The sequence below is a fragment of the Staurois parvus genome, unplaced genomic scaffold, assembly GCF_062004578.1.
Source record: "Staurois parvus isolate SC_StPar_1 unplaced genomic scaffold, SC_StPar_1.0 ptg000169l, whole genome shotgun sequence".
Taxonomy (NCBI): domain Eukaryota; kingdom Metazoa; phylum Chordata; class Amphibia; order Anura; family Ranidae; genus Staurois; species Staurois parvus.
Window position 1 is genome coordinate 8090759 of NW_028317965.1, and position 72089 is coordinate 8162847.

The window sequence follows — 72089 nt, forward strand, 5'->3', positions numbered from 1 at the left end:
TTCTTCTTATGGATCTGCTCCAAGTCCAATATTTCTTTTAAGAGCCCACTGACCCTCTCTCTTCTTTCCTTTTTCTTCCTTGCTCCTACCGCAATCAAGATTCCTCTTATGAATACCTTATGGCTTTCCCAGACTGTAGCTATCGATACTTCCTCTGTTTCGTTCTCCTTAAAGTATACCTTAATCTCTTTCTCGATTTTCTGAACTACATCCTCATCCAGAAGAAGACCCTCATTTAACCTCCACCCCATTCCTCCCGTCCACCTTCTTCCCCATCCCATTTTCATTACAACCGGGGCATGGTCCGAGAACGTCCTTGTTTCTATGTCAATTTTAACCAGATGATCTATAAGTTGATGGTCTATTAAGATGTAATCTAATCTCGAGTATATCTCATGTGCATTAGAGAAGAAGGTATAGTCTCTGTCTTTCATATGCTTTATTCTCCAAGTGTCCACTAGTTGTTCTTCATGCATCACTTTTTTCAGAGCTCTCAGAGACCTACTCCCCTCTCTTTGTACAGAAGAGGTATTATCCTTTTGTGGGTCCATACAGAAATTTAGGTCTCCAGCTACTATCAGGCGACCTGTTTTAAATTCCTTTAATTATTTCAGCAGACCCTTCATGTACATCTCCGGGTTTTTATTAGGGCAGTATATATTGGCTAAAGTACACTCAATCCCCTGGAGTCTACCTTTTAGGAATAAAAACCTCCCCTCAGGGTCAGTTCTTCTATCCTCCAGCTCAAATCTCATATTCTTTGCAAAACCTATTGCAACCCCTTTTGCTCTTTTAATTGGAGAATCTGCATAGTACCATGTTGGGTAGTGTTTGGATTTCAATTTCAGGTTTACCTCTATCTCAAAATGCGTCTCCTGTAAAAATACCACTGAGGTGGCCCTATGATGTAACTCATTAAACAACCTAAATCTCTTTCCTGGACAACTCAACCCATTCACATTATAGGTTATAAACTGTATTTCTTCCATCATTCCTAATTAACTCCATCTCTCTTCCAGATTGCCTCTTCCTCTTTATCTCTTCTGTCATGCAGAGTATTAACCCAATACCTCCTCCCCTCCCTCCCTCCCACCCAACTCTCCCCCCTTCCCTCCCCCCCTCCCCCCTCTCCCCCCACCCCCCCGCCATCTCCTCCCCCCCCTCCCACCTCCCCACCCCCCCCAGGCCTCCTATGCCTTGGAGATCATATCCCCCCTTATGTATTATACATGGTGATCATATCCCCCCTTAATCTCCTCTTCTCAAGAGAGAATAAATTCAGTTCCTCTAATCTTTCCTCATAGCTGATCTCCTCCATGCCTCTTATCAGTTTGGTTGCCCTTCTCTGTACTTTCTCCAGTTCCCCAATGTTCTTTTTGTGAATTGGTGCCCAAAACTGAATTGCAGTTTTTTTGGTAAGGGTTTACAACCATTTTAAGCCTCTTAAGTGTCATGAACCATTGCACTGGGCGCTCCTCAACATTCACCCCAAAGGTGGATATATGTTTTATATAAATGGCACATTTGGCCCACCCAGTTAGGAAGACTGAAGAGGCTCACAGCTTACACAGGGCTGTCTTTCTTCGCTACCATTGGCTGAATGGGGCACCAGGGTAGTGTAAAGGTAAGTACAGTATGTGCAGCTGGGGAGGGGGGCAGTAAAATGAACGTGTTCCTTTGCCCTGCATGGACACCATATTGCTGCTGAGTGATTACCAGGCTGGATGTTGTACATCATCATCAAGACCCTTTCTCTGTGGCCTGGCTGGAGCACACCCCCTTATAGTCCTCTGGAAGACATTTTACATACTGACACACAGGGGGTCACTGGAACAGGAAACAAGAGAAAAGTATCCTAAAGAAAACTGTTTCTGACCTTTGCCCACCTGCTAGTATAGAGAATTTTTTAGTTGAGTTACGCTTTCAAGCTCATAAAAAGCTAGACTAATGTAGGCCATCCATTGTTCAAATTCCGAACGATTTTCGTACCTAAGAATAATCGGCCTATTTTCGCTCTGTTAGTGGGGCAATGGCATCGGCTGATTTTTGTGGCTCCTCCCCATTTCGTTTATTGGACTTGCTGGAAAATTTGTGAAAAACAATCGATTTTCAAAATCATTGGTGGCACCATCGGATTACAGAACAAACGACGTTTCGATTTTCGGATGAAAATTCATTCAAAATTCGAACCATGTATGGCCTGCATACAGCCTGTTTTACACCTATGCAGTTTGCTTTTGATCCGTTTCTGCAGTGCTTTTTGTGGTGTGTTTTGCATTCTTGCACATGCATTTTCCAAATTTTTTTATGCATTCTGCTTTTGTAATGCTTTTTTGGCCAATTTGATGGTAGATAAAAAAAATGCGATACGCATCAAAACGCGTAGAAAAAATTGCACTACACGCTTTTCTGCAGCATCTCCATTGAAGTCTATTGAACCAAAAACACACCATTCTGAGTTTAAAAAAAAAGTCCATGACCCTTTCCAAAAATACAGTGGCTGAAAAAAAGCAGAGGTGCGAACGTCTTCCATAGGAAACCATGTTAAATGGACTGCAGTGCGTTTCTGCAAAAAGCTCTAGAAAACGCATTGCGGTGAACCTGGCCTAAATGGACACGCGTAGGTTAGAAGCTGATTGCTTTCTATGTACAGCTGCACCAGATTTTGCACTCTGCAGGTTTAGTAAATCAGCCCCATTACAATGAATTTGTGTGCCTAAAAAAAATTTGTATTTTATTACTGAAAATATAGATTAGATGAAGAGTAGCGTAAATACTGTGCAACATAAAAAACACAGCTACGACTTTATTCCATGAGTGTCCTCTGCTTTCAGAAAATATATAAAGTTCTAGGTGTGTTGACGTTGAATTTCACTCTCTCAATCAACACGGACTATTTTTAATCCTTCTGCTGCTAGCATTAGTACATAGATAGGAAAGTAGATCGTATTGTTTAACATATTTTTTTTTTTTACATTTCTTCAGTTACTTCCTGGTTTCCATGCCTAGGCAAAAGATGTCATACATCCCAGGAGTCTTCAGGAGGGGAGGGAAAATTCTCAGCTCAGCCAATGCCTGAGCTAGGGGGAGATGAACTCCACTAAATAACTGCTACATGAATCATCTGCCCTCACACAAGATGGCCACTGCCAGAAATGCCAGGGGGTGCTTTTCAAAACGATTTCCCAGCAAAATAACGCATGGCGACCTGGATAGATGGGGGAGTGTACTTTAAATATTAAAGTGTTACTTAACCCACAACAGTAAAATCCATCTGTATATGCAGTAAAGCGTGCTTGTTATACTCACTGTGGAACCTAAAGGGTTAATCCTCCGCATTGTGTAAAAAGGCTGTTTGATCCTGATTGCTCTGTTCCTCCCCTTGTTTAAGCGACCACCTCTTATTTCCTGATAAGACGGTAGGCGTTTTGCACATGCTCAGTTTGGTGTGTATTGCTAGAGACTTTATTTTTTTTCTTGGGAGAGTGCATGTGATCAGCACAGGCCAGACAGACGTCAGGGATTCTGCATCCTCCTATAGCAGAAAAAAACTCCTCCTACAAGCTTTAACCAGTGCTCTGCTGGACACTGATAGAAGTCACAAGACTGCGATCACTGCTGATGAGAAAAGGTATTTAGCAGTTTATTTTACTAAAATAATTTCATTTTCATGTTCTGTGTACTGTGAATGCAGGATCTGGGATTTAGGAACACTTTAACAATGAATTAAATAGCATTTTTGGTTTGTGGGGCTCAGATACAGTGCACTTCCACTTTTAGCCCTGGTTCACATCTGTGCAGTCGTGCAGGCCGCAATTTGCACAGGCACTTGAGCCAATTCATTTGAATGGACTCCCGTGCCCTGGGACACGCAGAGAAGGAGTCCCTGCACTACTTTGGAAATCGCAGCCCGCATGGGAACCTCGGTTCCCAGTACAGTTGCAATTTCCAGTATGGGTGGTGTGCCATTAGAATTAATGGCACCCACCCGTGAGTCCCGTATTCCTCTGTGTGGGTGGTGCGGCTGCGGGTCCCATAGCGGCACCACAGATGTGAACCGAGCGTTAATGTGTTTACACACTGAAAAAAAGTTACATTTTAGCAAAATTATTTGAGTGAAAAAAAAAAATCAGAATGTATTTTTTTACTGAAAATATATCTTGGATAAAGAGTATTGTGCAACATAAAAAAAATTGTAGCTACAATTGTATTCTACAGGTCCTCTGCTTTCAGGGTATGGATCACGTCCATGGAGTTTTAAGTGTGTTTGGATTTCAAAAATTAGCATGCTTCATGTATGCACAAAACTAAAACAAAACATTATGTTGAGTTTGTGTGCCAAAAAAATGACTTTGAGCCCGGGTTCACACTGATGCGGTGTGGAATTTGCAGCATTTTCTGTGCAAATTTCGCACCGCATCACAGTAGCACCCCGTTCATGCGAACCACTACGGGTGTGTATGTTACGTTAACCACCTGCCCTCCAGAGGATTCCCCCCCCCCCCCCTTCCTGACAAGGACATTTTATGCATTACGGCGCTGCGTTCCAGTATTTTCTGGTGTATAAGACTACTTTTTATACTTAAAAATATACCCCAAAAATTGGGGGTCGTCTTATACGCGGGGTATAAAATGTGAACCTTGAGTTTGTTTGGGTCAAGCTGGCTGGATGTGCAGTAATGTACATACAGTATACCGTGCTGAGCCAAGCTGGCTCAAAACAAATGTCCCTATGAGAGATTAATCTGTCAGCCCGCTGGATGTGCGGTATATACAGTACACTGCGGTGAGCCAAGCGGTTTCAAAATGTACCGGTACGTCCCTACGGTAATCAGCCCGCTGGATGTGTGTATGTACGGTAGCTGCGGCTACATACAGTATACGCTGGGCCAATCACGGCGAGTGATGTATTCTACTAATGAATACAAAGCCTGCTCGGATTGGCTGAGTCAGAGAGGTGGGCTGATGATGTCACAACCAGCACATCGCACCGCACATCCAGCGGGCTGTATATATACTGTATACTGTATGTAGTTGAAGCTGCCGTATTACCGCACATCCAGCGGTAACCATCTGACTTGGAATTTGATCCATATGATGACTGTCTTACAAATGTATCACAAGATGTCATTCATGAACATATGATGTCAGAGGATGAACATGAGGATTTTGAAGGATTTTAAGTACCGGTAAGTCATAACCATTTCAATTAAAAAATCTGATGTTTTTAAATGGTGTTACCTCGGAAAGGGGGGTAGTCTTATACGGCGAGTATAGGCCAAAATCTATGTTTTAACTGGAAAATTAGGGGGTCGTCTTATACACCCAGTTGCCTTATACGCCGGAAAATACGGTACTTTAATTGACAATTGCGCGGTCATACAACGCTGCACCCAGATAAAATTTTCTCACGAATGGAGCTTTCTTTCTGTGGTATTTGATCACCTGTGCGTTTTTTATTTTTTGTGCTATAAACAAAAAACGACTGACAATTCTGAGAAAAAAACTATATTTTTGACTTTTTGCTATTAAACATGTCCACTAAAAAAAAATCAAATTTCATCTTAAATTTAGGCCAAAATGTATTCTGCGACATGTCTTTGCTAAAATAAATTCATTAGTAGAATACATCATTCACCGTGATTGGCCCAGTGTATACTGTATGTAGCCGCAGCTACCGTACATACACGCATCCAGCGGGCTGATTACCATAGGGACGTACCGGTACGTTTTGAAACCGCTTGGCTCAGCGCTGTATACTGTATGTACATTACTGCACATCCAACGGGCTGTATATATACTGTATACTGTATGTAGCCGAAGCTGCCGTATTACCGCACATCCAATGGGCTGTATATATACTGTATACTGTATGTAGTTGAAGCTGCCGTATTACCGCACATCCAGCGGTAACCATCTGACTTGGAATTTGATCCATATGATGACTGTCTTACAAATGTATCACAAGATGTCATTCATGAACTTATGATGTCAGAGGATGAACATGAGGATTTTGAAGGATTTTAAGTACCGGTAAGTCATAACCATTTCAATTAAAAAATCTGATGTTTTTAAATGGTGTTACCTCGGAAAGGGGGTAGTCTTATACAATGAGTATAGCCCAAAACCTATGTTTTAACTGGAAAATTAGGGGGTCGTCTTATACACCCAGTTGCCTTATACGCCGGAAAATACGGTACTTTAACTGACAATTGCGCGGTCATACAACGCTGCACCCAGATAAAATTTTCTCACGAATGGAGCTTTCTTTCTGTGGTATTTGATCACCTGTGCGTTTTTATTTTTTGCGCTATAAACAAAAAATGACTGACAATTCTGAGAAAAAAACTATATTAAACTATTAAACTGCTATTAAACATGTCCACTAAAAAAAATCAAATTTCATCATATATTTAGGCCAAAATGTATTCTGCGACATGTCTTTGCTAAAAAAATTCCCAATACGCGTACATTAATTGGTTTACGTGAAAGTAAAACTTTCACGTAAACCAATTAATGTACGCGTATTGGGATTTTTTTCCTTTATAAATGGCGGTATAGATACTGGAATTTTTTTCTTTTCTATTTTTACTAGTAATTGGATCGCATAGATGTGAAAACCCAAATGATCCGATTCCAGTTGCGGACCAAAAAAAGGGTCCTGCCCCTTTTTGGTGCGGATGCGGTACAATTTGAGCTATACGGCTCCAATCGCACTGTACAGAATTCGCACGTGACCTGCACAGGAATGTATTGCGGCTCCTGCGCGAATGACATGTGATGTGCCTCACCGCATATGCGCAAATGTGTGAACCCGGGCTGAATGTATTCCTACAGAAAACAGAGATTTGGTAAGGAGTAGCTCAAATATCTCGTAACGTAACAATTGCAGCTTCTGTTTTATTCTTTTTTTCTTTTTTTTTTTAAATGTGCATTTTAGCAAGTGTGCAAAACAACGTAAAAAAAATAGTTCTGGCAGCCAAAGGGTTAATCGGACGTTTCTGAGAAAGCTGGCGTCCCTGGAAATCAGACATAGGTTGTCACCGTCTAAACATTGGATTCTTTTCATGAAGCAGTCAGCTCTGAATAATGACTGATAACACAAAGCACACAAACGCGCGTTCACGTACGGCAGAAATATTTGTGGGTCTCGGTTTAAAGCTGCAGGGGATTTGTATGTCTCTGACAGACTTTCCAATGGCAGTCCCAGAACAAGTCCTCCAGAGTCACAGGGAGGGGCTGTGCGCATGTGCAGACAATGGTTGCCGGGCAACAGCTGTGTATCATGGTGTCAGTGCAGCTCCAGGGATCTGGTGGCTGTGATTTCCCGGGAGTGCAGCACCATGTTCCAAACCATGGAGATCTATATGGCCAGGAAGAAGAAGGTGCCAGATCGCCTCTTGTAAGTGCTGCTAGACAAGGGCGCGCCATGCTTCCCTATCTGGGTGGTGGTGGTGGTGGGGGGGTGCTTTTTAATACACGTGGCAACAGTCAGCCCGGGTTCGCATATATGCGGCGCGGTATATCGCATGTGATTCGCACAGGAACCGCACCACATTCCTGCGCAAATCACATGCGATTTGTGTGCGGTGCGATTGAATTTTGTATGGTTCTAATCGCACCGCACCCGCACCAAAAACGTGCAGGACCCTTTTATGGGTCTGCACTAGAACCAGATCGCATAGGTATTCACACCTATGCAATCCGATTCTGCACATCGCGACGCGTTTTGCGGACCGCTTTCGGGGTGCTTTCGCCACCATTACTAGTAAAAATGAAAAAAAAAAATCCCAGTATCTATACCGCCATTTATAAATGCTAAAACTTTCACGTAAACCAATTAATTTACACATATTGGGATTTTTTTTTAGCAAAGATATGTGACAGAATACATTTTGGCCAAAATTAATGATGACATTTGATTTTTTACATTTTTTTTTACTGGACATGTTTAATAGCAAAAGGTCAAAAATATTGTTTTTTTTCTCAAAATTGTTGGACTTTTTTTAGCACAAAAAATAAAAACGCACAGGCGATCAAATACCACCGAAAGAAAGCTCCATTTGTGGGTAAAAAACGCACAGGTGTTTGGGTGCAGCGTTGTATGACCGTGCAATTGTCACGCAGAGCCGTAATGCAAAAAATGGCCTGGTCAGGAAGGGGGGCAAGTGGTTAACCATTAGCCGCCCGGCCAATAGCCGTTTGGCGGCTTGAAAAGCGCTGCAGCTTTCCGGGTCCACGCCATTTGGCGTGCTCCCGCACATGCGCCGTTTGCGCTATTGCAGAGCGGCGCAGCAGCGGGATCTGTCACCGCCCGTGCACCTCGGACACGGCCGATGACAGATCCGAGTACCGGCTCCCGTTGCCGGTACCATGTGACCTGCCGCGACCAATCACAGCAGGTCACATGATAGTTGTATACAATGGATGGCTTCATTCATGATGCCATCCATTGTATACTAGTGCCTAGCTGTGAATGGTCATAGCTAATCACATGCACATGTCATGTGATTAGCTGTGACCAAATCACAGCTAAGCACAAAAAAAAAAAAAAAAAAAAAAAAGCTGAATGAATCGATTTCATTCAGCTAAATGCTTGCTTATAGCAAAGTAATTCTTTGCTATAAGCAAATTGTGTAAAAAAAAAAAAAAAAAAAAATACTGATCACTTCCCCAAAGTAGTACAATGTTACTATGGTAACATTGTACTATTTTGGTCATAGTAAAATATGAAAAAAAATCTTAAAAAAAATAAAAAAAAATGTAATAAAAAATTAAATATAATAAAAAAATAAAAAAAAATAAAAAAAAAATATAATTTTTTTTTTTTTTCATACTGTCACCAGTCAGTGTCCCTGTTCACCGCCATGCCAGTTATTTGATGACGCTGTACTGCACTGGTGACAGTATGTAAAAAAAAAAATAGTGAAAATAATATTTTTCATTTTTTCATTTTCGGAAAAATTATGACAAAAAAATACAACTTCAAAAAACTCGCCATGCCTCTTATGAAGTACGTCCGACTGTCTACTCAGCAAAAAGGGGTCATTTGGGGATATCTGTACTATTCTGACATTCTTGGACCTCAAGAAATTAGATTGGCTGTCAGTACTTCAGGATTGATCAATATTCAGATCTATACCATAGTTTGTGAACTCTATAACTTTCCTACAAACTAAATAATACATCCTAATTTGGGTTATTTTCACCAAAGACATGTAGCAGAATACATCTCGTCCTAAATTTATGAAGAACAATTATTTATTTGTAAACTTTTATAACAGAAACAAAGAAAAATGTGTTTTTTTTTCAAAATTTTTGGTCTTTTTTTGTTAATTTAGCAAAAAATAAAAACCCCAGCGGTGATTAAATACCACCAAAAGAAAGCTCTAGTTGTGTGAAGAAAATGATAAAATTTTAGTTTGGGTACAATGTTGTATGACTGCGCAATTGTCATTCAAAGTGTGAGAGCGCTGAAACCTGAAAAATGGCCTGGGCAGGAAGGTGTAAAATTGCACGGTATTGAAACGGTTAACATACACACCTGCAGTGGTTCACATGAACGGGGTGCGATTCTGATGTGGTGCGGAATTCGCACTGAAAACACTATGAATTTCACGCCGCATCAGTGTGAACCAAGGCTTAGGGCTTATTTACATGTGCAGGGTGTTGATGCATTTCCTTTAACTTGCATTCATGTGCGTTGCCCTTTTTTTTCTTCTAAATATATAGTGAATGCAGGGTCCAGGGAGAGCGGATATAGTGAATGCAGGGTCCGGGAAGACCAGATATAGTGAATGCGGGGTCTGGGGAGACCAGATATAGTGAATGCAGGGTCCGGGGAGACCGGATATAGTGAATGCAGGGTCCGGGGAGACCGGAAATAGTGAATGCAGGGTCTGGGGAGACCAGATATAGTGAATGCGGGGTCCGGGGAGACCAGATATAGTGAATGCGGGGTCCGGGGAGAGCAGATATAGTGAATGCGGGGTCCGGGGAGACCAGATATAGTGAATGCGGGGTCTGGGGAGACCAGATATAGTGAATGTGGGGTCCGGGGAGACCAGATATAGTGAATGCGGGGTCTGGGGAGACCAGATATAGTGAATGCAGGGTCCGGGGAGACCAGATATAGTGAATGCAGGGTCCTTGGAGACCAGATATAGTGAATGCAGGGTCCGGGGAGAGCAGATATAGTGAATGCAGGGTCCTTGGAGACCAGATATAGTGAATGCAGGGTCCTGGGAGAGCAGATATAGTGAATGCAGGGTCCTTGGAGACCAGATATAGTGAATGCAGGGTCCGGGGAGACCAGATATAGTGAATGTAGGGACCGGGGTTTAGTAACACTTTAAAAAGCAGAACAAAAATGCATGAAAAATGTATCCCTTTAAATCCTATGGAACTCTTCACACCAATGTGCTGCGGGTGTTTTTAAAAGTCCTGCATGTTGCCTTTTTGGTGCATATTTAAAAAGTTCACTAAAAACGCACCTCCCCACGAATAGAAAATACAGAAAAAAATGCACAGTGGTTGCGGTTTTAGTGCGCTTTTGGAATTACATGTCCATATGTCACAGGCGTATGATTGGAGTCAGGAAACCAGAAAACACACCAGAAAATGCATCAAAAATTTTACAAAATTTTCATAGTTCTACTAGTATAGGCCCAGCTTTAGTATTCAAAATGAATGGCACCTCAGTGCATCAATGCATGGAATAAATATACCAATATCAGCAATGTCATTCATTTCAGCCAAGCAGTGCTGCGTGATAGAAATGAATGTCATTGCCTACTGATATTGGTATATTGATTTTGGGGTATTTTATTGCAGCTGCAAGATCAATTTAAAATATCAAATATCTTTTTTCCCAACACATGGGTATTAACGCAGTAGGAGCCCGGGGTGGGGAATAACTAACAAGTCCTGTATTCATGTCCTGGTGTTTTGTGTGTCCTATGGATCAATAAATACACACTATATTCATCTATCCTGCGGTGTGCGGCTCACCCTTCTTCCTGGGGAATAACTTGAAGGCTCCATGCACAATAGTGATTTACAAATAAAAAAAACGCTGGTAATAGCGTTTTTTTAGTAGCATTTTAGCAGTGTTTAGGAGCGTTAGCGTTTTATTAGCATTTTTACAGTACATGCAGGAAAAACGGAAAAAAGTTGTTAGAAGCGTTTAGTAGCATTCAGTGTTTTTGTCTGCTGGCAAATCGCCTCCTGAAAATGCATTTTTTTTTCTGCTTCTTGAAAAAAATCTCTTCTAGCCTACAATAGTGTGCATGGACAGATTGGATAACATGATTTGCTTCTAGGGGCAGAAAAAAATGTTAATAATTAGCTTCTAGAAGCCTAAACATAAGCTAGTGTGTATGGAGCCCTATATGTGTTGCAATCGTGTGCATTAAAAGTGCATTCCTGCAAGGCATGAATATCAAGTGGCCATTAGGAAACTTGAACCAATTTAATTCACTGGGAATCCAATGCACACTCAAAAGTGGTTGCCTGAGGGCTTGTTTACACCAGCAGCATGCACTACCTCATGGCCACTGCTGTGTGATATAAAGGAACAGGTCACAGAAGTGTCACAGAAGACATCTGCACTGATCATCAGGGTACTGATGATCAGTGCTGTGATTATCAGTGCAGCCCCAAAAGTGCCCATCAGTGTCTCCCAGCAGTGCCCATCAGTGCTGCCCATCACTGCTGCCCAACAGTGCCACCAGTCAATGCCCTTCAGAGCTGCTTATTGGTACCCATCAGTGCTGCCTATTAGTCAGGAGGGCACAGTACAGGGGGAGTCAGGAGGGCACAGTACAGGGGGAGTCAGGAGGGCACAGTACTGGGATCAGGAGAGCACAGTACAGGGGGAGTCAGGAGGGCACAATACTGGGATCAGGAGGGCACAGTACAGGGGGAGTCAGGAGGGCACAATACTGGGATCAGGAGGGCACAGTACAGGGGGAGTCAGGAGGGCACAATACTGGGATCAGGAGAGCACAGTACAGGGGGAGTCAGGAGAGCACAGTACAGGGATCAGGAGAGCACAGTACAGGGAGAGTCAGGAGGGCACAGTACAGGGGGAGTCAGGAGGGCACAGTGCAGGGGGAGTCAGGAGGGCACAGTACAGGGGGAGTCAGGAGGGCACAGTACTGGGATCAGGAGGGCACAGTACAGGGGGAGTCAGGAGGGCACAGTACTGGGGGAGTCAGGAGGGCACAGTGCAGGGGGAGTCAGGAGGGCACAGTACTGGGATCAGGAGGGCACAGTACAGGGGGAGTCAGGAGGGAACAATACTGGGATCAGAAGAACACAGTACAGGGGGAGTCAGGAGAGCACAATACTGGGATCAGGAGAGCACAGTGCAGGGGGAGTCAGGAGGGCACAATACTGGGACCAGGAGAGCACAGTACAGTGTCATCCCTAGGTGAAGTTCTCTTCTCTTCATTATCCCCAGGTCACCTTGCAGACTACTCCTTGGTTCTCGGAGTCCTGCAAAACTACTAGTGCTGCTCCTTTGTCTTGAGCACACAGTTGTGTCCCAGTTCTTTGTTCCCTCTCCCTGCTTCCTGTAAAAATCACTTCCTGAAGCATGAGCCCATGAACCAGTCCAACAAGTTCAATAGCAACGAATAGGGGAAGCCTAGTTTCTAAAAACCATACACGGTCATTATTCCATATATTTATGCTATACAATATCACTAAAATAGCTATAGCAACACATTCTTATGTTCTGCCACGCACCTACAGCTTGAACTCTGCCACTCATGTCTGATTTGTTCTTTTTGTGACCAGGCAAAACACATACAGGATATTTGATGAAAATCTATTTGATGTCAGCTTGGATGAAAATAGGATCAAGCATCCACCTTTATTTCAGAAGTCTAATAATCTCCCACCACATCCAAGATCTCCAAACCGCAACAACATGCCCCACCCATACTACGCCAAGTTTATCCAAGACAATGTCAGGTTTGGGAATGAGCCTATAACCTTCATAGGAACAGCTAGCACCAAAAACAAACAGGTAAGACCACAGGCTTTTTACAGCATTGAAGTGTTACTAAACCCACAACAATCCGTCTGTATATACAGTAAAGCATGCTTGTTATACTCACTGAGGAACCTAGGGGGTTAATCCTCTGCATTGTGTAAAAAGGCTGCTTGATCCTGTCTTCTCTGCCCCTCCTCTTGTTCAAATGTCCACGTGTTATCTCCGATAAGACAGACTGAACTCGTAGCCATTCTGCACATTCTCAGTTTAGTGTGTATTGCTAGAGGTTTTTTTTTGTCTCTGGAGAGTGCATGTGATCAGCATAGGGCCAATCAGCAATGTTCAGACAGAGGTCAGGGGTCCTGCATCCTCCTAGAGCAGAAGGAAAACTCCTCCTACAAGCTTTAACCAGTGCTCAGCTATACACTGATAGAAGTCACAAGACTGCTCTAACTGCTGATGAGAAAAGATTGAGTGAGTACTGTTAAGGTGAACTATGTACAAGCTCTTAATATCACTTAAATACTAAGAGAGCAGAATAGTTCAATACTAAGACAGCAAGAGTTGTCCATCTCTTGGGGAAGATGAAGTGAAGAGATATTCCCATCACAATTCCCAATTCTGTCCAACTGCTGTAGATGTTACAGAACCAGGTAATGATGGTAGGCCCTCTGATGGATTCTCACTTAAATTATTTAAAGTATTAGTTGATGGAGCACTGACCCCAAAGGTGCAATTACTAGCCTTGAGACGCAGTTTTCTAACAAACAGGGTAGCCTATGGGACCCTATGGGAGAGCAATACAACTAACATATAAAAAAGTGCAGGGCTGATCAATAAATTATATGGAGTATAGGTAATGTCCCCAATATTAAAAGTATAAATCAGTGACAGTCTGTATAGTGAAGATATCGTGGTATACAAATTCAATCCAGTGGCTGTGCTCCCAGTGGTAAGGTAAGAATTACGCACTCACCAGAAGCGTAATTCAATTACGCAATATGTAAACCAACACGGGTCTCCTTCACAGGTATAGGTCCAGACTGGAATTCGGGGTGATTCTCCCTCAGGGTGGTAAGGATATGAGCCCTCAGAGGTGTAGACTGATCCAGCTGGCCAGAGGTCCCTTTAAGGGATAGGTGGGTACAGATGCTTGCTTACAGCAGCTTCCCTCTCTGGATATGATGGACTGGTAACTGGATCGCCGCAGGGCTCATCAAGGAACTAAGATGGCCGCCGGGCCTCCACGTGGCTCCGGCGGCGTGACGTCACAACGTCCTAGGCTCCTCCTAACGCGTTTCGTGTGCACGCACTTCTTCAGAGGTGGAGACTAATACAACGAACGTGTGAAGGATGAGACACCACAAGTTTAGAAACGGTTCAGTTAAATTAATATTGATAAACAATCAGTAGGTGCCTCTGATGCGTTTTGGGGGGTTATGCATTTTAGGGATTTGATAACCCCAGAAACACATTGGAGGTTATCAAATCCCTAAAATGCATGACCCCCCTAAACGCATCAGAGGCACCTACTGACTGTTTATCAATATCAATATATTTTAACTGCACCGTTTCTAAACTTCAGTCAAGGCCTGGACTGATTAAAGCTAAAAGGGAGTGCCAGCATGACTGGGGCGTGCAGATGAGGCGGAGCGTGTATTTTGGATGGGAGTATATGCAGGAGGTAAGGGGGGTGGTTACTTACCTGATTGGAGTATGCAACATTGAGGGATGGTCTTGCAAGGATCAGGAGGGGGGGTTGGGTCTTGTCAGAGGTCAGTGGTCAGAGGTCCCTCCCTGGAGCTGTTTCGTATTTTGTTTTGCTGTTTTGGTTCTGGTTTGTTCTTTGTGTTTGTCCTGTTGTTTGTTTTGTGTGGGTTCCTTGAGTTTGTTTCTTGTTCAGAAGGGCTTTCTGTGTCTCCAGGTGTTTGTCTGTTTGTTTTGTCATGGCAGCCCGCAGGGGTCGCTGGGTCTTTGAAGGCGGTGCTGGAGTGACAGTTTGGTGGATTATGGGTTGGGCCCATCGTAGGTATGGGTGTTCCTTCCCAATTATAAGGTCACGTTGGTAATGTGGGAGTTCATTGGCTGTATCTGGGACTACGTAACTGTAGTATTGTCCCCAAGGCGGTGTAGTAGCGGCTGGGGGCCTTTTCATTGGGTGTCAGATACAGCCGAGTTTGTAATGTGAGGAACGGTGCCTTCGAAGACCTTGGACCCGGTTGGGATCATTACTGTCAGTTATTATTTGAGTGTACTGTAAGAAGTGTTATGTTTGAGATATGTTAAATAAATGGCTGCTATGGCTGGTTTTACACCAAAAAGAGAGTCGCGTGGTCATTTAGGTGGGGTAGGTAGAAGGGTGGTGGTGGTTTTTATGGATTAGGGGTAAGTATTAGCCGCGATATTCTGCAAGTCCAACAGTCATGACTTCCTTTCTGGCTGATTTATAGCCTCCTCATTCTTCACACTTTTGTCAGTTAACCACTTCCCGACCGGCCGTTGCATATAAACGGCCGGACGGTGGCACTGCAGGGTCGGGTGGCCGTTTATAAACGGCTACCCCGCACCCTGCTTGTGCGCGCTCCCTGGGAGTGCGCAGCACCGCGATCCAGTGCCCGCTGTGTCCTCCGGACACAGTGAAACACCGATCGTCGGACGGGACCTCTGTACGAGGTCCCGATCATGTGATCACTGATTGGCCAATCAGTGATCACATGCAAAGTAGTAAGCAAGATGTCACTTGTGACATCATTGCTTACTACGTGTGAAATCTGTGAATGATCACAGAGGTCACATGGTACAAGGCTATTCACAAAAGCCTTGTACCATGTGACAATCTGTGACCAATCACAGCTCACACAGTACTTCTCAATGAGTGCAAGAATGCACACAGAGAGAAAGAGAAATGATTGCTTTTACATCCTATATGGGTGTAAAAGCAATCAGTGTAAAAAAAAAAAAAAATCTTCATCACCCCCCACAAGTAGTACAGTGTCACCATGGTGACACTGTACTACTAGGGTGACAGTATGTAAAAAAAAAAAATAAAATAAAAAATAATAATATAAAAAAAATAAAATAAAAATGTAAAAAAAAATGTTTAAAAATTATAATTTTTGGTTACAAACTAATTTGGATTTTTTTTTTACTAAAAAGATAACGGAATAAATTTTGGCTAAGATTTATGATGAAATATTATTTATTTGCAAAATTTTATAAAAAAAACACTTTTTTTCAAAATTTTTGGACATTTCATTTACATAGCAAAAAAAATACAAATCCCAGCGGTGAATAAATACCACCAAAATAAAGCTTTATCTGTCTCAAAAAAATGGTAAAAAATTCATTGGGGTACGGTGTTGCATGACCACGCAATTGTCATTCAAAGTGCAATAGCGCTAAAAGCTGAAAATTGCCCTGGTCAGGAAGGGGGTAAAAGTGTCCGGACTGGAAGTGGTTAAAGAATTAGGAAAACCAGCTGAAAAAAGATTGGTTACATCATTGTGGTTTCTTGCAAGTTTCAGGATGTATGTCTATTCCAACTGTGATTCTGCATTTTCTTTTTTGCCCAAAATGTAGAAATCCACCTGGAGGCATCATACACACAGGTGCCGAGAGCTCTTCAGGAGAAATGATTGCAAAGTTAAGCTCTAATAATTATTGTGGTCTATATTACACTGGGATTTGGCTTGGCACGTGTGCCTATTATTGGGCCGTAATGCAGATTGTAGGATGGTTTTGGCATCTCTGTGTGTTCCTGGATCTCTGGGGTTATAATCAAAAATACATTCACAATAGTTGCACTTATTCTAAATGAACTGTTTGCCCTGAAGGCCACACCTACACTAAAAGTTTTAAAATTGAGCCCTGGGCAAAAAAAGCTCCCATTTTATTTTTTTCCTTATTAGCCACTGAGGATATAAATTTGTTTTGTGTGCACAAAATGTCTTTATAAACCCAGATATTACCTTGTAAAAGTAGCAGTGACATCACCACTGTGCTGTATATAGCATGTGCTGAGAGCAGACCTGTGGGAGGGGCCCAGCAGCTCCATCCATTACAGGCCATCTGTAGAAAGCTACAGGAGGGGGCGGAGACAAGACCAGTCATTCTGCACAAGGAGTGAGGGCAGCAGTGAGTGGTCTTTATTACAGGAAGCCAAAGTCTAACACTGGATTACCGTACAAATCTGGGAGAAATACATAAAGCATGCCAAGATTCAAGAAAGAATACAAATGATTCTTGTATTTAGACAATATCTGCTCACCCTGCAGTTCAGCTCCTGGAGTTTTTCTAAGAAGGAATCATTTTAATTGTACTAAAAAAACTGTGCATGCGCTGTGTGCATTCTAAGGCTAGCCGCACACATTTACATTTCTCCTGTTTATCCTGAACAAGACAAAATCACTTGATTCTCCCATCCACACTGAGCCCTGGTTCACGCTAATGCGGTGCGGCACATCGCAGGTGATTCTCACAGGAACTGCACCAAATTCCTGTACAACTCACATGCGATGTCTGTGCTGTGCAATTTGAGCCGTACATTTTGTATGGATCGACTCGCATCACATCTGCACCAAAAAGGTGCAGGACCCTTTTTTTCCTGCACCTGATTTGCACTGCAGGGGTGTTCCCATCCATGTGATGTTGATTCTGGTAAGAGCACTGCATTATGCGATCTGTTTTGGGGTGTTGTTAAGGTGTTACTAAACCCAGGACCCTGCATTCACTATATCCGCTCTCCCAGGACCCTGCATTTACTATATCCAGTCTCCCCGGACCCTGCATTCACTATATCTGGTCTCCCAGGACCCTGCATTTACTATATCCAGTCTCCCCGGACCCTGCATTCACTATATCTGGTCTCCCCGGACCCTGCATTCACTATATACGCTCTCCCAGGACCCTGCATTCACTATATCCAGTCTCCCCGGACCCTGCATTCACTATATCTGGTCTCCCCAGACCCTGCATTCACTATATCTGGTCTCCCAGGACCCTGCATTCACTATATCCAGTCTCCCCGGACCCTGCATTCACTATATCTGGTCTCCCCGGACCCTGCATTCACTATATCCGGCCTCCCCGGACCCTGCATTCACTATATCTGGTCTCCCAGGACCCTGCATTCACTATATCTGGTCTCCCCGGACCCTGCATTCACTATATCCGCTCTCCCAGGACCCTGCATTCACTATATCCAGTCTCCCTGGACCCTGCGTTCACTATATCTGGTCTCCCTGGACCCTGCGTTCACTATATCTGGTCTCCCCAGACCCTGCATTCACTATATCCGGTCTCCCCGGACCCTGCATTCACTATATTTGGTATCCCCAGACCCTGCATTCACTATATCTGGTCTCCCCGGACCCTGCAGTCACTATATCTGGTCTCCCCTGACCATGCATTCACTATATCCGGTCTCCCCGGACCCTGCATTCACTATATCTGGTCTCCCCCGACCCTGCATTCACTATAACCGGTCTCCCCGGACCCTGCATTCACTATATCTGGTCTCCCCGGACCCTGCATTCACTATAACCGGTCTCCCCCGACCCTGCATTCACTATATCTGGTCTCCCCGGACCCTGCATTCACTATATCTGGTCTGCCACAGTACACACAACATGGAAATGCAATTATTTTAGTAAATATAAACTGCTAAATACTTTTTCTCATCAGCAGTTAGAGCAATCTTGTGACTTCTATCAGTGTCCAGTTGAGCAGTGGTTAAAGCTTGTAGGAGGAATTTTCTTTCTGCTCTAGGAGGATGCAGGACCCCTGACCTCTGTCTGGACAGCGCTGATTGGCCCTGTGCTGATCAAATGCACTCTCCCATGAAAAAAAAAAAACCTTTCTAGCAATACACACTAAACAGAGCATGTGCAGAATGGCTACAGCTCAGTCTGTCTTATCAGGAGATAAGGTGGACATTTAAACAAGAGGAGGGGCAGAGAAGTCAGGATCAAGAGGCCTTTTTACACAATGCAGAGGATTAACCCCTTAGGTTCCACAGTGAGTATAACAAGCATGCTTTACTGCATATACAGACTGATTTACTGTTGTGGGTTTAGGAACACTTTAATCTAACATTTACACCCGTACTAGATTGCATGGATGCCGTACCATTGCAAATCGGTGCGGGAAACGTATAGGATTTGCGGGGTTTCCCGCACCGCATTAGTGTGAACCAGGGCTGAACCTCCATTGCTGGCTATTATATTCATGTAGCCACAACACCAGCTAGTGCCTGAATACCCGAACAGTAACTGCATCTGCAAGAAAGCGTTCAGTTTTAACTAGAATTTTCCACCTAGCTCAGTTGATTTTTAAGTTGACTTTTGCCCAGCCTGGTCAGGTTGATAGTTCCTCCCACAAATCGAATTTCAGCCAATTTAGCTAGAATCTGACAAAATTCCAGTTATATCTGGCTGTGTATGTGCACGCTGCATGATCTGTGTGTTGTTAGACCCTTTGTGCCCTGTGTGTGGTCCATCTGTATTCTCTGCCTGCTATTGGCCTGACTGTGAATGTTCTGTCTGTGTCTGTGTATGTGTGTCTTCTGAATGTATGTGCTCTGTCTGTGTGTTCACACTGTGTATGCTCTGGCTGCGTGTCATTCTGTATACATGCTTTCTGCGTGTGCTTTGGCTGTGCATACAATTGTATGTGCTCTGTCTGTTTTCATGGCTGTGTGTTGCCTGTGTGCGCAGCTTGTGTGCTTTGGTTGTGTGTGTTCCATGTGTGCTCTAGATGTGCAATCACTGTGTATTCCAGTTAAAACATATGTAGCACCCCTTTGACACCCCAAAGGCAGGATAGCACCCCCAGAGGTCAGGGGTGGGCTAGCATTTCACCTCTAGGCTAAAATAGGGGGACTGGGAAAGGATATTGGGCGTTAGTCACTTTTGTCTTTTTAAAGATTAATTACAGAACAGTTAAGGAGGTGAGGGTTACAGGGTCCCAGATCCCAAAGCAGATCACTTACAGACTCTCCAGTTCCAGATCAATGTCAGATCAATCAGCTTCACAGTGGCTGAACCTTAGAGCCTAAAAACATATAAAGTAAGTGAGCGCCTTCCAATCTATCAATTCCCAGATTACAGCAGCTGTACACAAAAGGCACCATATAAGACCTCTAAAACAGATAAAGAACATAAACGTGCAGCGCTGTTAAAACCAATAGATAAATACATATATAAACATGTAAGAAAGTGCACACAAATATATAAAGTGACACTGTGCATCTATGTATGTGCCACTAGAATATGTGGCCAATATAAACGTGAAAGAAACACTGTGTCTAAAACATAAGTCCAGAGTGCAGGCGTGAACGAGATCTCAAATGATCTTCCGGTATCCAAAAGACACAGATTGTGGATAAGGTGAGACAATTAAAGTGTAGATTGCGCACTCACCAGATACGCAACCTTTTTGCGCATTTGTATGATATAATAAGGACATCAGACATCTCATCAAAAAGGTCTGGTCAGATCTGGTCAATGCCTCCTTCGCTATCCCACGGTTTGCACTTAGCCTTCCCAAATGGTAACCACTCTGCGGATGTACCTGGCTCCCACAGGAGCTCAGAAAGAAACAACAGAGGAGGCCAGTAGTGCAATATTGCCTTAGGTTGTTTATTCCACACAATGGGTATGTATACAGCAAGAAAGCAAATAAAATAGATTACTGACCGATTGCAAGCTGCCGCCGGGACCCCTTAGAGCCGACTCAGCAACACTGTAAGCACATTCCCACATTTCTGTCCTCCAAGTGAGTCACCAGGCTCTTCTGAGAGACTAACCTTCTTCCTGGGGCCTCCCTTGGGTCTCCTCCTTGGTACAGCTTCCTCCAGACCAGGCAGAACAGCTTCAGGACCACTTAGAACATGTTAGGTCCCCAAACTAGACTATTGGTCCTAACAGCAGAGCTCCATCCAGCAGCATCTCCCTAGGCCTCAGCCCAGGGGTTAGAAAGACAGCACATGGACTGTCCCAAATATTTATATCCTCCCCCAGCATGCCCCAGTGACATTAACCTCCTATTGGATTGGATGAAGAAAATAAAAATATTCACAACTTTATTTTATTTGTGAAATCTCATACTATGACCAATGATAACAATGAAATCTACTGGCGACAGTGAGAAATCACTAGCCAACTTAAAGCAGAACTCCAGTTAAATGTTTTATTTTCCCATGCAGTGGGGCTGTGCCCGCACTGCATGGGTTAACTACTCGTTTTGTCCAAGGGCTCAAAAAGCTATACTTACCCTGTCCTCCTCCTCCGGAAAAAAAGCACTCCCCCACGTCCAGTGGGGGACTGTTCCTGATGCCCTCATGTCCAGAGCCAGTCTATGGGCGTGATGACGTCAGGAACAGTCCAATCACAAAACCACTAGCATGAGGGGGAGCAGGAACAGCGAGGACTAGTCTTGCGCTTGGAGGATCTGCGGATTAGGTAAAAAACAAGCATTTAACCCATACAGTGCAGGCACAGCCCCACTGGATGGGAAAATAACAATTTTGGCCTGAATTTCTTCTTTAAATTTAGGGAAAAACTAGGTGAAAAAAAATATACAATTAGTCTGAGAACTACAGCCAAGCCAAAAACTGCATTGACATAGTAGCCCCTGATTAGGACAAGGGGGCTACACAAAGCATGCCAATGAAGAGGGAAAGAAGTAGCCACATAGGTAAATGTCGCATTGTGGAGTAGAACGGGGCACAGAGAGGTAGGTGGTGCATTGGCCCTTATTGAGTGTGAAGCTGAATATCTACCAAACTAATCAGTACTGCTGGCCGAAAACAGGAGATGTTCTTCTGTGAAGGAGATCATGCAGGAAGGAGGGGTGCAGAGAAGAATATGGAGGATGGAAACCCAAAGGGTTCAAGAAGCCTCCAGTTCCTCCAGAGCTGGTCTATGGGCGTGATGACATCAGGAACAGTCCAATCACAAGACCACTAGTGTGAGGGGGAGCAGGACCGGTCTTGCGCTTGGAGGATCTGCGGATTAGGTAAGTATATCTCGGCTTTACGATCCCCTGGACAAAAACAAGCATTTAACCCATGTAGTGCAGGCACAGCCCCACTGCATGGGGAAATAACATTTTTGCTTAGATTTCTTCTTTAAATATAGGAAAAAATTAGGTAAAAAAAATATACAATCAGTCTGAGCTAACTACAGACAAGCCAAAAACTGCATTGTGTCTTGGAAATTCGCTTTAACGAATTTCTCCTTACCGTGAGTACTCGCAGTTGGATGCGCAGAAATCCCCCATAAAGCTGTGCGAATCTCGCTTACCGCGACTGCAGCTAAACTCCACGATTCCTGCGCCTCCAACTGGTTTAGCTCTGTTGAGATGTGGGGAAAATGGAGCTCCCATTACCCAGGAATGATCACACGACACTCTCAGGTTGCAGTTGGAATTCACTGTTTGACTGTCTCCAACCCCAGCCTCCTGTTTTATTACAAGTACACACACGCCCCCCCCCACACGGGGGAGGGGGGGTCAGGTCAATCCCCTCCCACAGAACAATGTATGGGGAGTGTCTATACAAAGAATGTACATCCTGATTGGAGAGTAGCCTTTCCTCTTATCTATACTGGAAACCAGTTCTCCCCTCCCCCTTTCCCATCATTTACATGCTATCAGCTCCTAGTAGTATGTACATTGTCTGCACAAGCATCCCTTAGATTAAACAGTGTCAGTCTGTATCTGAATGGGCCCGATACGATCTTTATGAAAACACATCCATCCAGATACAGTTCAGGTCGGTAGTGGTTTGTAAGATATACATGAGCCTACACACGGAGTTCGCACTGCCCGGCGCCTGGCTATACGAAGTCCATGTGGTACTATGCTGCTAATATGTGGATACAGGCCCGCGGCCTACCGCCGTCGGCATTCGCATTGAATGCCGTGGTGGCATACACGCCGGTCTATAAGCGCAGATCTGCCATCTCATCCATTACTGAGCTGAGTACTGTAATATGTACATTCTAAATGCACATGGCCTAATTGCAGCCTTCAGAGCTTTAATTAAGCCACACGAGAGACATATGAATAACACTAATATATGACACATTTAAAGTTCAACCTGTAATACAAAATTTCCATGACAATTGACATAGTAGCCCTTGGAGTAGAAGGGGGCACACAAAGTAGAGCAGAGAGGTAGGTGGTGCATTGGCCCTTGTAGCAATCGTACCCACAGAGATGGACGCGGTTCAACCATTTTGCTCCAACCTTCCATCTTGTAGATCACTAACCCCCCCTTTTTGCTCACCCCCCCTCCCTCTTTGTTGAGGGACATGTGGTCCGTGTGTGTTTGCAGAGATCACAGGCACCAAACTCAGTGGGAGGGCGTCCTGGCTATAAAACCTCACTAGCTGGGTGCCTCTCTGTCTAAGAAACTGTGCAATCTGGCATATCGTAAAAGTGTAAACCAAGTCCCTCACTGAACTTCCAAAGACCTTCCAAGGGGTTGTAAAAACAGACTTACTTTTAAAAACTCACTTTTCATATAAGTTGATATTTTCACATAATTACCTAAACATGGAGCCTATATTCGGAAGGCTCAATTTGAGACCATTCTCCTGGTATTTTGCACCCCTTGGCTGGCATACATAGAAGAGCAGAAAAGTATATCTCCTGAACCATTCAAGTGTACAGTCATGGCCGAAATTGTTGGCACCCTTGATATTTCTCCAGGAAATCATGTATTTCTCACGAAACGTATTGCATTAACACATGTTTTGCTATACACATGTTTATTCCCTTTGTGTGTATTGGGACAAAACAAAAAAAGGGAGGAAAGAAAGCAAATTCGACATAATGTCACACAAACCTCCAAAAATGGGCTGGACAAAAGTATTGGCACCCTTTCACAACTGCGGATAAATAAGAATGTTACAAGCATGTGATGCTCCTGTAAACTCACCTGGGGCAAGTAACAGGTGTGGGCAATATAGAAATCACACCTGAAAGCAGATAAAAAGGAGAGACGTTCACTTAACCTTTGCATTGTGTGTCTGTCTGTGCCACACTAAGCATGGACAACAGAAAGAGGAGACGAGAACTGTCTGAGGACCTGAGAACCAAAATTGTGGCAAAATATCAACAATCTCAAGGTTACAAGTCCATCTCCAGAGAACTAGATTTGCCTTTGTCCACAGTGCGCAACATTATCAAGAAGTTTGCAACCCATGGCACTGTAGCTAATCTCCCTGGTCGTGGACGGATGAGGAAAATTGATGAAAGATTGCAACGCAGAATAGTCCGGATGGTGGATAAGCAGCCCCAAACATGTTCCAAAGACATTCAAGCTGTCCTGCAGGCTCAGGGAGCATCAGTGTCAGCGCGAACTATCCGTCGACATTTAAATGAAATGAAACGCTATGGCAGGAGACCCAGGAGGACCCCACTGCTGACACAGAGACATAAAAAAGCAAGACTACAGTTTGCCAAAATGTACTTGAGTAAGCCAAAAGCCTTCTGGGAAAACGTCTTGTGGACAGATGAGACCAAGATAGAGCTTTTCGGTAAAGCACATCATTCTACTGTTTACCGAAAACGGAATGAGGCCTACAAAGAACAAAACACAGTACCTACGGTAAAATATGGTGGAGGTTCAATGATGTTTTGGGGTTGTTTTGCTGCCTCTGGCACTGGGTGCCTTGACTGTGTGCAAGGCATCATGAAATCTGAGGATTACCAAAGGATTTTGGGTCGCACTGTAGGGCCCAGTGTCAGAAAGCTGGGTTTGCGTCCAAGATCCTGGGTCTTCCAGCAGGACAATGACCCCAAACATACGTCAAAAAGCACTCAGAAATGGATGGCAAAGAAGCGCTGGAGAGTTCTGAAGTGGCCAGCAATGAGCCCAGATCTAAATCCCATTGAACACCTGTGGAGAGATCTTAAAATTGCTGTTGGGAAAAGGTGTCCTTCCAATAAGAGAGACCTGGAGCTGTTTGCAAAGGAAGAGTGGTCCAAAATTCCGGGTGAGAGGTGTCAGAAGCTTATTGATGGTTATAGGAAGCGACTGATTTCAGTTATGTTTTCCAAAGGGTGTGCAACCAAATATTAAGTTAAGGGTGCCAATACTTTTGTCCAGCCCATTTTTGGGGTTTTGTGTGACATTATGTCATATTTGCTTTTCTGCCTCTGTTTTATATTTGTTCCAATACATACAAAGGGAATAAACATGTGTATAGCAAAACATGTGTTAATGCAATACCTTTTTTGTGTGAAATACTTGATTTTCAGGAAAAATATCAAGGGTGCCAACAATTTCGGCCATGACTGTATATGACATGTGTCATCTCTAACCATTCTGCAGATGCGGCTGAGTATTAATATAGTAGTGACCAGGCCGGCAAATGCCCCTAGACCAAGTTATGAATCTTAATAGCAGCTATGAGAGTTCTGGTTATAACTTAAGTCTCCACCTACACTACCCTCCCCAGAAGGAAACAATTGGTTTACTCCCCAAAAGGAGACACCCTGCTGAGATCCTAGAAAAGGGCTGTTGTGCTTAGTGTGCGGGGTGTGAGAGAAAGAAGAGTCTCCTGTTTAACATCGAAACTGAGTGAGAGGCAAGAAATCCTTTTTGAGCTCATAAGAATTGAAACTGCTTAAACCAAGGCTGATTGGCAAGTACTTTAACCCTTTAAACTCCATTCTGTTATCTCTTTGTGCTATTGTTCTCTGTATATTTATATATATATTGGTTACATCTTTTTTCTGTAAATATTTTTATTGCACCCTTTTGACCTTTTAGTAATAAATCTTACTTTCTGAAAGTGTTGAACTGTTTCTATTATTATTTTTATTATTATACAGTATTTATATAGCACCAAAAGGTTTGCTCAGCTCTGTACATTATAGTGGGGGACAGAACATGAGACAATACAGTAACAAAACAGTACACGAGGGGTTCGAGGGCCCTGCTCTTTCGAGCTTACAATCTAGGAGTGAGGGGATAGTGGTACAGGAGGAAGTGGCTGTGGGGGATGGAGTGGTAGGAGGAGTGGAGGAGATCGGCTGTTAAGTGAGGGTGGGGTAGGCTTCCCTGAGAGATGGGTTTTCAGGGTGTGCCTAAAGGTGAGGAGGGTAGGTGACAGTCTGATGGATTGGGGTAGTGAGTTCCAAAGGATGGGGGAAGTCCTGGAGAAGTCCTGCAGTCGGGCGTGGGAGGAGGAGACCAGAGAGCTAGAAAGTAGGAGGTCTTGTGAGGAGCGAAGAGTACGGGTTGGGCGGTATTTGGGTATCAGGTCGGTGAGGTAGTTTGGGGCAGCGTTATGAATGGCTTTGTATGTCAGTGCTAGTATTTTGAATTTAATGCGTTGGGCAATTGGAAGCCAGTGGAGGGATTGGCAGAGGGGTGTGGTGGATACGGAGCGGTTGGTAAGGTGGATGAGTCTGGCCGCAGAGTTCAGGATAGATTGAAGTGGGGATAGCCTGTGTTGGGGTAGGCCGGTGAGAAGGGAGTTGCAGTAGTCCTGGCGTGAGATAATAAGGGAGTGAACGAGTTGTTTAGTAGTGTCTGGGGTTAGGAATGTACGTATTTTGGAGATGTTGCGGAGGTGGAGCCTGCATGAGTTTGTCAACGATTGGACATGGGGTTGGAAGGACAGGTTTGAGTCTAGGGTGACACCTAGGACTTTGGCTTGCGGGATGGGACTGATGGTGGCGTTGTTGATCGTGATAGAGAGGATGGGGGGGGGGGGGGCACGGGCTGGGGCGAAAATTAGAAGCTCGGTTTTGGAAAGGTTCAATTTAAGGAAATGGAGCGACATCCAGTCTGATATGTCGTTCAGTAGGTGGGCGATACGGGCGGAGACTGAAAGGGTGAGGTGAGGGGTGGAGAGGTAAATTTGCGTGTCATCGACGTAGAGGTGATAGTTGAAGCCGTGGGAGTGTATCAGTTTGCCAAGGGAGGAGGTGTAGATGGAGAAGAGAAGGGGCCTGAGGACAGAGCCTTGGGGGACCCCAACAGAGAGGGATAGATAGGAGCGTTATAGGTAACGCTGAAGGAGCGTTGGGATAGATAGGAGGAGAGACAGGAGAGAGCGGAGTCTCTGATGCCAAGGGAGTGTAGTTTATTAGGGAGGAGGGGGTGGTCACCTGTGTCGAAGGCCGCGGAAAGGTCAGGAATAGGAGGACTGAGTAGTGGCCATTAGCTTTGGCGGTTAGCAGGTCATTAGTGATTTTGAGTAGGGCGGTTTCGGTGGAGTGTAGGGGACGGAAGCCAGACTGTAGTGGATCGAGGAGGTTGTTGTCAGTGAGGTGGGAGCTTAGGCGATTGTAGACTAAGCGCTCAAGGAGTTTGGATGTAAATGGCAGCAGGGAGATGGGTCTAAGGTTGTTCAGGTCGGTGGGGTCCAGGGAGGGTTTTTTGAGTATGGGGGTGATGTGCACGTGCTTTAGGGGGGAGGGGAATGCGCCAGTAGAGAGTGAGAGATTGAAGGTGTGGGTGAGGGAGCGTAGGATGGAGGAGTTGTGGCGGGACAGGGTCAAGGGGGCAAGTGGTGAGGCAGGCTTCTGAGAAGACCTTAGTGACCTCCTCAGTGGTAGCAAGGCTGAAGGAGCGGAGTGTTGGGGAGGTTATAGTGTGCGGGGTGTTAGGTGTGGTGGGGGGCAGGGCAGTTGCGAGGTCAGAGGAGGGGGGAGTTGATGGGGTTATGGTGGGAGGGAGGCTAGGTGGGGGGGTAGATTGAGCATTGGCGATGTCCTTACGGATTGTGTCGATCTTATTTTGGAAGTGATTGGCAATCTCATGGGCCGTGAGTGAGGTACTGGGTGGAGGTGGGGGGGGGGATGGAGAGAGTAGGGAGTTGAAAGTGGATAAGAGCCGGCGAGGACAGATGGAGAGGGTGTTGATGAGGGTAACGAAGTAGGCTTGTTTGGCGGCATGGAGGGAGGAGGTGTAGGTGAGGAAGGCAGATTTGTAGAGGGAGAATGCTCGAGGGAATCTGGTTTTGCGCCATAATCGCTCCAGCGCACGACTGCGACTTTTAAGATTTTTAGTGTGGTCGTTCTGCCAGGGTTGAAGCGGTCGGGGTCTAATGCTACGTGTGCTTAGGGGTGCTAAGGAGTCTAAGGCAGCTGACAGTGAGTCGTTATACGTAGTAGTGGCCAGGTCAGTGCATGACAATGGAAGGATACTGTCGTACAGACGGTCAGCTGCAGAGTGGAGAGGGGCCGGGTTCAAGTTGCGGAGGTTACGGCTGGTGATAGTTTGATGTTTGGGGGGGCAGGTGTTAGAGGACAGGGAGACGGAGAACGTAATGAGGTTGTAGTCAGAGAGAGGGAAAGGGGTGTTAGTGAGGTTGTGGAGGGTGCAGAGATGGAAGAAAATGACGTCCAGGGTGTTCCCGTCAGTGTGGGTGGAGGACTGTGTGCACTGTGTGCTCTTTAATGCAAATTATGAATTCCTGCCGCTGAAGAGTCCTACTATGTGTGTTTAACCCTCTGTTTAACCTACCTGCGGTGACAGTGGTATACAGACGATTATTTCAACCATCATAGTGTTATTGCTGATATTGCATATTGATAAACATAGTTTGATGTTTGGGGGAGCAGGTGTTAGAGGACAGGGAGACGGAGAACGTAATGAGGTTGTAGTCAGAGAGAGGGAAAGGGGTGTTAGTGAGGTTGTGGAGGGTGCAGAGATGGAAGAAAACGAGGTCCAGGGTGTTCCCGTCAGTGTGGGTGGAGGACTGTGTGCACTGTGTGCTCTTTAATGCAAATTACGAATTCCTGCCGCTGAAGAGTCCTACTATGTGTGTTTAACCTACCTGCGGTGACAGTGGTATACAGACGATTATTTCAACCATCATAGTGTTATTGCTGATATTGCCGAGTTTCCTCTTTCTCTGTACAAAAAGGAGGTGATGGCAGTGTGAAGGGTTAATTGCATAGATAACCTGACCCAGTAACAATCTCTTCCAGGCTGCCGGAACACAGACTGTGGTCCATTAGCTGGAAAATCTGTGTGCATGGCGCAGCTGGGCGTGGCATTGTTACGCATGTGACATCGTGGTTTTAGATTAGCTAGACCTTTGGTCACAAGTTTGGTGAGAAGGGCAGGGGTCTGATGCCGCGATCGCCACAGCCCTTATTGGGTGTGAAGCTGAATATCTACCAGAACTCTTCAGTAGTGCTGGCCAGAAACAGGAGATGTTTTTCTGTGAAGGAGGTCATGGAGGAAGGAGGGGTGCAAAGAAAAACATGGAGCATGCTGATGGAGGATGGAAACCCAAACGGTGCAAGAAGACTCCAGTGCTTGTGACATGGAACAGAATGTGCTCTTCTCTGTTTATTTTTTATATACAGGATGCTTTCTATACCTTCTGTCTGTGCAGTGTACAGTGAAGCTAATCAATTATTAACAAATATTGATTTTGAACATACAGAAATTGTATATAATTGTAATTAATGTGGATGTAAAAAAAAAACCCATAACAGAAAAGTTTGCTAAAATGCTCCAATGCTGGGTTGGAATAGATCTGTTTGTAATCAGCCATTATCAAGTGATTACGTATTATGATTGATACCAGATGTATCTCTTTTGGTCTCTTTGTTATAGATTTAAAGTGGACTGACAGTCTTAAATGAACTTTAACCTGTTTTAGGTACTGTGCTGCCCAATATCAGCTGGAAATAACAGATGTGAACCTTTCCTGGAGCACTGCTCCCTTCGGTGCTGCTCACATGACTACATGCCAGAGCATTTGTTGTGTTATCTCAGCTGCTCGGTGTTTAGGCAAAGCTGTTGGCTGGCCAACTCTGACTGTATGTAACATCCCTAAACCTGAGTTTACATGACTAGTGATCCAGTTTTAAGGGCTGATTCACACCATTTATGTTGGGATGTACTGGGCAAGGTCACCCAGCACGGTCCCAATGCATAGTCAAGGCGATTTTCCTTCTTTCCTATGGTGCCAATTCACACCAGTGCATTGTGGTGGTATGTGCTAAAAACGTTTCAAAATGCAGTACTTTTTCCAGAGCAGCAGAAGCTACCGCATCCCAACACCGCTGTGTGAGTAGCACCTAATGAAATGTCACTTTTGACCAGGGGCGGACTGACAACTCATGGGGCTCCTGGGCAATAGGGGATCATGGGGCCCCTGTGTCCTTGCCCAAACTCTAAAAAGCCTATGAAAAAGGTACCAGGGGCATCTCATGGGGCCCCCTATTGACCCCGGGCCCTCGGGCAGTGCACAAGTTTCCAAATGGTCAGTCTGCCCCTGCTTTTGACATTTCAGTAAAGTTCCAACAAAAAAACCCTCTAAACCATAAGTGTCAAACACAACGAATCTGGCCCTCCAGGCCATTTCATGTGGCCCTTGCACCTCTCCTGCAGGTACCCCCTTGTCTCTGCCCACCATCTTGTCTCAGCAGTCAGCAGCAGAGAGGAGAATAGAACTCCTCTGCCAAATCCTGCAATTCTCAGCACAGCAGCAGCACCCCCACATCTCCGCCTCCCCTGGTCTCAGCATTCAGCAGACTCTGGTAACTGACTCTACTCCTCTGGTCCTCCTCTGGTCCTCACCCAGACCCTGCCCTTTCTGCTTTCCAAAAGGGGGTGCACGGTGATGTTAGGGAGGGTGTGGTATTCTTGACATCTGATGTAATGGGGATGGGAGTGCTCTGGCCATCTAGTCTTACAGATACAACTGGCCCTTTGAGGGCAACCATAATGCTGATACGGCCACGATGAAATGGAGTTTGACACCCCTGCTCTAAACTCTAGGCTCACAGGAAGTCATGACCGGCACTGGATTGCAGAGCAGTGACTCTGCAGGGGACGGCACCAAAAAGGAGGTGAGTATTGCTTTTGATTTTACTCCATACTGACCAAAATAATGTGTCGTTATTTCTGGGGCTGGTTATTTCTGGAGCTGGGCTTTATATCTCCTAACAATGTCATTTGTTTGGCTTGTGTGCTTTACTTGTGGTACAGTCTCCAACCAGTTGCCGAGAAACTAAACTCTCAACATAATGAGACGTGTAGTCCCTTGTCACCTTAGGAGCTGCACATTACCCACAGGTGACCTATTAGAGTTCATCCAAAGGTTTGTATTGGATTATATTAATGCTGACATAATTATTACCACCATTACTTCCTCATCATATACAGTATCTCTAACATAATGAACATAAATAATGGGGTTGGCATCCATCCAGTAAATACACGGGAAACAAAGGAAGAATCTCATTTCATGTTGTCTTCGGGATTTTTAGCAGGGTTAGTTTACTTAGGCGACATTCCAGCTTCCTGGATCAAACAAAATATGGAGGAACAAAGATTCCACAGGCCTTATTCTACTAAAGTTCCAGCAGCTGAGATTAGACACATCCGACTGTATGATCAGCCCTACAGACTCATTTGCAGTGTTCACTGAAAGTCACTAAACTAAAAGTCACAGGGCCTGGGGCAAAATCTAAAGTAAACCAAGAAGCTTGCTTTCCATTAAAGTGGCCACATATCCTGGATTAATTTCCATAGCACCTGATTATCCCCAAAACATTCCAAGCAAAAATCGTCAGGAACTTCTGAGTTGATATTTGGCTTACCTCTTTCCACCTCTATAACTTCTTATTGGCTGATAAAGCCCCACATTATATTTTCTGGCCAATATATGGATATGGGTCATACATATTGACCAACCTTCTAAGTTTAAGAGATATTTACAAGAGAGCATGTTGTCATGGCCTACCGCACCCAGCACGTGGGGGTTCATTTTTCCTGTGTGCATGCTCATCAATGCCCGGGACCAGGCAAGGCTGTGTTCATATGAAGTCAACATTATGGCAGTACCCCTTAGACACAAGCCATACACTATGTGTGGTAGTTAAATGTATAGAGTCCCTCTGTGAAACGTGTCACTACACACCTTGTCTGTGAGTTATTGCATTTAGGAGGGACACCGCTGAGCCTATGCCCTCCATCCGTCCAGTGTACCTCTGCCACCTTCCTCCAGAATAGTGATAGAATAAGGTTCCAATGTGCATTAGCGTGGACCTAACTAGTGCACCTAGTTAACTTCTTCTGCTCTCCTGTACCATGTGGCTAAGGGTCTCCGTGCCACAGGTTTGGTCCCAGATACATTTGGGGAACCAATTGCTAGGGAGGGAGTCAGAGTACTGATCCCCTCGCTGCCACAGAACCCGTCACCATGCCAGGTGCCACACTTATTGACAGGCTGCTGTTCACTTTGCACCAGTCCTTGGTTATCCATGGCAACTGCTCTCTTCCTTCAAACCTTCTTCTGAGTTAACCCTTTGTAGTGGCATTACTGCTGTACACCATGTGTGCTTTATAGGCTCTCTTCTTTCATACACCAGATACCACCATGCACCCCTTTAGAGTAACTTCAGACCAGGCTTTAGAACAGTCCAAAAACATCTGCAAAGGTACAGAATAAAGTGCAACACTGTCCATTCCCTTGCTAACTATGCTGTGGCAGCCCAGGCATACCTGTAAAGGTGGAAGTCTATATTTGGTATTGTCCATTACTGGTGGTTCCTTTGGAGTAAGATCACAAGTTGCTCTTGGTTTCATCTTACACAGAAGGCCCCCTGTTCTTCTGCCATGCGGCCACATCACAGAGCAGAGCCACCCCCCTGTATATATCAGGCTTACAGCAGGGAGCAGGACCCAAGAAAACCCAGGAAAGGTTTTAGGCACAGTTAACTCTTTCCTATCCTGGGCAGCTTGAATTACCTACATACTACAGCTACTGTACGCTGCAATTAATTCAACAGCAGAAATACATGCAATGGTACCCCGTAAGCACACCTGCTCACAAACATCTAGGTAAAGTGAATACAAAGGGGTTGATTTACTAAAGGCAAATAGACTGTGCACTTTGCAAAGTGCAGTAGTTCCAGAGCTTAGTAAATGAGCAATAGCTCTGTTGACTACCATCATCCAATCATGTGCAAGCAAAAATGCAGTTTTTTTTATTTTCCTTGCAGGTGATTGGGTATTCTTTGCAAAGTGAAGCTTCCTCTCATTTACTAAGCCCAGGGGCAATTGCACTTTGCAATGTGCACAGTCTATTTCCCTTTAGTAAATCGACTCCTAAGTTTGTAAATAAAGAAACATAGAAATCATGGTTTGTCCCTTCAACCTTCTGGGATTGGTCACGGTTTCCCCTTCTGTAGTTTACAATAGCTATATTATGAGACACAGAGCAACCAAACACAAGGCTTTTCTCCATAACAAGTTGAGCATTTTCTAGTCATAAATTAGACCGAGCATGACAGTATGATTATTCCCTCAGGGTTTTAGTATGACGATTAGTGTCAAGAGTAGCACTTTTAAGTCCATTGTCTACATTATTTTATGGGCTTTCCTTGCCCTTATTGAAAAGTAAAGTTCCTTACCCTCAGATTTCTTACACAGAAGTTTCAGCATCAAACAGTATCCAAATCAAAGACTACAGCCTCCTGTCTATAAATCCGCCTAACTCGGGCTATACCAGCCCTCACCTCACCAGAACATCCGAACACGAAAACTGAATCTCCAGGTCTTGGTCTGGTCAGTGCAGCCAGACATATACCCCTATTGTGTCCGTACCCCTACGAATCCCTAGCAGTACAATGGTCTTCTCAGGACGGTAGAGTCTTGATTTGTACCTCTTTTGTAAAGTCTGTGCACACCTGCACAATCAGCAGGTAATGGTCACCATCAAATTGGTAAACCCAACGTTGGAGGCTTCACTTCTCACACCAATATTCTACATGTATAAAGCCTCCAGGCTCCAGGAAACATACCAGGATTTATCAATCCTGAAGAAAGCTGAAATGCCAGTTTTCTCCTAATGAGGCGTAATACATCCTGGAGTCCCTCAACCTGTGTGGGAGACACCAAATCCTCTCTACACCATGTAGCAGTGGTCTCCAAACTGTAGCCTAGGTGCCAGATGTGGCCCTTTTCCTGCCTTTATCCGGCCCTTGCAACACTACTCCTCCTACTGACACCAACAATGTGGTCATAATTCTTCCACTGACACCAACTATGGGGCACTATTCCTCACACTGACATCAAAGATGGTGCACTATTCCTCCTACTGACACCACCAATAGGGACATTATTCCCCCAACTAAAAATGTGGCATTGTTTACTTCTGCAGATAACAGGGCATTTTCTATTCCCACTGGTCACAAACCAGCCCTCCTAAAGTCTGAAGGACATTAAAGTGGCCCCTTGTTGAGGAAGTTTGGAGACCCCTGCTCTATAGCAACTAAGGCTATTGCTAATTGTCTTTTGCACAGTAGCAATGATTTAGAATACATTTTCATTCTCCAGCAACTGCCCCCCCCTCATCCTGTTTAGATGTGATATGCCTTAATAAGAAAAAAATTGTTCTTTTTTTATTTGGGTAGTGTCAGCTCTGTTAATGGGGAATCCCACTAGATAATTCCACCAAATAAATCCTTCCTATAATCTGGAGGTCTGTAAGTGAGCAGCATGGAGACTGCTCTTCAGGCTGCAGCATGTGTTGCCCTTGCAAAATTGCAAGATGGTCCAATGGATACTGTGACAGACCACCTGGCACCCCTCTTGAGTGCTTCCGTCAGAGAACTGCTTCCTTGCCGCTGGGACACAGGACCAAGGTATTATAGCTGGACATTGCACCCAAGGACTAGACGACACTAACTTAGGTGCAAACTGGAACTCTTTATTAAACAGAAACACAGGTTTTTAAACACTTCAGAAATAGGGGCAGTCCCCACATAAACCATAAAAACAATCATTACATATTGGGATAAACATCCCACAATGATTAGGTAAGGAGGTCAAGTTGACACAAGACTAATCCCAACATGTAGGAACCTCCTGGAGGCCTAGCCAACAGAAAGAAACAATAGGTGACTCAATTAACTCAATTAACAATGGAACAAAGACACAATGGTAAACACATCACACCTTGATAAACAGATTACAGCAAAAGACTTCATCAGTAGGTTGTTTTGAGCTGATTATATCAACATCTGCTTAAAGTCTCTGAGTCTAGTAGGGGGTTGAAGGAGTCAACGCTGGTTTGGGAAAAAGAGACCCCAAATCTGTATCCTGGTCCTCCAGTTCCGTTTTGAGGAGACATGTCCTTGAATCCAAAGTAAAACTACTCCAAAAGGTCCCCCCAGGCACACACCTCCCAAAGAATAGAACCCCCTTAGATGTCAGGCCCATGGTCAGTAGACAAGCCTGCAGTCTCCTCCAAAAGCCCCTGTCCTGGTTGGGTCTGTCACAGATACCGTTACTAGATCACTAAAGGATAATGGGATTGTGAATAAAAAGAAGGAATGTTTAGCGAGCGCTACACTGGAGTAGCTAAAAAGAGAATCAAAATAGCTGCTAGAACATCAAATAAAAGGTAACCAAAAAACCTCTAAAGTATATAAGTCAAAAAAGACAGGCGCAGCGCTAAATAGTGATGAGCGATTAGATAAATATGTTATAACGATATAAACACACTTCTATAATAATATTACAAGTGCAGGTAAGTGATATCACCTATTGGTGATTTCCAGTGATTAGATTGTCCAATATGGTGAAAGCCGTGTGGATCCAGAGGGATCACAATTCCAAGTGTGTGGATATCCTGATCCGGGAGTGACAGATGCTGTGTTTCAAATGAATGAAATGCGCACTCACCAGAAGTGCGTTTAAAATACGCAATATGAAATCCTGCATCACCACGCAATTAGTGGGTCATCTGTTCCCTGGTCAGGTCACACATTGTATCACCAACTGGTCTCCTCGGTATAAAGATTCTAGAATCCCTTGATATATATCACCATCTGGGGTCATCTTTTCAGAAAGGGCACTGCGAATGATGGCACTCACACGGAGAACCCAATAAGGGACACCACATAGTGTGATACTGTATAGGGTACCTTTATTCCAGACAATGAATATGTATGCAAGACAATAAAAAGTTACTGACCATGTATTCAGGATGGCCACCAGCGGTGGTCAGATGTCCAGTTGCTGTAGCCCCCCTCCAGTTCTGTTTTGAGGAGACATGTACTTGAATCCAAAGTAAAACTACTCCAAAAGGTCCCCCCAGGCACACACCTCCCAAAGAATAGAGCCCCCTTAGATGCCAGGGCCCATGGTCAGTAGACAAGAGGCTAGCCTGCAGTCTCCTCCAAAAGCCCCTGTCCTGGTTGGGTCTGTCACAGATACCTGTCACGGTATCTGTGACAGACCCAACCAGGACAGGGGCTTTTGGAGGAGACTGCAGGCTAGCCTCTTGTCTACTGATCACTAAAGGATAATGGGATTGTGAATAAGGCCAAGTGAATCTTGCCATCAGTTGCACAGTGTATATAAGCTGGAGATCTGCTCATTGATACTCACAAGATGGCATGGGAACACGTTTGCATGGAAATATGATCTGTATTAACAAATATTGATTAATGTTTTTTTTTTCAAATGCCAAATTTGAATATAAAAAGTAAGAAAATGAATTCATTTACTAATGTTTCTTTACCTATTCCTCAAACAACAATCCCCGTACCTCACAGACAGAGTGGTGGCCAATGACAGAGAAAAATGCACTGCTTCACAAACCATCTTACGACCGGACAACCACCCAAAGGAGTAACTTCTGTAACCCGACCTATTCCAGCCACCAGACACGCCATGGCTGCAACCCACACAAAACTCCTCTCCGAGGAATAGGTACGTTATCCAGAAACTGCTTTTTTGGCAACATAAGACACATTACAGCCACCCAGGACACAAATTGCTGTTCAGTGTTACTGCAAGAAAGTTAATTGCATTGCATCTCATTCTCAGTTTAATTAGCACTACAAGTTACGCTTCATACGCACCTTTTTATGTAAATAAGCTAAAAGCCAATACACTCCATCCAGTGTGACACTATGTGGAAGGGTTACTAAATATGGTGCTCTCAGAATATGGTGTAGTTGTGCATGGTAGCCAATCAGCTTCTAAATTCAGCTTGCTCAATTAACCTCCCTAGCGGTCTGATTACGTCAGTATTTCTGTGCTCAAAGCGGTACATTTTTTTGCATGGAAAGATGTAGTTTTTTTTTATTGTAGGCCTGTAGATCTTAGGAATAACTCACTGAAATCTGTCCGAACAAGAGTCTAGTAAACATCCCGGGTATGATAAAATTTGAAACATGAAATCATAAATTATAATATAATAAATAATCATAAAAAATAATAATATAATAATAAATTTAATTTCAATAATGTCATCAAACCAAAAATACTGACATTTGAAATAGAGCGCCAAGTTCGCACATCACTGAGCTCAGTTGCAGAATCGTTTTCAGTGTCTGGTGACGAATTTCCCCCACGAATCATTATCACTCAATTCTGCAAGTGGTTCTAATTTACTATCGCTGTTCTCTAGCCGGTCTAAAACCGCTTTTGACCTAAAGGGACGCTTTTTGGACGCCATGGACATATCTCAGTTTCCAGGCAGAAAGGACAGTAAAAATGCAGGCAGGGCGCCGGACAAAGCACTCGGAACAATATGTATGTGAAATGGTTTGATACAGGAATGTTATACTATCAGATTTTAGTGTATTGAGTGAATGTCACATTTTAAAATTTTTGAATTTCCCGCCGGTTCCGTCCCCCGTACGTACCGACGCTCGCAGGGAACGGAACCCGGAAGATAGATTCCGGCATCGGCCGGAGGAGATGGCCGGGGATGCTGCAGGGGGGACATTGCGGGAGCGAAGGACAAGGTAAGTGCTGGAGGGAATCCCTGAGCAACGCTGCAGTGTGATCCCGAGTGTAGCTCGGGGTTACCGCTTCTGGTACTGAAACTTTACCCCGAGCTACACTCAGGAATAGGGGTGGACTGACCATTCAAGTATTCAGGCACTGCCCGAGGGCCCGGGGTCAGTAGGGGGCCCCATGAAATGCCCCTGTTACCTTTTTTATAGGCTTTTTTGGGTGTGCTTTGAGTGTGGGCAAGGACACAGGGGCCCCATGATCCCTATTGCCCGGGGGCCCCATGACTTGTCAGTCCGCCCCTGCTCGGGAATACTGCCAGGGAGGGTTAAACTTTGACAATAAAACCTGGAAGCTGATTGGTTTCTATGCAGAACCAGACCAGATTTTCCACTCCCCAGTTTTAGTAAATCTCTATGCGTATCAAAACCACTTTTGGCTGTTGCTGGAACATCCCCCTGGTTGTTGAAGTCTATCAGATACGTCTATTGTTATGGCAGTATGGGAAAAGTGGTCTGCATTGCTGCCTAATGCTGCAAATTCATATATAATTGTTTGTGTTAAGGACCATTTTCCTGTGAGGTGGACCTTATGGGAAAAGCAAAGCCTATTTATTACGTACACCTTCCTTGTGCCAAGAAAATCTCCCCCCACACCATTACACCACCAGCCTGAACCGTTGTTGCAAGGTAGGATGGATCCATGCTTTCATGTTGTTTACGCCAAATTCTGACTGTACCATCTGAATGTCGCAGCTGAAATCTAGATTCATCAGTCCAGGCAATGTTTGTCCAATCTTCTATTGTCCAATTTTGGTGACCCTGTGTGAATTGCAGACTCTGTTCCCTGTTCTTAGCTGACAGGAGTGGCACCCGGTGTGGTCTTCTGCTGCCGTAGCCCATCTGCTTCAACGTTGGACATGTTGTGCATTCAGAAATGGTATTCTGCATACCTTGGTTGTTACGAGTGGTTATTTGAGTTACTGTCGCCTTTCTATCATCTCAAAGCAGTCTGCGCATTCTCCTCTGACCTCTGACATCAACAAGGCATTTATGTGCACACAACTGCCGCTCACTGAATATTTCTCTTTTTCGGACCATTTTCTGTAAACCCTAGAGATGGTTGTGCATAATATCCCAGTAGATCAGCAGTTTTTGAAATACTCAGAGCAGACCGTCTGGCACCAACAATCATGCCACGTTCAAAGTCACTTAAATCCCCTTTTTTCCCCATTCTGATGCTCAGTTTGAACTTCAGCAATTTGTCTTCTCCACGTCTAGATGTCTAAATGTATTGAGTTGCTGCCATATGATTGGCTGATTAGCAATTTGTATTACCAAGCAATTGAACAGGTGAACCTATTAAAGTGGCTGGTGAGTGTATAAATGTAGCTCTGGCCAATCAGTGAGTCATTTTGTTACCAAAACCTAGAGGTACTTGTATGTACTTCTGAAGTCTTTGATTGCACCAGTCTCCCCCAAATCTCTGGTGGTCTAATCTGCAAAGCTTCCTAGTGGTATTGAAGCTCATTAAATTTGAGTTATTTAAAGTATTACTAAACCCCAGACCCTGCATTCACTATATCCGGTCTCCCCGGACCCTGCATTCCCTATATCTGGTCTCCCCGGACCCTGCATTCACTATATCTGGTCTCCCCGGACCCTGCATTCACTATATCTGGTCTCCCTGGACCCTGCATTCACTATATCCGCTCTCCCCGGACCCTGCATCCACTATATCCGGTCTCCCCAGACCCTGCATTCACTATATCCGGTGTCCCCGGACCCTGCATTCACTATATCCGCTCTCCCCGGACCCTGCATCCACTATATCCGGTCTCCCCAGACCCTGCATTCACTATATCCGGTGTCCCCGGACCCTGCATTCTCTATATCCGCTCTCCCCGGACCCTGCATTCACTATATCTGGTCTCCCCGGACCCTGCATTCACTATATCCGCTCTCCCCGGACCCTGCATTCACTATATCTGGTCTCCCCAGACCCTGCATTCACTATATCCGCTCTCCCCGGACAGTGCATTCACTATATCCGGTCTCTCCGGACCCTGCATTCACTATATCTGGTCTCCCCGGACCCTGCATTCACTATATCCGGTCTCTCCGGACCCTGCATTCACTATATCTGGTCTTCCCGGACCCTGCATTCACTATATCTGGTCTTCCCGGACCCTGCATTCACTATATCCGGTCTCCCCGGACCCTGCATTTACTATATCCGGTCACCCAGGACCCTGCATTCCCTATATCCGGTCTCCCCGGACCCTGCATTCACTATATCTGGTCACCCAGGACCCTGCATTCACTATATCCGGTCTCCCCGGACCCCGCATTCACTATATCTGGTCTCCCACAGTACACACAACATGGAAATGCAATTATTTTAGTAAACATAAACTGCTAAATACCTTTTCTCATCAGCATTTAGAGCAGTCTTGTGACTTCAGCAGAGCACTGGTTAAAGCTTGTAGGATGAGTTTACTTTCTGCTCTAGAAGGATGCAGAACCCCTGCCCTCTGTCTGGAGAGTGCTGATTGGCCCTGTGCTGATCACATGCACTCTCCCAAAAAAAAAAAAAACCTCTCTAGCAAAACACACCAAACTGTGCATGTGCATGCAACTACAGGTTCAGTCTGTCTTATCAGAAGATAAGACGTGGACATTTGAACAAGAGGAGGATCAGAGAAGACAGGATCAAACAGCCTTTTTACACAATGCAGAGGATTAACCCCTTAGGTTCCACAGTGAGTATAACAAGCATGCTTTACTGCATCTGCAGACTGATTATACTGTTGGGGGTTCAGTAACACTTTAAATGGTCTTCCATAAAAACAAATCTTTCCAACTCCTAGAATGAGCATTCCGCTTTAGGCTCTGTTCACAGCCACGCTTTTTTTGTGCTTTTTTGTTTTCTTGCAGAAAACGCACTACAGTCTATTTAACATGGATTCCTATGGAACATGTTCACATCCATACGTTTTTGAGGTGCTGAGTTTTTGGAAGGGGTCAGAGACTTTTTTAAAAGCAAAAAGCAGCATTTTTGCTATAATAGAGTTCAATGGAGAAGCTGCTGAAATCCATGGTAGTGCGTTTTTTCCACGTTTTGCATTTTTAATCTGCCCAGCAACAAAAAACCCTTCATTTTAACAAAAAAAAAAGCTGAAAAGAAAGCTGAAAAAAACACGGTCGCAGGGAGTGATGTAGAGATCCAGGACCGCTCAGACGCTTCCAGGTTGTTGCAAAATAGTAAGCAAAGTGATCACTAAAACGCTACTTAAAAGGCTATTATCAGCGTTTTTTAATCCAGCATATTTTTATCCAGCGTTTATCCAGCGTTTTTTCCCAGTGTTTCTTTAGCTTAAAAAAAAAATGCTAGTGTGCATGGAGCCTTAAGCTGGACAGGGGAAAACAAATCTTCAAATGGCTTGAAATAAACACTTTGTTATTTTTAACCTAGGCTGAAAACATTTTACAGCACAGAGTAATCAATGCGATTATTAAAATAAATTCTCTGTATATATTTTCACTCCGGAGTGTGTTCTGTCTCCTTTATATGAACAGCTGTCAAGTAAAACCCTCCATGTGTTTTTTTCTTTAACACCTGAAATGCCTTGAAGAACCTATAACACAGAGCAGAAGGGAAGCTGACTCCTCTCTGTAGCATTGAGGGGGTTAAATTGAGGAACTCAGCAGAAGGAATATAAAAAATCTGCCTTCCAAACTTAATCTCATCTGACATCTGATACGTGGGTGTCTCTCCATTGGACATAATAATCGACTTCATTCCTAAATTCTGACAATTTCTTTAGTGCTTTTACATTTTGCATATTTTATAAGCCGTGAGTATAATTTTTATTTGTAATGTATTGTAACGGATAGATTGTTAATCTTACGCTGGTTATGCACATAGCAATAAACAAAAGATCGAATATATATATTCGCCCACTTCAAACCAGCTTTTGCTTGAAAACAATCTTTTAAAAAGTCAAAGAAAAGACTGATTTGACATGTTTTGTTTCAAAAATAATTGTTTATTGATTCAATTACTTGTATATTGCATTGTTTTTGAAGGTCCTCATTTATTTGTGTTAGTGGTTCTCCACCTTTTTTCAGTTGTGGCGTCCTTTAAAAGTATGCAAAATCTCAAGGCACCCCAGTGCAAAATGTAAAAAAAATGTAAATGTTACTTATCGATGGAAAACCTGAGCCAGGGATAATGCACATCAGTAGTCACCCATCATATCACAGGTCACCCATCACATCAGAGGTCACCAATCACATCAGAGGTCACCAATCATGTCAGGTTCCCCCAATCACACCCGAGCCCCCCTACGAAATCAGAGAGCCCCTTCACGTCAAAGTCCACCTACCAAATCAGAGAGCCCCAGTACATCTAAGGCCCCCCTATATATCAGAAACCCCCTATGCATGAGACCTCCCATCACATTGGGCCCCTATACATGAGTACCCCCATTAATGTCGGAGTCCCCCCACCAAATCAGAGATCCCCTATACATCTAAGGCCCCCCTATACATCAGAGCCTTCACATCACATCAGTCTCTCAATCACATCAAAATACTCCCATCACCACAGAGCTCCCCCAATGACAGAGCTCTCTCTATCACACAACCCCCCCAATCACACAGTTTCCTTTTAAACTCAGAGCCCTACACAATGTGGACCCAGCAGTGCAGCAGAGGGTGGGAAGTGGAGGCAGTCTGAAGGAGGTGGACTTCCGTCATCAGAAACCCCTTATACATGAGATCTCCCATCACATTGGGCCCCTATACATGAGTACCCCCATTAATGTTGGAGTCCCCCCACCAAATCAGAGATCCCCTATACATCAAGGGCCCCCCTATACATCAGAGCCTCCGCATCACATCAGAGTCTCTCCATCACATCAAAATACTTCCATCACCACAGAGCTCCCCCAACGACAGAGCTCTCTCTATCACACAGCCCCCCCCCCCCCCAATCACGTAGTTACCTTTTCAACTCAGACCCCTACACAATTTGGCCCCAGCAGAGGGTGGGAAGTGGAGGAGGTGGACTTCTGTCATCACATCACAGGTCACCCATCACATCAGAGGTCACCCATCATGTCAGGTTTCCTCAATCACATCAGAGCCCCCCTTCACATCAAAGTCCCCCTAACAAATCAGAGAGTCCCAGTACATCTAAGGTCCCCCTATCTATCAGAAACCCCTTATACATGAGACCTCCCATCATATTGGGCCCCTATACATGAATACCCCCATTAATGTTGGATTCCCTTTACCAAATCAGAGATCTCCTATACATCTAAGGCCCATCTATACATCAGAGCCTCCGCATCACATCAGAGTCTCCCCATCACATCAAAATACTCCCTTCACCACAAAGCTCCCCCAATGACAGAGTTCTCCCTATCACACAGCCCCCCAGTCACACAGTCCCATTTTCAACTCAGAGCCCTACACAATTTGGCCCCAGCAGTGCAGCAGAGGGTGGAAAGTGGAGGCAGTCTGAAGGAGGTGGACTTCTGTCATCACATCACAGGTCACCCATCACATCAGAGGTCACCCATTATGTCAGGTTCCCCCAATCACATCAGAGCCCCCCTTCACGTAAAAGTCCCCCTACCAAATCAGAGAGCCCCAGTACATCTAAGGTCCCCTATCAGAAACCCCTTATACATGAGATCTCCCATCACATTGGGCCCCTATACATGAGTACCCCCATTAATGTTGGAGTCCCCTCACCAAATCAGAGATGCCCTATACATCAAAGGGCCCCCTATACATCAGAGCCTCCGCATCACATCAGAGTCTCCCCATCACATCAAAATACCCCCTTCACCACAGAGATCCCCCAATGACAGAGCTCTCTCTATCACACAGCCCCCTCAATCACACAGTCCCCTTTTCCACTCAGAGCCCTACACAATTTGGCCCCAGCAGTGCAGCAGAGGGTGGGAAGTGGAGGAGGTCTGAAGGAGGTGGACTTCTGTCTTCTCCTGAATGCTAGGGGTGGCCCTGCATGCCGCCTGCCCCAGCCATCATCACCATAGCAAAAGATAGAGCAAGGACGCTGGAGTTAGTAAAACAGTATGCAAAACAAGTTTATTAAAATAGTCGAAGTATCTGTTAAAAACTTGATCTTCGGCAAGTAGGAACCAACACTGGCACCACTAACATGATGGAGTGCATGATCAAGCTATTTGATAACGGGGGTAGAGCCCCAGGAAACATTTATCGGCCCTTCCGATTGCCAACATCACCGGTCCTAGTTGAAAGGTGCTTCCTGACATTCCCAACATCACTTTTGGACCTTAATAGCTGCTATTTCTCCCATGTAGTGTAGGACGCCACTGCTTTGCCTGCCAACTCCTAGAGTATGGTGTTCCCTATGTTCTTGCCTGTTGCATGTCCTGCTTGGCTTCCTGTGGCTGTTACACTCCATCATGTTTGCAGTGCCAGTGCGGGTTCCTACTTGCTGAACATGTTTTTAACATGTAAGTGTGCTATTTTAATAAACTTGTTGTACATATGGTTTTACTAACTCCAGTGTACTTGCTCTGCCTTTTGCATACTGCCTTTGGAGACCCTTCTCAGATCTTAACTGACCCTAGGTTCACATCTGTGCGGGTGGTGCCGCTGTGGATCCGCACAAAAAGCCGTGCAACTGCACCGCCTGCACAGAGAATTGCGGACCTGTGGGCGGGTGCCATTAGTTCTAATGGCACGCTGCTCGCACTGGGAAACGCAACCATACTGGGAATAACATACAATTTTGAGGACAAGCTTTCGGGGAATGTCCCCTTCTTCAAGGTCTAAGCAGTACTACTCACAAAGTTAGCAGAATGTTAGAAGAGATGAAAAAAAAAAAAAAGGAGGCTAGAGATAAGATGCAGTCAAAGCGAGGGGGGAGGGGGGGATAGTACACTCACACAGAGGGAATCAAGCTACAGCTAATAGTCATAAAAATGTCGGATAATGATTGAGGAATCCCATGTCCAAATTAAGGCCCTTATCTCTTGTGTCAAATAGAATTATCATTCTTAGTTCAAAAGTTTTTCTTTCCTGAATGGATTTGAAATTTCCTTTAAGTACTAAAACATTGAGGTCTCCCATTGTGTGGCCTGGTTGTGCGAAATGGTGTCCCACAGGTGTGCAGAGGTCATCTTCTTTATGTTCCTTGATGGTATGTCTGTGCAAATTCATCCTTGTTTGCAACTTCTGTCCTGTTTCGCCAACATAAGATCCATAAGATCTTATCCAGTGCAGAAAATGCAGCAAAGGATCTTATGTTGGTGAAACAGGACAGAAGTTGCAAACAAGGATGAATTTGCACAGACATACCATCAAGGAACATAAAGAAGATGACCTCTGCACACCTGTAGGACACCATTTCGCACAACCAGGCCACACAATGGGAGACCTCAATGTTTTAGTACTTAAAGGAAATTTCAAATCCATTCAGGAAAGAAAAACTTTTGAACTAAGAATGATAATTCTATTTGACACAAGAGATAACGGCCTGAATTTGGACATGGGATTTCTCAATCATTATCCGACATTTTTATGACTATTAGCTGTAGCTTGACTCCCTCTGTGTGAGTGTAGTATCCCCCCCCCTCCCCCCTCGCTTTGACTGCACTTTATCTCTAGCCTCCTTTTTTCTTTTTTTTTTCATCTCTTCTAACATTCTGCTAACTTTGTGAGTAGTACTGCTTAGACCTTGAAGAAGGGGACATTCCCTGAAAGCTTGTCCTCAGAATTGTATGTTAGTGCAAATAAAAAAAGTATCACGGACAGTACTGAATTATTTCTGTCGCAAATGCACTAATACGGCTACAATCAACTCGTACTATACAGTAAAATATATAGAGTGGTGGCTGCTAGATAAGATATAAATAAGTGGGAGACAAGTTCCGGAACTTGTTGGCTGCTGTAGATATTATATGCTCCTTAATAGTAAACCCACAATCTATATTTAGAAAGATCATTGCAGGGACTCACATCTAGGAACCATCAGCCATGGGCTCAATGTGTTGGCCAAAGTTTCTATGCCAGTAATAGGCTTGGTTAACACCAATGCATTGTGCTTTTTTGTCCTGTTTGCAGTTCTTTTTACATTGCATTTTTGAATGCACGTTTTTGCCACGTTTTTATCATGTTTTGCGTTTTTTCAGCTTTTTCTTTATTGAAGTGGAAAGTTTTAGGTTGCTGGGCAGAATAAAAACGCCAAACGCGGTAAAAAAAAGTGGCAAAAACACACTACATGCATTTTAGCAGCTTCTCCATTGAACTCTATTGTAGTAAAAATGCTGCTTTTTGTGTTTTAAAAAGTCCCTGACCATTTAAAAAACACAGCCCAAAAAAAGCATACATGTGAACATTTCCTATAGAAAACCATGTTAGATTGGTTAGAAAACCATGTAGTGCGTTTCTGCAAAAAAGCACAAAAAAAAAATGCATCGGTGTGAACAAGGCCGTAATAAACTTTGAAATTCTGGATTTTAAATTGTAAACCATGTGACCCCTCCCCTTTACTCTCTATTATGTAACGTGGCTGAAATCTATACAGTCATTGTGCACATGCATAGAAACCGTTAATGACACCCATCAGAAATGTTGGCTGCCTTTGGTAAACTTCATCTTGAACTGCTGGTTGCCTATTGCAACCACTCCACTATAAGCCTTCCCTTTCCACCAACCGAAGGATGCAAGCTCCAGAATGGTCCACGATCTACCAACCAGGGGCGGACTGACCATTTGGAAACTCGGGCACTGCCCGAGGGCCCGGGGTCAGTAGGGGGCCCCATGAGATGCCCCTGGTACCTTTTTCACAGGCTTTTTTGAGTTTGGGCAAGGACACAGGGGCCCCATGATCCCCTATTGCCCGGGGGCCCCATGAGTTGTCAGTCCGCCCCTGCTACCAGCATCAATAGAAAATATACAAAGAAGGAGCTGCCCAACTTTCAAAAGTCCAAAATATGTTCATTGAGGTCAACCAATGCATTGAAAGTCCACCTGCTCTTCTTATGCTCTTCATTCTATCACGAGCTTAGTCATTAGGAGTCGTAGACTCTGTTACACAGTTGGCTCAAATGTCAAGCCAACATTTTTAGTCTTTAAAGCAACCAATCAGAATAAACCTTTCACTAATCTGACAAGTAAACTGAAATTGGTTGCTTTACGTTACTGAGCTTCCTTCTATGTTTTTTCATGTTTTTTTCGGATCTGGCTCTTTTATTAGTAAGTACTCTTTATCTGAAAACGTCTCTATTTTGTGTCCATTTTATAGTTCCACTCTCATCTCCAAGAGGTAGAAATCGGTTGCCGAAACTCTTCCAGGAAGATATTTCTTTCCTACATCAATATGATTCAAGATTAACACCCAATGAACCCATTCGAGGCAAGGTGAGTCTGTACAGAGGTCTTCTAGTACAATGATCCTTAGCCCTTTGGTCTTCCATTGTAGCAATTAGACATATGCGGTTAGTTTCGTTCCAAATTAAAATTCGGACAAGATTTCCGTTATTTGGAGACCAGTCCAAATTACAATAGTAATGAATTTAAATTAATCCGAAATAACGAAATGAAATTTCATGCAAAATAACGAATTATGTGAATTCGAATCAAATTAAAAATAAATTTGAAAACAAATTCAAAATGTAAACATTTTGCTGACTAATGCTGATTTCCTTCAAAAACCGTGTGTATTAAGCAGGCCACAGACATGTCGAAAAACTAACGAAATTCATGTTGACTGTCAAATCATTCGTTTGTCACCTCAATAATTTGCCAGCTGGGACACCTGATTTTCATGCCACAAATGAAAGTGCCTGATCTAACATGCTGGGTTCTTTTTAGAAAATGTAAAAATCGATGGCACAGTCGTATGATCTATGTTTGTTTTTCGATCGACAGAACTTTTCTTTTTTGACTCATCTATGGCCTGTATTAATGTTGGAATATAGCTGTCTTCCGAAATTGGAATTTAGAAAAGAATAGAATAAAACAGAATAGAATAGAAAATAAAAGAGTAGAATAGAATAGAAAATAAAAGAGTAGAATAGAATATAAAGGAATATAATAGAATAGAAAATAAAAGAATAGAACAGAACAGAAAAAAAAAGAATAGACTAGACTGAATATAGCCGTCTTTTGAAATTTGAATTTCGAATAGAACCAGTTGTTCTTTACAATGAATTCTGATTGATTCAATATTTTCAATGCAAATTCCATTAGAATACTTCAAATCCATTGGAAAAATGTGAATCCGGTCAAATACGAATAAACAAAACAAAAAATGCAACAAAACCAAATTAGTAATTTAACAAATCGATCCAAAACTAAACAAACGTTCTGCACATGTCTAGCAGTAATGTGCTAATAGGTTTTTTGTTTTGCTTTTTATTAATGGGAGATTTTATTGTGTATAAATTGTATAAATCCACCTAACCACAGTTTATAGCCCCTGGAACACCGTGGGAGTTTAAGCACAGCTTTACAATGGAATACCATGGGATCCGTCAGCCCCATGTTGACTTTAGCAGTAGAAGTTCTTGCATTAAAACTGTGTTTGTACAGCAAGAGTGCCTTCACTGAAAATATAGGAGCTCTGGCTGTTTTATAGGGAAGTCAACTTTACATGACTTGCACGAGGTCAAACTCTACCCTTCAGGCACCATAAAATGAAGGTTTGCGAAATATGTGCAGCACCGGCACAGTAAAGTGTCTAATTAGTTCTTGATGGACCTTTGATACTGGGCAAATTGTAGCCACTGGGTTGCCATAGTATTAGGACTCTTGTACATGGAGCCGTTGAGCTGTAGCGCCTTAGTGCGCCCAGGGGAGCATCCTTCCCGCTGTAGACAGCCTATCAAAATCTAGGCTTCAGCAGGACAAGGCTGAAGGATGTACTGAGTGGTACTGGCATCTAGGACTCCATTCAGAGACAAGGTTCCAGGATGCACATATTGCATCGTTCCACGTAGGGCCACCCATTCAATACATCGGGAATTCCATTGAAGTGATTATATTTTAAGGTCTGTAAATGACCCTCCTAGTTAGGTTACTAGGATGTTAGTTCTTTTTGGCTCTTCTGTAATCATTGGAGCAGTTGTTGATTTCTTTTGGCTGTTTTGGGTTTCACAGGTTGCAAGTATAATTGCTCTTCCCCACCTTCCAGAAAGTTTCGGAGTAACGCAAATGGGCAGCAGGAATATTTATGGTGCTGCAGCCAATCCCTGAGGAGGTGTGCCCAGAAGGTGGCTGTTGAGCACATAAATCGTCTGAGCTGTAGAACAGCGAGGTCTTCCTGTCTAAGGGACTCCACCTGTATGGTTACATAGCAGTTCGGGTGCTAAAATTATTGCTCTCGCTCTGATGTCTGCTGCGATATCTCACTTGTGTGATGCGTTTGCTGTTTATGTATGGTCCCAGTGGGACCATCACGTGAAATTATCTTTGTGCATGAGCATGGGGGGGACAGGGGTGCTTTACTTTTTTTTTTTACACTGTTTCTTTAAAAAAAAATTTTGGATCACTTTTTTGCTGTCACAAGGAATGTAAACATCCCTTGTGATAGCAATATATAGTGACAGTTACTCTTTATGAAGAGATCGGGGTTCTAATAGACCACCGGTCTCTTCTCTGCCCTAAAAGCATCTGATCACACCAAGATTGATGTGTTCAGATGCTTTCCCATTTCAATAATGGCGCTGTTTACTTCCAGGAAACCGGAAGTGAGGAAAACTCTTGTTGCTTCCCATTTCCTATATCCTAGAGATCATTGGGGACCTTCCAGTCCTCGGGGATCTCTGTGGTATGCTTACCAAAGCCATGTCATTCGTGAGATGGCAGAGCCCGGAGAGGCACCGGCGGGCAGTGGGAGGGGGCTAATCCCTCCTGCCCCACCACATATAAAAGCCATCCAGTGGCTAGTTAGCCATTAGAATGACTTTTCCATAAAAGCTGGTCGCCAGCTTAAAAAAAAAATGATACTAGAATGATGCCTGTAGCTACAATCACTTAAAGCCAACTAACATTCATATAGTAATAGAGAGCTTTGATCATGATTATTATCTGTGTTTCTGATATCAGGAGGAGAGCAGTGACCAGGGGCGGACTGACCATATGGAAAATCGGGCACTGCCCGAGGGCCCGGGGTCAGTAGGGGGCCCCATGAGATGCCCCTGGTACCTTTTTCATAGGCTTTTTTGAGTTTGGGCAAGGACACAGGGGCCCCATGATCCCCAATTGCCCGGGGGCCCCATGAGTTGTCAGTCCGCCCCTGGCAGTGACTGTGTTTTAACTATTACCAACCAGTGACCTCCCCCTGGGGTAGCATTACATTGGCAAGATGCAATGCCTTGGTGAACAGGTTTTCAGAATTTCCCGCACAAACATTCAAGCAAAATTACACTGGTGTATGGTCGGCTTTACCTATATAGAAACGAGCAGTTGCCCAATCTACGTTACTGTGGGAAGTGGTCTCAACATCCACCCAACTCAAGTCCAATATAAATAGGCCTCCAAATCCCAGAGGGCCCTAGTGCAGCTGCACAGTCTTCACAAATGGTATGTCCGTCCCTGCCTGAGAATGTAGACTGTACTAGAGTGAATAAACATATTCTATAGATCAGCCTATCGCAGTTTAGTTCCAAGTTCAGACTTTCTCTCAATTTAGTGGCAGAATTAGATAGACAGATCGTTATATCACCACTTCCAGCTCTCAGACCTCGGCCTAGCAGTGGCCAGCAGCAAGGCACACAAACAGTTGGATATCTTCCAGCCCCCAGCTGCACTGTCTACATGCCTGTTTCCTCCTGGCTAATATCAACTCTGTTTCCTTTTTTCAGCGTCATGGAGGCTTTGTATGGAGAGAGATAAAAACAGAGTGTGGTCCAGGCATTCCTCTGGGAACAAGGCCGGTCTTACATGCCATAGGGTCACATGCACTCCAACAGCCACAAACAGAAAGAGGAAATTCGATGGAAAGCAGTATAACCTCACCCAGTCCCTGCCTGCTTGGTTCCCAGCAGATGTTGAATTCTGAAGCTCACTTATCAAAAACAGAACTGAGGGAGGCAGCCAAGACCAATCCCAACATGACAGCCAGAGAACAGAACAGCTCAAGCAGTTCTCAGACATCCAGGAGAATGGTGCTCTCTCCCATTGGTGGATTAGTGTCCAACCAGCCAAGTGTGAACCCCAAGTGAGCAGGCCAGGGAGTTTCAATGCTGCTCTTCCAGACGCCTTCCGATTATTTCCAACGTATAACCTCAACTCTTCTGTCGACTGCTGACAGTAAATATCATCTGGTGCCAAAGAATTGGAATAGAATTACGTAATTGCTGATACTTTCATTTAATTTTTGAACCTACATTTGTAATTAAAAAATGAATGTTAAAAGGGAACGAGAAATTTAAAATAGGATGAACAAAACACATTGCTACAATAAAAATCTTTGAAGTGACATATGATATATCAGCTGAATAAGACGCATTGATTGGTTAATGATCTTTTACCTTTAAACTTTCATATATTGGTAAATGAAACATAGCAGGATGACTACAGCTCCTATTACCAAATTTTCATCTTGAAGGGCAAACTACAAGGCTGTCACCCTTATTATTGTTATTATTATTGTTATTATTATTATAATACAGAATTTATTTAGCTCTAGCAGTTTGCTCAGCGCTTTACAATATAGAGGGAGACAATACAGCAATGATACAGTTCAATACAAGAGGGTTAGGAGGGCCTGATCCTTGGAACTTACAATCTAAGAGCCCTTATACTTGCTCTTGCATCCTTATCCTTGCATCCTCATCCCTCCTGTTGCATCCTTATCCTTGCATCGTCATCCCTCCTGTTGCATCCTTATCCTTGCATCCTCATCACTCTTGTTGCATCCTTATCCTTGCATCCTCATCCCTCTTGTTGAATCCTTATCCTTGCATCCTCATCCCTCCTGTGGCATCCTTATCCTTGCATCCTCATCCCTACTGTTGCATCCTCATCCCTCTTGTTGCATCCTCATCCCTCTTGTTGCATCCTCATCCCTCTTGTTGAATCCTTATCCTTGCATCCTCATCCCTCTTGTTGCATCCTTATCCTTGCATCCTCATCCCTCTTGTTGAATCCTTATCCTTGCATCCTCATCCCTCTTGTTGCATCCTTATCCTTGCATCCTCATCCCTCTTGTTGCATCCTCATCCCTCTTGTTGAATCCGTATGCTTGCATCCTCATCCCTCCTGTTGCATCCTTATCCTTGCATCCTCATCCCTCTTGTTGCATCCTTATCCTTGCATCCTCATCCCTCTTGTTGCACCCTTATCCTTGCATCCTCATCCCTCCTGTTGCATTCTTATCCTTGCATCCTCATCCCTCTTGTGGCATCCTTATCCCTCTTGTTGCATCCTCATCCATCTTGTTGAATCCTTATCCTTGCATCCTCATCCCTCCTGTTGCATCCTTATCCTTGCATCCTCATCCCTCTTGTTGAATCCTTATCCTTGCATCCTCATCCCTCCTGTGGCATCCTTATCCTTGCATCCTCATCCCTCCTGTTGCATCCTCATCCCTCTTGTTGCATCCTCATCCCTCTTGTTGAATCCTTATCCTTGCATCCTCATCCCTCCTGTGGCATCCTTATCCTTGCATCCTCATCCCTCTTGTTGCATCCTCATCCCTCTTGTTGAATCCTTATCCTTGCATCCTCATCCCTCTTGTTGCATCCTTATCCTTGCATCCTCATCCCTCTTGTTGCATCCTCATCCCTCTTGTTGAATCCTTATCCTTGCATCCTCATCCCTCCTGTTGCATCCTAATCCTTGAATCCTCATCCCTCCTGTTGCATCCTTATCCTTGCATCCTCATCCCTCTTGTTGAATCCTTATCCTTGCATCCTCATCCCTCCTGTTGCATCCTCATCCCTCTTGTTGAATCCTTATCCTTGCACCCTCATCCCTCCTGTTGCTTCCTCATCCCTCTTGTTGAATCCTTATCCTTGCATCCTCATCCCTCCTGTTGCATCCTTATCCCTCCTGTTGCATCCTCATCCCTCCTGTTGCATCCTTATCCCTCCTGTTGCATCCTCATCCCTCCTGTGGCATCCTTATCCTTGCATCCTCATCCCTCCTGTTGCATCCTTATCCTTACTCTATTTTGCATATTTGTTCCAGGTCAGTAACTCAGTAAGCAGTAAACCAAGGATAAAGATGACAGCCCAGGAAGTTGTATCTTGCTGTCCTCCTTCTGAAAATGCTAATTCCTAGCAGTCATGCCGAAGTATATCTAAAGCCAAACTTTTTTAAAATTTTGGGTAGGGCAGGGTACAGTCAAAACCCATGAACCTGCTGTATTTTGCATGTTAATGTGTTGCGTTAGGTTAGCATATTTATTTTGAATGGTCTGCCAACATGCTACAATGGACATTTTAATTCACCAGTCTTTCTTCATTTTTAAGTATTGCATTTAGTTCACATCTGAGCATTGTAGTGCATTAGCAAGTTGCATTGGGGTGCCATTAAAAATGTGCACCGCAGTCTGAGTAAAGTGCAGGGGCGGACTGACCATTTGGAAACTCGGGAACTGCCCGAGGGCCCGGGGCCCCATGAGTTGTCAGTCCGCCCCTGGTAAAGTGTTAATACCCAGTCACACCGGTACAATTTCAGGTGCGATTTTGCAAATTAAAACCGCACCTGAAATCGCATTTAATGAATGTGAATGTCTTAACGTCTTAACACGTGCGGATTGCTGCAGCGTAATTTCTCAAGTAGTTCTTGCATTACTTTTTCTGCAGTTTTGTTGCGATTTCACATACATAGAATATAATGGAAATAACACTGAAAATTGCAAAAAATCCTTGAAAACCTTCACAAGTAGCAATAAAGGCTTCAGAAATTGCACCTGAAATCGAGCTGCAATTGCACACAAATCGCACAATTTTAAATTGCAGCGGTGTGATCGGCGACTAAGTGTTTGTTGCGATAAAGCACTGTTAGGGTCCATGCACACTGGAAATGAAAAATACTGCTTATACAGACGGTTTGAGGTTTTTTTCTTCAGCCTGTCGAAGTAGCTGTATGTTAGCCTATGGGTCTGTGAACATTAGCAAGGTTACAAGCATGTTTTCAGAGGAGCATTTTGGGCAGAAAAAAGCTCATAAACACGCATAAGAAAAGGCCTAAAGGCAGCATTTAGGAGCGTTCTGTGTTTTCAAGTGTGTACTGAAAAATGAGCAGAGGGGAATGTTTGGGGAAAAAAAGCTTATAAAAGCAAATGCCAATAAGCTCTCCTCAACTCTTATGCAATACGAGCCACTATGAGCATTTCTTCTGCTGCTTTTTTTCTGCCAAAGGTTCTGGCATTTCTTTTCTGCCCCTAGGGTGCATGGGCCCTTAAAAACTGCAGGTCTTGTTGACCTTTAGTTTTCACAATGTGAAACAGCTCTCGGGGTCTGTCATAAGCAGGGGCGGACTGACAACTCATGGGGCCCCTGGGCAATAGGGGATCATGGGGCCCCTGTGTCCTGGCCCACACTCAAACCACACCCAAAAAAGCCTGTGAAAGGTACCAGGGACATCTCATGGGGCCCCCTACTGACCCCGGGCCCTCGGGCAGTGCCCGAGTTCCCCAATGGTCAGTCCGCCCCTGGTCATAAGGATATACTGTGTATATATATACTGTGTATATATATATACACACACACACACCATAGTTTGTAGACTGTATAACTTTCACACAAACCAATTAATTTACACATATTAGTATTTTTTTTTTATACCACAGACATGTATCAGAATACAATTTGGCCAAAATTTATGAAGAAATGTTTACATTTTCATTCTTTTTTCCTTGATAGCACAAAAGATTAAAAAGAAACCCAGTGGTGATCAAATACCACCAAAGGAAAGCTCTTTTTGTGTGAAAAAAATTATATAAATTTCATTTGTGTGCAGTGTTGCATGACCGCACAATTCTGAGTTAAAGTAGCGCAGCGCCGGATAGCAAGAATGGGCTGGTTATAAAGGGGGGTCAAGTGGTTAAAAAACATATTGTAAGGCATTTCCGCAGTGAACAACTGTGAATCCAGTTACAAAGTAAACTTGTCTACCCTAAAAAAAAAATGGCTAAGGGCCGGTTCATGCTGTCCCTTGATCTGAATCGCACAGGAACCCTCTGTGCGTTGCTGTGCGATTAATATGCGGGTCTGTGCGGTGCGATTTCAAGCCCATTCATTTGAATTGGTTGAAATCGCAATGCACAACGCTAAAAGTAGTGTATGTACTACTTTTTTTAAACACACGGGAGCCGCATCACATGGTTCTTTGTATCATGCGGTTTAGTGCGGGCCAGTGCAGGCAAACGCAGTGCGTTTGCGACCTGCGTTCGGGGTGTCGTTAACATTAACTGACCCCCCGCAGCAGATTGCATGGCATTGCCATTGGAATGCGGTGCGGGAAGCCACATGGGACAGCGGCTCTCCCGCACCGCATTCTAGTGTGAACGAGCCCTAAAGTATAAATAGTGCAGGTACACGTTGGTGCCCGGCTGCGAGTATCTGTGTTGAAGAAAGTGGAAGCTAACACATACAGTATGTAGCATAAAAAAAATTAAAATTTTTATTTTGATCATATTAAAATCTCATCACAGGAAACTCTTCAAAAGTGCCAGAGATTCACAACGACAGTTATATTGTACAATGTGTCACATATACTTTGTCTGATCCAACATGTTTCTTAGAGCAAAGTCTACTTTTTCTTTTGCAATGAATTTTATTATAGACAGCACAGCAACAAAGAAACAGTCAAAAGCAAGATAATTGACACAAAAGAATAAGGTGTACAATTCTTCTGATGAGGGACATAACAAATACACCGAAGTATTAACACAGAGAGAAACGGAATACAAAATAACAAGATATGAAAGGATGGAATGAAACCTTATAAATTGCATTAACAGCAAACAAGTAGTGACCAATGAGCTAGTAGACAAAAGCCAAGGATAGTCACCAAAATCGCATACAGATGGTAGGAAAAACTGAGCATGGAGTCTCACTGGATGCACATCGGAACTCTACACCAAGGACTCTCGAGAAAGTATATAAAACATTACAGGCACCATTGTCTTGGAGTATCACAATCAGCGCAAGTAACATGAAGACCAGGGGCGGACTGACAACTCATGGGGCCCCCGGGCAATAGGGGATCATGGGGCCCCTGTGGCCTTGCCCAAACTCAAAAAAGCCTATGAAAAAGGTATCAGGGGCATCTCATGGGGCCCCCTACTGACTGTGAAGTGAAACAACAAGAAGCGCACCAACCTTGTGCATTACCTCAGTAACCAAAATTTATTTAATAAAAGAATGGTACTCACAAACAGCGAATAAAAACAGGCATGTAAGTCCTCCAAGGGACTTCAAAGGCAAGAGGCCAGCGCGAGCATACACTCTCAGTCCAGTCAGCTCTGAGGAAGAAGGCATGACCTTCGAAACGCGTCAGCTGTACTGAGTGCCTACCCCCATGATGGGATTCGCGCTGGCCTCTTGTCTTTGAAGTCCCTTGGAGGACTTACATGCCTGTTTTTATTCGCTGTTTGTGAGTACCATTCTTTTATTAAATAAATTTTGGTTACTGAGGTAATGCACAAGGTTGGTGCGCTTCTTGTTGTTTCACTTCACAGTTTTGTTCGGGCTTCCCCAGCCTTGGTTTGGAGCTGCACGACTTTGTATACTCCGGTGGTTGCTTTTCTGGAGTTTTGATTTTATCTACTCACCACCGGCCTGGGTCACGGAGCGCAGGAGAAATCGCATTTGGCCCCCTACTGACCCCAGGCCCTCGGGCAGTGCCCAAGTTTCCAAATGGTCAGTCCATCCCTGATGAAGACTGACAAAAACAGAGGAGAGAAAGAGAAAGAAAAGAGAAAAGCGAAGAAGGGAGAAACAAGAATAGTAAATACAAAGAAAGGGCTCCAGGGGATCGCGCCGGGAGAAAGTCTACTTTTTCAAGTCTGCATATGTATATCAGGTCATGAGATATTCTTAAAGAGAACACATATGCCCTCAATCCCCTCATGTTTTGCATTGTATTGTTATTGTTCTGTCACATGTTCTGTCCCCCTTTGTAATGTACAGCGCTGAGCGAACTATTGGCGCTTTATAAATACTGTATAATAATAATATAGAGAGAAGTTTTAATATATAATATGTATATCATGTACAAAGCAATTTCAGTTATTACATATAGCTTGCATTTTATTATGATATATGTTCTCTAATTTGCTTCTCCTGATTTGCATTTGCTTCCTTGATGTAGCACTGTAGACCAGTGTTGCCAACCTGCTGCAGCATTTTTTACTGACAAAACATGGAATATTTACTGAAGGAGCACATTTTTTACTGACAACCTGAAAAGTGACATTAAATATTAAGACAATCAATGTTTAACCGTTTCAATACCGGGCAATTTTACACCTTCCTGCCCAGGCCAGTTTTCAGGTTTCAGTGCTCTCACACTTTGAATGACAATTGCGCGGTCATACAACATTGTACCCAAACTAAAATTTGATCATTTTCTTCACACAACTACAGCTTTCTTTTGGTGGTATTTAATCACCGCTGGGGTTTTTATTTTTTGCTAAATTAACAAAAAAAGACCAAAAATTTTGAAAAAAAAACACATTTTTCTTTGTTTCTGTTATAAAAGTTTACAATTAAATAATTGTTCTTCATAAATTTAGGCCGAGATGTATTCTGCTACATGTCTTTGGTGAAAATAACCCAAATTAGGATGTATTTTTTAGTTTGTAGGAAAGTTATAGAGTTCACAAACTATGGTATAGATCTGAATATTGATCAATCCTGAAGTACTGACAGCCAATCTAATATCTTGAGGTCCAAGAATGTCAGAACAGTACAGATATCCCCCAAATGACCCCTTTTTGCAGAGTAGACAGTCCGACGTACTTCATAAGAGGCATGGCGAGTTTTTTGAAGTTGTATTTTTTTGTCATAATTTTTTGGAAAATTAAAAAATTAAAAAAATTATTTTCACTATTTTTTTTTTTACATACTGTCACCAGTGAAGTACAGCGTCATCATATAACTGGCATGGCGGTGAACAGCGACACTGACTGGTGACAGTATGAAAAAAAAATATATATATATTTTTTTTAAATTTTTTTTAATTTTTTTATTATATTTAATTTTTTATTACATTTTTTTTATTTTTTTTAAGATTTTTTTTCATATTTTGCTATGACCAAAATAGTACAATGTTACCATAGTAACACTGTACTACTTTGGGGAAGTGATCAGTATTTTTTTTTTACACAATTTGCTTATAGCAAAGAATTACTTTGCTATAAGCAAGCATTTACCTGAATGAAATTGATTCATTCAGCTTTTTTTTTTTTTTTTTTTTTTTTTGTGCTTAGCTGTGATTTGGTCACAGCTAATCACATGACATGTGCATGTGATTAGCTGTGACCATTCACAGCTAGGCACTAGTATACAATGGATGGCATCATGAATGAAGCCATCCATTGTATACAACTGTCATGTGACCTGCTGTGATTGGTCACAGCAGGTCACATGGTACCGGCAACGGGAGCCGGTACTCGGATCTGTCATCGGCCGTGTCCGAGGTGCACGGGCGGTGACAGATTGCACTGCTGCGTCGCTCTGCAACCGCGCAAACCGCGCATGTGCGGGAGCACGCCAAATGGCGTGCACCCGGAAAGCTGCAGCGCTTTTCAAGCCGCCAAACGGCCATTGGCCGGGCGGCTAATGGTTAAACAGTAAAAATACAATATGAAAACTCTGACAGTACCCATAACAAGTAATTTGACTGATTTACACCTACAAAAATCAGCACAATATGACAATTTTTCAGCCCTTGATATTTAGAGACTTGTAAAAAATCACTGGTTTTTACAAACTGTCTGTAAATTTAGTGACGGTTGGCAACCCCATTGTAGACTTTGCTCCAAGAAAGGTGTTGTATCACAATTAACATATGCAAAACGCTATGATTATTATTATTATACAGTATTTATAAAGCACCAATAGTTCGCTCAGCGCTGTACATTACAAAGGGGGACAGAACATGTGACAGAACAATAACAATACAATGCAAAACATGAGGGGATCGAGGGCCCTGCTCTTTCGAGCTTACAATCTAGGAGGGAGGGGATGGTGGCACAGGAGGAGATAGCTGTGGGGGATGGGGTGGTAGGAGGAGTAGAGGAGGTCAGCAAATTAGCAGGGGGTGGGGTAGGCTTCCCTGAAGAGGTGGGTTTTCAGGGTGCGCCTAAAGGAGAGGAGAGTAGGTGATAATCTGATGGGTTGGGGCAGGGAGTTCCAGAGGATGGGTGACACCCTGGAGAAGTCCTGGAGGCGGGCAAGGGAGGAGGAGACCAGGGAACTAGAGAGAAGGAGGTCTTGTGAGGAGCGGAGTGTGCGTTCTGGGCAGTACTTGGATATTAGGTCGGTGATGTAGTTCAGGGCAGTGTGGAGGACGGCTTTGTATATGATATATATTTTAGAAAAAAATTCTGTTGTGATGAATGTCTAGTGTTTTTTAATTTTTTCCTGTGATGGGATTTTATTATGCTCAAAATAAAATATTGAAATTATTTTATGCTAACAATAATAAAAATAATAATAATTTTAGGCTAGATTCCAGCTATTATACAACAAAGAGACATTTTTCTTTTAAATATCAGCTGGAAATATAGACATGCGACAATAAATATTTCTGCTGAAAACCCATAAAATTCTTCTTGGTACATATTATCTGCATTGAACTTTAAATCACTCCCCGTGTCTCTGTGGAGCCCCCTTGGATCTTGCGCATGGGCTGCAGAAAGGACTTGACTCCTCTCCAAGGCAAGATGAAGCCTCACCCCTTCTATAAACTAAGCCTGTCCCTTGTCACATGTGGGCTGTCAAATGTTAGAACCAGTTCTGTCCTGAAAATAACCCAGATACAGTAAAATGAACTTTGTACTAGAAATCTAAATATCATTTTTACAGCTCTCATTATTCTTCTAGTGGTCCCCCTTTAAACAATCTTGGCAATTTGGATGTCTCGTGGGGGGCTGAAAAAGAGATGAACTTACATCAGCCTCTAAACCACCTAATAAGCTTCACTTTTATTTCTACAAGAAAATATTTCATTTTTTTTTTCATTTGGAAAATACATTTGTGTCTAATCCAGCTGCGAGAAAATCCTCCAGCTTATACAGAATATATCTGGCAGAAATTACGAAGTGATTTAAACTGCACCATGTGTTGACAAAAGCATATCAGTGCGCGGGAAGAAAAAAAAAGGGAGGTAAAAAGTTATGGAAGTTTTTTATTTTTTAGGGCAATTTAAAAGTCCATGCATGATAGCTAGTCTTAAAGGAATGGTCCGCAAAAATGTAATTTCATTTGGACTGGGGAGAGCCTGATGGGCTGTATATAATCATCCCAATTCAGGACGTCTCCCCTCAATTTCTATCCCCAGCTCCACCCAAGAAGTGTAGAAATCTCTAGTAGGGATGCCTATCATAGAGAAAACCTTATAGAGGTTTTACCACGTATGTGATGTACGAAAAAATAGACTGATGACTGCTAAAAGGGAAAACAAATTTGTGCTTTGGAAGGAGTCATGGGGTGGTGGTTGGACCTGGAGAGAGAATGCCTTTATTGTGCTGGTGGGAATGGAGGACCCCTTCTGGAAAGATACGTAAGACCTGCCATGAGACTTCCACTTCCTTGAAAAGCCAGAATTTTCCTCCCCAGAAAAGCAGAGCCAGAATAGCTGGAGAACCAGAATAGTAGAGGACTGATTGATCCCACATGTGGACAGTGGACCAAATCTGTCCAACCAGAGTACGAGATGATATGTGTATTCAATTTGTTATGCAAGAAGAACTTCTGTGAGAAGTTGCAAGTTATGTAAAGAGCACCAAAAGACAAAATCGAACTTCTTTTATTCCTGTGGATAGAAAGGGTAAGCCCTTACCTGAGGCACAGAAACTTTGGTGCTGGCTCTAATTGGCAAACAGGTGGTGGGCTTAGTAAATGAGATCCTGGATGAGGGTAAAAAGTCTCAAGGTTAAACCGTGTGCACTGGAACCTGGAACCTCAGTGTTTTGTGGGTCTGATTGCTCAGCAGGATCCTTACAGACTAGACCTTGACCCACCAAAAGCAAAGGGGCCCCTTGTGTGTAAATTGAGAGTGTTTCGCAGTACAGTCTCTAGACTGTAAAGTGCTGAGTTGAAGTAATGGCTCTAGGACCTTGGTACCCAACCTGTGACCTCAGGGCCGAGAGCAGACCCTTTGGTATATAATGTGTTGCCCTCTGGCCTCAGCAGTCTGTATTGGGAACATTGATTAGGGTACTAACATTGATCTCTGCTAGCCTCATGTAACATGTTTCCAGTATCATATTGTCTTCTGCAGCATTTCCCCAGCCAACAATGCATGTTCATACTCTCTGACCCTCATTTCCTCTATTAGGTCTGCTGTTTCTGACAGTCCTCTCAAGCATTTTATATATTGAACATTGTGTGGCCCTTTGGTGATCTCAGGGGCCACATTTGTTGACAGCCTCTGCTCTAGGATCTGAGACCTGCATCAGCTAGGATTATGAAATAGGCCATTGCGGTTTCTGAGGTTTAGGCAAATTCGCAGTAAGGAGATGCTGCAAGTTGATGCAAATGCAGAGAATGCTTGAACTATCTTCAGTGGACATCAGTCTTGGCGTGCCTTGTGTGGTTATGCCATCTAAAGTTGGTGTGAAACCAATGGTAGCAGGGGGTTGGCACAAGACAGTTAGCTGGGGGGAAGGCAAGAAATAAGGAAGCGAGGGGCAATTTCTTCAGTGGGGTTCTAAATCTTCTCCACTCTACTAATAATAACAATGGTTTTATTGTTGTCTGTGTTTCTATTGGAGATATTTCACTTTCTGTCTTGGAGAAGACATAAATCTCCCCAATGCAGACATGCACAGCAATAAAAATCTTGCAGAGGATCTATCAGATCCTCCTAACCAGGGGTGGATTGACAACTCATGTGGCCCCCGGGCAATAGGGGATCATGGGGCCCCTGTGTCCTTGCCCAAACTCAAAAAAGCCTATGAAAAAGGTACCAGGGGCATCTCATGGGGCCCCTTACTGACCCCGGGCCCTCGGGCAACACCCGAGTTTCCAAATGGTCAGTCCGCCCCTGCTCCTAACCCTCTTGTATTGAACTGTATTGTTACTGTATTGTCTCCCGTTATATTGTAAAGCGCTGAGCAAACTGTTGGCGCTATATAAATCCTGTATAATAATAATAATAATATATAAATCCTGTATAATAATAATATATAAATCCTGTATAATAATAATATCATGCCCACAGTCTATCCAAAAGCTAAATAAAAAAATTGGCTGGACTTTCACTATAAAACTTTGCATCATCAACCTTTCCATAAGCTGACATGTTGAAAAGTGAAAGTGATATGAATCATTTTCCAAGTATGTGTGTTAAGGACGTTTATTACATGTTCATGGTTTTTGGATATATTTTTAATCAAGTCTTTATTTGCATCACTTTCCACTCAATGTTAGTGTGTCTGAGTGAATACAAGTCTACAAGGTGCCGCTGTGGCAGCGATGAAAGGGTGAGGTTAAACTCATACGCTTAAACATAATTGTTGAAGAGCTTTGTACGGAACCACAAAAGACGAAGTTATGGGGTCTGGCCTTCCTCCAGTCATACACTATTACACAGAATGCTGCATGCAATACAAGCCAAAAGTAAATCTACCCTACCATGAAAAGTGTAGCTAATATCGGAGATTTCATAAGTGATGTGGAAGGGAAAGAGAACCTGGCAGAGGCCATGCGCAAGGCTGGTAATTCTGTTTGCATAGGAAAAAGCACATAAAATGATCTCACTTTGGAATGAAAGGAATGTTATTCACTCTTATAACTCTAAACACGTATTCAAGAACATAAAATGTAACACTTTGGGTATGCGCAAACCTATAGTTGTTGGCACCTGCATTTGGGAGCAGGTAGTATTGAGTGCATGGTTGCTCCAAGTAGGGCTGTGGATAACCAGTCCTCCTGTACGGGGCCCAGGCCAGCCAACAGGGGGGCCCAGGCAACTGGGTGAATATGATGTGGGTAGGGATCAGCGATCGGTGGGGAGAAAATTACTGGAACCGATACTTTATTTGGCTCTATCTGCAGCAGCTGAAAGCTGGCTTCTTCTCCTCTCCCTCCCACTGGCTTTTAGCTGCTGCAGAAAGGGCCATACAGGTTATGGGCTCCAGTAATTGCCCCCCTCCGCTGCACCCATCACCCTACCTGTGCACCTTATGTTTTCTAGCAGGCCCCCCTGTGTGCCCCCACCCCCGCAGTGCTGCTGGCTTCCCTCCTCTCCTTCCCACCAGCAGCTGCAAGCACACAATAGGATCTTTCAGGATGGAGAGTGAGGGAAGGGTCCTGTAAATATGTCACAGCTACCAGCCTCATCCATTCCTAAATGAACACAATGAGTGATCAGTACAAATCACTCACTGTGTTCATTCATAACAGAAGCCTAGTAAACTGTGTTTTTTTGGTGAGGGCTGTCAGGTTGGCTGTATGGGGCCTCGTGGTCTCTAACAGCAGCCCTGGCTCCAAGCATTGTATAAAGTGACTATACTGATTAATCTTTATTCAACTTGGGAGGAAAGTTTTTGGAGTTGAGGTTTAAGCTTCTGGCCACAACAATTATAATAATGGATAACTTTTTGCCAGATTTTACAACCCTGTAAATATGTAAAAAAAAGTCAACTTTAACTTGACATTCTGCAGGGAAATAATGTAATTAGTCTATAATATTGACAGCACTAGACCAGTATATGGGCACCAGTAGGTATCTGGTACATGACCCAGGTCTCCTGCTGGATGCCCCTTGTGACACCCAGCCATCATGCACACAGTAAATGATCTCCTGCCATAAAGCACCTGCATAGTTCTGCCACTAATATCACTGACCAGAGAAAGCTGGGTGTGAGCAGAAGAGCATTTCTTTTCTTAGGTAAATAACATCGGACACCAATGATCTTTTAATATCCTACTAATCATCAGCCTAAGGGGGCAGTTCATCACAGGGCACCAATGTAAGGGGTCCCTGCACTTGTGAGCAGGGTGCAGTGTGGTGTGCAGGGCTGCTGTTAGAAACCACGGGGCCCCATACAACCAACCTGACAGGGCCCCCCTCCCCTAAACCCCCCCAGAGTTTACTATGCTTCAGTTTTGCATGAAGACATCAAGTGATCTGTACTGATAAATCATTGTGTTCATCCAGGAAAGGAAGGGGATGGTAAATGTCACACATTAACCGGACCGTTCCCCCAATCTCTATCCTGAAGGATCCTATTGTGTGCTGGCAGCTGCCGGTGGGAAGGAATGGAGGGAAGCCAGCAGCTCTGTGGGGTTGGGGGCACACAGGAGGGCATGGGCAGCAAGGGGAAACGTATGGTGCACAAGGAGGGTTATGGGTGCTGCAGGGGGAGGGCAATTACTGGAACCAATCCCTTGTATGACTCTGTCTCTGCAGCAGCTGAAAGCAAGCAGAAGGGAGAGGAGAAGAAGCCAGCTTTCAGCTCCCCTCCCCACTGTGCCGATCACCCTTCCTGCCCATATCCGATTCACCCAGCTGCCTGTGCCCCCCTGCTGGCCTGGGCCCTGTACAGGAGGACTAGTAGAACCCCCTTATCCACAGCCCTGGTGGTGCATCAGCAAAAAGGGATCACATAGAGGCCAAAGTAGATGATAACAGTGTATCTATAGGAAGCTTCAATAAGAAACAACCAGGCCCAGCAGGTAGACACTGCTGTCTTACAGAATCTGCAGCAAATAGCTTTCACTTTGGATGATGCCATCAGCTTCTGCAACAAGGAGCAGGACTGCAGCCTGGCTGGAAATTACAACAGACATTAGGTGTAGTCCCTAAGCTGTCCCTATTCCTCCAGAACCTCTCCCTCGCTCTAACACTTTCCTTAACAGACGGGGAACCTGTCCCTACTCTCAACACTTGCAAAATGGGGCCAAACCCAGGAGCAAGTATCTTGTATAAACAATGCCTGACCCAAGATGGCCGCAGGGTCAGTTGGGGCACCATCGTCCAATCGGACGGCTGCTTCTCTCACAACAGCAGGAAGTCATAAAGGAATAAAGTTCTTCACCGCACCGAGAACAGACTGTACCTGCCTATGCACTGACCACCAAAATGAGGAGGAGGAGGACCTTCTCCACTGACCACCAACGTAAGAGGGAACTTTTCCACTGGTCAGCAATTTTGTGGAAAGTAGCCCCTTACATTGATAGTCAATGGACTATCAATGTAACAGGGTCCTCCCTTGCTGACAACCAATGAAAAAAGGATCCTACTCCAATGACAGCCAATGAAAGGGGCACTATAGCCACTGAAGTTAGGGGGCACTTCACCAATAAATATCAATGTATGAGGGAACTCTTTCCAAGATAAACAAAATAAAAGGGTCTTTCTTGAACTGACAACTAAAGAAGTGGACACTTCACTACCGACCACCAATGTAAGGGTGTGCTTCACTACTGATGATCCAATGTAAGGGGGTACTTCACTACTGGCCTCTAATGTAAGAAGGTACTTTATCACTGACTCAATGGGTACTCTCTCTCTGACAACCAGTGTATGAGGGTCCTCCTCAACTGACCACCAGTGAAGGGGGCACTTTACTACTGACCAGTGACCACCCAGCTAAGTGGGAACTCCACTAATGACCACCAATGTAAGGAAGCACTTCACTAATGATAACAAATGTAAGGGGCACTTTACTACTGACTACCAATGCAAGGGAGCATTTCTTCACTGACCATCAATGTAAGAGTGCATTTCTTCACTGACCGTCAATGTAGGGGAATTTTTTATTTTTTGGATAATACTTTGTCCAGAGGTTTGTGTGTTTCTGTGAGATTCTCATTTGTGGAACAGTAACTATGGCACTTTTCTGTGGCATATGGGCAAGGTAGCAATTAGACTCAAGTTCTGTTTACCTGCTCAACATTCAGACATGTTCAGTGTAATGTGGTCACTTGTTCTATTTGCTATGTGCGTCACGGCATATTTGTCCGTTTGCCTAAGGGTGCCCCAGGTCGTTTGCAATGATAGAAATACCAATGATCCAGCAGCCTGAGCGTAACTATAACTACTTTAACCAAAACTGAATGCATGTTTTCACGTTTTGCTGCACATAATGATAGCTTACATATACACTTACCAGCCACTTTATTAGTTACACCTGGTCAATGCTTGGTAACACAAATTGCTAATCAGCCAATCACATGGCAGCAACTCAATGCATTTAGGCATCTAGATGTGGTGAAGATGACTTGTTGAACTTCAAACCAAACATCAGAATGGGGAAGAAAGGGGATCTAAGTGACTTTGAACGTTTCATGGTTGTTGGTGCCAGACGGGCTGGTCTTGGTATTCAAAAACTGATGATCTACTGAGATTTTCACACACAACCGTCTCTAGGGTTTACAGAGAATGGTGCGAGAAAATATCCAGTGAGTGGCAGTTGTGTGGAGGAAAATGTATTGTTGATGTCAGAGGTCAGAGGAGAATGGGCAGACTGGTTGCTGCGACATTCAGATGGAAGGGTCAGGATTTGGCATAAACAACATGAAAGGATGGATCCATCCTGCCTTTTATCAATGGTTCAGGCAGGTGGTGGTACTGTAATGGTGTGGGGCGGGATCTCCAAACTTTCGAAACAAAGTTTGCCCTTCAAATATTAGGGGGGCTGGACTGTGGCCAGCAGAAGTAGAAAATGCCCTGGCATTGCTGGAAGTAAACAATGCTATAGGGAGGAATAGTGCCCCATCATTGGTATTAGTGGGAGAACTAGTGCCCCATCATTGGTGCCAGTGAGAGGACTAGTGCCCAATCATTGGCATCAGTGGGAGAACTAGTGCCCCATCATTGGTATCAGTGGGAGAACTAGTGCCCCATCATTGGTATCAGTGGGAAGAATAGTGCCCCATCATTGTTGTCAGTGGGAGGAAAAGTGCCCCATCATTGGTATCAGTGAGACGAATTCTGCCCCATCATCGGTATCAGTGGGAGGAATAGTGCCCCATCATTGGTATCAGTGGGAGGAATAGCGCCCCATCATTGGTATCAGTGGGAGGAATAGCGCTCCATCATTGGTATCAGTGGGAGGAATAGCGCCCCATCATTGGTATCAGTGGGAGGAATAGTGCCCCATCATTGGTATCAGTGGGAGGAATAGTGCCCCATCATTGGCATCAGTGGGAGGAATAGTGCCCCATCATTGGTATCAGTGAGAGGAACAGTGCGCCATCATTGGTATCAGTGGGAGGACTAGTGCCCCATCATTGGTACCAGTGGGAGGAACAGTGCCCCATCATTGGTATCAGTGGGAGGAATAGTGCCCCATCATTGGTATCAGTGTGAGGAATAGTGCCCCATCATTGGTACCAGTGGGAGGAATAGTGCCCCATCATTGGTACCAGTGGGAGGACTAGTGTCCCATCATTGGTATCAGTGGGAGGACTAGTGCCCCATCATTGGTATCAGTGGGAGGACTAGTGCCACATCATTGGTATCAGTGGGAGGACTAGTGCCACATCATTGGTATCAGTGGGAGGACTAGTGCCACATCATTGGTATCAGTGGGAGGAATAGTGCCCCATCATTGGTATCAGTGGGAGGAATAGTGCCCCAACATTGGTGTCACTGGGAGGAATAGTGCCCCATCATTAGTATCAGTGGGAGGAATAGTGCCCCATCATTGGTATCAGTGGGAGGACTAGTGCCACATCATTGGTATCAGTGGGAGGAATAGTGCCCCATCATTGGTATCAGTGGGAGGAATAGTGCCACATCATTGGTATCAGTGGGAGGAATAGTGCCCCATCATTGGTATCAGTGGGAGGAATAGTGCCCCATCATTGGTATCAGTGGGAGGAATAGTGTCCCATCAGTGGTATCAGTGGGATGAATAGTGCCCCATCATTGGTATCAGTGGGAGGAATAGTGCCCCATCATTGGTGTCAGTGGGAGGAATAGTGCCCCATCATTGATATCAGTGGAAGGAATAGTGCCCCATCATTGGTGTCAGTGGGAGGAATAGTGCCCCATCATTGGTATCAGTGGGAGGAATAGTGCCTCATCTTTGGTGTCAGTGGAAAGACTAGTGCCTTATATCAGTGGAAGGAAAAGTGCCACAAGGGCCGAATAAAAGCAAGCAAAGGGCCACATCCAGCCCACGCGCTGCAGTTTGGAGACCCCTGGTATGGGGATATGTTTTTGGCACTAGCAGGGTGTACCTAATAAAGTGGCCAGTGAGTGTAATTCTAGATTCTTTTTATAACATGGCTGATTAGAGAAAAAATGTTTAATGTAAAAAATTTATGGAAAAAACCCTTTGATGGAGTTATATGCTATGCAGCAAAACAAGCAGTCATAGTGGGCATGCTCAGACCTATAGTACCTCTGAAACTGCCCAAATCTCATTTGTGCATCATGTCTGCCATGTATCTAAAATTCAAAGTCCCATCAACGCAAAAACCTTTGATTTTTTGTTGTTTTGTTTTTTTCCCGCAGACGGCTTATTCCTTAAGAGGCTCTATTCAGCAATAAGCTGCCTTAAAACAGAGTCTTACAATGGTATCATTATGCACCGCTGCCATAGGAACCAATACCCATCTCTCGCTCTCATCTTCATATTTTAATTTATTCCCACTCACTGCTGGTGCTAAGCCAGTGCTCACTGGCATAGCCATTTTTGGATCATGACTCATACCCCCGAGTGACATCACCAGGAATATTCGGAAAGCAGACAGGGTGCAGAAAGGAGCCGATGAGAGCAAAAGCTGCCTAATGTGCCAAAAAAAAAAAGATAGTAAGGACATTGCGAGACACAATGCTACATTGTTTACGGCACGGCCCTCTTATCTCATTCACAACGTATCATGCCTGGTATACAGCTGAGGTTCTTCTCAGTCAATGGTCCTAGATGGAGGGTTAGAGAAGACACAGCTGCTACCATGCCAGTCCCAGCCGGAAAGGCACAAGCGTCTTTAGGCCCTCTGCTAAACGCAGAGACTCCAATCCCTACGATAGACTCTGAGGGCTGAATCGTATTGTAAAAACTAAAGGTCAACAAGACCTGCACTTTTTAACCACCTCAGCTCCGGAATGACCAGGGCATATATTGCTATTCAGCACTGTGCTACTTTAACCACTTGCTCTCCAGAGGATTTACCCCCCTCCCTGACCAGGCCATTTTTTTTGCGTTACTTTAACCACTAGCCGCCTGGCCAATAGCCGTTTGGCGGCCGGAAAAATGCTTTAGATTTCCGGGTGGACACCATATGGCATCCTCCCAGGCATGCGCAGTCTGCGCGCCTGTAGAGCCGCGCAGCGTCGCGATCTGTCACCGGCCGTGTACCTCGGACACGGCCGATGACAGATCTGAGTATCGGTCCCGTTGCCGGTACCATGTGACCTGCTGTGACCAATCACAGCAGGTCACATGACAGTTGTATACAATGGATGGCTTCATTCATGCCATATATTGTATACTAGTGTCTAGCTGTGAATGGTCACAGCGATCACATGCACATGTCATGTGATTAGCTGTGGCCAAATCACAGCTAAGCACAAAAAAAAAAAAAAACCCTGAATGAATCGATGTCATTCAGGTAAATGCTTGCTTATAGCAAAGTAATTCTTTGCTATAAGCAAATTGTGTAAAAAAAAAAAAAAAATACTGATCACTTCCCCAAAGTAGTATAATGTTACTATGGTAACATTGTACTACTTTGGTCATAGTGAAATGTGAAAAAAAATCTTAAAAAAAAGAAAAAGAAATGTAATAAAAAATTAAAAATAATAATAAAATAAAAAATATATATATGATGTTATATGATGTTACAGCGTCATGTTATATGATGACGCTGTACTGCACTGGTGACAGTATGTAAAAAAAAAAATAGTGAAAATAATTATTTTCATATTTTCATTTTCCGAAAAATTATGACAAAAAAAATACAACTTCAAAAAATCGCCATGCCTCTTATGAAGTACGTCGGACTGTCTACTCTGCAAAAAGGGGTCATTTGGGGGATATCTGTACTGTTCTGACATTCTTGGACCTCAAGATATTAGATCGGCTGTCAGTACTTCAGGATTGATCAATATTCAGATCTATACCATAGTTTGTGAACTCTATAACTTTCCTACAAACTAAATAATACATCCTAATTTGGGTTATTTTCACCAAAGACATGTAGCAGAATACATCTCGGCCTAAATTTATGAAGAACAATTATTTATTTGCAAACTTTTATAACAGAAACAAAGAAAAATGTGTTTTTTTTTCAAAATTTTCAGTCTTTTTTTGTTAATTTAGCAAAAAATAATAACCCCAGCGGTGATTAAATACCACCAAAAGAAAGCTCTAGTTGTGTGATAACATTTTAGTTTGGGTACAATGTTGTATGACCGCACAATTGTCATTCCATGTGTGAGAGCGCTGAAACCTGAAAAATGGCCTGGGCAGGAATGGGTAAAAGTGCCCGGTATGGAAGTGGTTAACTGACAATTGTGCGGTCGTCCAATGCTGCACTCAAATTAAATTTACATTCTTCTTTTCCCACAAATAGAGCTTTCTTTCGGTGGTATTTGATCGCCTCTGCGTTTTTTACTTTTTGCGCTATAATAAAAAAAAAGACCGACAATTTTGAGAGAAAAAACAATATTTCTGACTTTTTGCTATTAAACATGTCCAATAAAAATTAAAAAAAAATTTTTTGTCATAAATTTAGGCCAAAATGTATTCTGCGACATGTCTTTGCTAAAAAAAAATCCCAATACATGTAAATAAATTGGTTTACGTGAAAGTTACAGCGTTTACAAATGGTGGTATATATACTGGTATTTTTTTTTTCACTAGTAATGGCGGCGATCAGAGACTTATAGTGGGACTGTGGTGGGCATTCTGACACTGGGGGGGAACTAACTTGGTGTCACTGACATCCCCAGTGACACCAATACAGTGATCTGTGCTAAAAAAAAAGCACTGACACTGTACTAATGGCACTGGACAGGAAGGGGTTAACATGAGGGGCGATCAAAGGATTAACTGTGTGCTGGGTGTGTTTTACTGTGGAGGCTGTGTGTGTGCTTTCCACTGTAAGCACACTGCTTTGTATGGCTGTGCTATTCAGAGCCATACAAAGAAGTGTGCTGGACCTGACAGGGGAGAGATCTGTGTCCTTTACATACAGTTCTCTCCCCCATTAACAATACTCAGTGATCACCAGGTGCTGGTGAGTAATCACCGGCTGGGACCCAGTGATTGGCAGCTGAGGCCATGAATGGTAGCACGGTTAGCCACATGTGCACCCCCTACCCAGAAATGCAAAAATCATGTTTATATATGTGATTTTGCACACCCCAGCCGCCCTGTAGCAGTATTTCTACTATATGGCGGTGGTAAAGCAGTTAATTGGCAATTGCGTGATCATGCAACACTGTACACAAAATAAATTTTTTTTTTTTTTTTTCACACCAATAAAGCTTTATTTTGGTGTATTTCTCCTGGATTTCTTCTTTAACCTCCCTGTTGGTATGATTATTTCCGATTTTTGGTGCTGAAAGCGGTACCATTTTTTTGCATGGAAATATGTAGTTTTTTATTGTAGGCCTGTAATTTTTAGGAATAACTCACTGAAATCTGTCCGAACAAGAGTCTAGTAAACATCCCGGGTATGATAAAATTTGAAACACGAAATCATAAATTATAATTTAATTAATAATCATAAAAAATAATAATAATATAATAATAAATTTAATTCAATAATATAATCAAACCAAAAACACTGAAATTTGAAATACAGAGGCAAATTCGCACATCACTGAGCAAAGTCGCAAAATTGTTTTCAGTGTCTGATGACGAATTTCCCCCACGAATCATTATCACTCAATTCTGCAAGTGGTTCTGATTTACTATCGCTGTTCTCTAGCCGGTCTAAAACCGCTTTTGACCTAAAGGGACGCTTTTTGGACGCCATGGACGTTTCTCAGTTTCCAGGCAGAAAGAACAGTAAAAATGCAGGCAGGGCGCTGGACAAAGCAGTAGGGACAAAATGTATGTGAAATGCATTGAAACAACAATGTTTTACTATATAATAATCATTTTTAAAAAAATGACATTTTTTAAAAATTTCAAATTTGCCGCCGTGCCGACGTCACAGGGACCGGAACACGGAAGCCGGATACCGGCATC

The 72089-nt window shown here is 43.8% G+C and overlaps 1 protein-coding gene across 1 annotated transcript; it reads left to right on the top strand.

Moving 5' to 3' along the window:
• Window positions 1–7245: 7245 nt before the first annotated feature.
• CIMIP6 (ciliary microtubule inner protein 6) lies at window positions 7246–51234 on the top strand. Its single transcript, XM_089676477.1, has 5 exons — window positions 7246–7402; window positions 12802–13033; window positions 36551–36707; window positions 47049–47164; window positions 50611–51234. The coding sequence occupies exons 1-5, from the start codon at window positions 7248–7250 to the stop codon at window positions 50968–50970; spliced, it is 1020 nt and encodes a 339-aa protein (XP_089532603.1). The 5' UTR covers window positions 7246–7247; the 3' UTR covers window positions 50971–51234.
• The last annotated feature ends 20855 nt before the right edge of the window (window positions 51235–72089 follow it).

Bases quoted from the DNA above. Each gene is read 5' to 3' on its own strand.
- CIMIP6 (XM_089676477.1), top strand. From the start codon at position 7,248: ATGTGCAGACAATGGTTGCCGGGCAACAGCTGTGTATCATGGTGTCAG. The intron at 13,034-36,550 runs GTAAGACCACAG...CGTACCTCACAG, and splicing joins CTAGCACCAAAAACAAACAG to ACAGAGTGGTGGCCAATGAC. The intron at 36,708-47,048 runs GTACGTTATCCA...TCCATTTTATAG, and splicing joins AACTCCTCTCCGAGGAATAG to TTCCACTCTCATCTCCAAGA.